The sequence below is a fragment of the Prionailurus viverrinus genome, chromosome D3 (genome assembly GCF_022837055.1).
Source record: "Prionailurus viverrinus isolate Anna chromosome D3, UM_Priviv_1.0, whole genome shotgun sequence".
Classification (NCBI taxonomy): domain Eukaryota; kingdom Metazoa; phylum Chordata; class Mammalia; order Carnivora; family Felidae; genus Prionailurus; species Prionailurus viverrinus.
Window position 1 is genome coordinate 76,395,632 of NC_062572.1, and position 72,089 is coordinate 76,467,720.

A 72,089-nucleotide genomic window follows, 5' to 3' on the forward strand; every position below is an offset into this window, starting at 1 on the left:
TAATTTGCTGTCCAAAATAGCCTATTAGTTTATACTCCATCAGCACCGCATAAAGGTGCTTATATTCCACCAACACTTAGCATTATCCATCTATTTTTTTCCCATTTTATGTTTTTGTGTTAGTTGCAGTTTTCAGACTAAAAATTATTATTCTATTTGGGTTCCTGGCTTATTTTCATTGCTTTTTAGCAACTCTGTATAATCTAAATATTTGTTCCTTATCTGGTTTAATATTACAAATGTGTTTTCCTGGGGCACTTGGGTGACTCAGTGGCTAAGCATCTGGCTCTCGATTTCAGCTCAGGTCATGATCTTATGGTTGTGAGTTCAAGCCCCAAGTCAGGCTCTGCAATGACAGCATGGAACTTACTTGGAATTCTCTCTCTCCACCTCTCTCTCTGCCCCTCCTCCATTCTCTCTCTCTCTCTCTCTCTCAAAATAAACATTTTTTTAAAAATCCCCCAAAACCACATATATATTTCCCAACCTATCATCAGTCTTTTGACTTTTCCATGCTGTTGAACAGATGTCTTTCATATCAATGTAATCACCCTTACTTATTTTTTTGTTTATGCTTAAAAAAAACCCTTCTTCATTCATCCATCCATTCAATAAATTGCACTGAGTCCTTCCTATGCACCAGGTACTGTTTTAGTAGCTGGTAGTACATCAATGAATAAACAAACAGAAAAGCAATTCTAATTGGAGAAGACATATCATAATCAATAGACATCATAAATAGGTGACTTCTACAGTATGTTTGGAGGTAGTAAGTCTATGGATGAAAACGGGGAGTAGGATAATGGAGACCAGCACTGTGGTATGCAGAACTGAATTTTTACACTGGGCAAGTGTTATTGATTTAAAGATACACATTTATATAAATACAAATTTCCTCTACATGCTGTTTTAAACCAAGACTTTCTTACTAGCTCTACTAGTGACTGAGACTTCTCTTGGGTCTATTAGAGTGAAGTCCTAAGGCTCAAAAGACCCACCAAGGTGCTTTTGTTCATGTATACAGGTCTAATTCATGGACTTAAAAGGGGATTAAAGGGAAGAATGTCTTACACTATCATGTTGCTGATGCCCCCGAGCCTAAATGTCGACTTCTTTGGAGGCTTAACTCATAGCCTGTTTTTGTAAATGTTCCATGTATACTCAGGGAAAAAATATGTTTTCTTATGTCTTGGAGATATGTTAATACATATATACACACATATCTATACATAATCAAAAGTTTGTTCATTTTTTTAAATTTCCTTATGCCTTCTTTCCCTTGCTTGACTTCAGTTTTGAGAGACATTTAATAGACCCTCCAACTACAATGTTTGATGTAACACTTTGCCTTTCATTTTATAAATTCAAACTCAGCTAAGATTCATCGAGTTAAAAAGTTGATTCACTTTCATCTTCAAGCACCAGCTCAAACTGCAGACAATTTTTTTTATTGCATAGGTTTGTAGAAATGAACTAGGCTATGATGCTAGCAATGAAAAGCAAAATAAGTTTAAGACATCATTTTAATATGGAATATGTCCTCTGCTAATGACCTCAGCAGATTTTGAAACTGCAATTATATTTGTAGCCACTGGACTATAGGGTCTTAAATGACCTCTTACAGATTAAAGAGGAAACGGGATGCAATACATCTTGTGACATGAATCTATTGTATAAATAGGATGAAATAGAAGAGCCTCAAAATCTGCCACTGTTAATTCAAATTACAATAGGAAAAAAATGCTAAAGGTGAAATAATAATGCAGTAAAGTCCATTGAAGAACACACCTACTGAAGCTATTTTCCATGCAATGGGTTCTAAAACTGTACTACTTGGGTACTAAATTTTCTTTTCCTCCTCAGAAACTTTCCTGGCTTATTAATCATATTTCTCTTTCTCTTTTCTGAGATGCTGTTGCCCTTACTTAAAATCAATAGCCCCCCAAATAATGCTTAGTTGTTCCCTCTTTGACTCCATTTAACATAAGAGTTTTGAGTTCTCACCCTAGGCAGAGCACTGTGTTAGACATTAATGAGTATGTGGATGGGAGAGAGGGAGGGAGGGCTGGTGCAAAGATGATTGAGCCATGACGCCTGCCTTCACTAGGAGCTCAGAACCTGGTGATGGAGAGGAAAGATATGTCACCCAAAAAGTAGACTGGTATAAAGAACAAGGGAGAGGAGGTAGCTCAGTGCTAAGTGTGACCTGAGAATCAAAGCAGTTACCCCAGCGATGGAGTGGTTACCCCAGCTGAGATGTAGTTTTTCAGTCTCATTCCAGTGGCCCAGGCAACAATAGATGACTCTGTCTGGATCTGGGTATTTTCAAGTCACATGAACAGCAAAGACCAGAAGAATGGACCAAATGAATGGTCTTTCTGGAGAGGAGGGGGGCATGCCTTAGGCTGCCTATACTATCTATACAAAGTCCTCAGTGGACTCCCCCAGAAACTTGAAAACACTTAAGTGTGTCTGTGTAAGGCTGTGAGAAAACCCAGGCATTGGCTAGTTTAGAGTTCCCCAGGCAATTCTGATATAACCTGGTTGCAGGTTATGTGTTTCAGAACCATAGATGCAGGAGCTTTGAAGTTAGACATAAGTGATTTGAGTTCTGCCACTTACTGGCTGTGTGGTCTTTGGCAAGTTACTTAACTGTTCTAGACTTCCGTTTCCTCATCTATACAATGGGACTGATTACATCTGCCTTCAACATTTGTTATGAGGATTAAATGAGATAATATATTAAAAACACTTAGGGCAGTACCTGGCATAGAATAAAAGTGCAGTAAATAATCACTATTGTCTTTATTTCCCTTGGGATGGACCTGCCTGATGCCACAGTTATGACACTGAATGACATAAGGCATCTCCAGGACATTCTTCTCCATTCATACTGCCCTCTGATATGGAACTGAGCAAGTCACTAAGGATAAGGCAGGGAAGGAACCTGACTCATGAATTGATTCTAGCCTGGGTAGCCCTGTTATATCTAATGAAAAGAAAAGAAAAAGAATCATGAAAGAAGCATCTTTTAGACCATTTTAGTCTAACAGAACTTTCTGCAATGATGAGAGTGATCTGTATTACTGTGTCCAATATGGTAGCCACTAGGCTCATGGGACTCTTGAGCACTTGGCATGTGGCATGTGCAACCATGGAATTAAATCTTAATACTGTGTAACTAATTTAGATTCAAAATTAAATGGCCACATGTGCCAATGACTACCATGCTGGACAGCATGTTCTAGAGGGAACTGTACATTGATGCACTTCTGCGAGGGCCCGGATCTAGAGAAGGTGACTGAATGAAGAGTGATAGCTGAGACCCTTCAATGAGGCCTGCACCACACAAAGAAAAGAGGTAAGTTTACACTTTTTTTTTTTACTACAAATAACCCAGAGTAGCAAAATTTATTCGGAGGCTTGAATTTGAGACATGGTCAGTCTACCTGCATAGATCAATTCCCTAATTCTCAGAAGATGAATTGGACTTGGGTCTTCTCTCTCTCTCCCAGGTAGAACACCCTCCTCTCTGTCACCATCACCACTGTTCAGAGCACTACAGCTGTACTTGGAGAATGGCACCAGAGTAAACGGTTTCCTTAACTGCCTTTCTGTGAGTTCCTTGAGTACAGGACCTATGTCCCATTTGTCTGTGTCCCCAGAAACACAAATAATATAGATGATTTATCAATGTTTCTGAAAGAAAAAGAAAAGGGAAAGGGAAAAAAGAGAGGTATGAATGGAAAGAGGAAGGAAGGAGGGAAATAAGGAGGGAGGGAAGGAAGAAAAAGAGGAAGGAAGAAAGGTCTCTGAGGTATTAAGGTTACCCTGGTATTAAAGACAGAACCTCCAGGTTCCTAGTTGTGTTCATTCTTCTACACCACATTGGAACTTCCTGTTAAAGACTCTAAAAGGAAACACTCTCAGGACATGACCACAATGTTCCCGTTTCAAGGTATGAAGTATCATTTAACCACATTTTCTTTTCCTTCAGTAGCTCAGAAATTCATCTCTAAAAGCATAGGAAACACATGGTTGGACTATCAGGAAGCTGTGTCTTAAAGGGTAGATGTGCAGAAAGATCAAAGAGATGAGGGAGGAGGGTGACCAGCCAGTGAACAATTTAAGTGGTGTATTATTGAGATCAGAGCTGGATACACAAGTGGAAATTAAAGGGTCCGAAGTCTGCAGGACTTAGTGAGGCCAATGAAGAAGTCTCATGGTGGTAAAAAGCAGTTGGGAGGACAGGGAGAGATAATCAGAGGTTTCAAGATAGAATAATGCTGAGGGTGAGTAGAAAAGTAGGATACTGGGACAGAAATGTTCTAAAAGTCATTGGAACTAACAATTCCAAGAAAAAAATGAGATTAGAAGGGAGATTGCATGGATTACTTGAACATGCATTGAAGACGTCTATTCTGATGGTTAGCAAAAATTAAAATCACAGATCAGAGAACACAATAATTATGGTTTGGGGGACAAAGTAGTGAGTACTCAACAGATGAAAGAGACAGTAGGCTACGCTGTAGGAGGTAGTCTGAATGGATGCCACAGATGAAAATTTTCTGCAACAGTAGAAGAATAATGAGTGAGAGTGGCCATGGGGGTCAAGGAGCATGCTACATCCCTTTTCCACTCCTGCCCTGGGTTGCTTGGGGTGTAGGGAATGAGCCACCTTTTCTCTTTTGAGTCCCAGGAGAATCTGTAGCCCCAGAGGAAGCCAAACTCCAGTCAAGGCAAGAAGTCTAGTGAGTATTCTTGGAAGACATCCACTTAGCAGAGGAGGAAATGGAAGAAAAGCCAAGTCAGGGCTGGAGATAAGATTAGGAAAGGCAGCTTCAGGGGACAGGGAAGATAGAGTTTGTCAAAGTGGAGCACCTGTCAAGCAACAGGAGGCGATGCGGTTGGACAGACAGATTGATAGTGGTGTCTACACAGCCTTGAATCCAAGTTGAGTTTGGACTTCTGTGGTCAGCAATGGGCAGTCTTCCAGCATCCTCTGAGTAGGTGATTAATGTGACAAAAGCCGTGGTATTTCCAAAATAATTTATTTAGAATGCCACTCAGGATGAATGGAATCGGAAATACATTGGAATTAGCAACTCCTTGTCCTTCCTAGAGCCTGTGAAAACTCCAGTTAACTTTGCACACCAGATTTTAAAATAAAAACCTACAGGGCTGTTACTTGTAGCTCCTTCTGTCTTGGTCTTATAAAGATGGAACGTTATTGTCAATACAGTAGGTGTGGCTTCAGTGGGCCCTGATTCAGGCCTTCAGAGTAGAATCCGTTGTTTTTTTTTTCCGGCCAGTGGATCATTCAGTGGAGTGGTCCACGCAAACCAGACAGCTCCACATGTAAATTAGGATGAATGGCTTGACAGGTCCCTACAGTAGTTGCCCAGAACACAACCTTCTGACGACCAAGTCGCTGCACCACATGGCCATGGCATCTGCCCTGAAATCCCGGAGTAGAGAAAAGGAGGACTGGCAGAGGTCAGTGTCGAGGTGAAAAGTCTTATCTTCATCCTGTCATATTATTTGTCATTTCCATACGGGCCACTGACAGCTGTCCGTCAAGCAAGCCTTACCCTGCTGCTGGCAAACCTCACAGCATACAAAAAAGAGACTAACGCAAGTCTGTCTTAATTAGGTGATAATTAAACATTCCAGCCAGAAACTTCCAATCAATCTGACAGAACATACCCGTTCAAAACAAGGTTTTGCAGCAATAGTCCAACAGACTGATAAGGTTTTGCCTGTCTTGCAATAACAAAACTTGTAAGTCCCCATCAAGTGTCTCACAGATTTGAGGCGAGGATTAAGTAGGAATCTACCGAAAGGGACAGGAACCTGGGGCATCCCTAGGGAGTTGTGTTCCTCTCCTCTGAAAGGGGGATGAATTACACCCAGCATCAGGAGCAGAGTCAGAGGCGGGAGAGGAGCCCTGGTGACTGGTGTGCATGCTCAGAGGGGGTGAACCACAACAGAACCATCCGCACCCAGGCTCCCGTGTGTACCTGCGAGCGTCACCCCTCCGCGAGTGCCTGCTGGCAGAACTACCATTGTCTTCTCTATCTGGCATCTTCTGAGCAACCGTCCGGACCCGGGCAGCTCAGCGGCCAACCCACCGAGACTTCCAGAGAGAGCACTTCTGGTTCTTAAAAAGCAAGTCAAAGGAGAGGTTGTGCTTCTATTAGGGAACTTTTAAATATCCCTAAACTCAAAATTTCCTATCTAGCAAGTTCATGGCATGCAGGATTGAAGATAGGAAGAATATTTTACAAAACGCCTGAATTAGATTAGTCCCCTGCTTAACTGATATAATTAAATATTGAATTGACCCGGAGTGCTTTTGGGTGGGAACTGTGCCACCAAATACCAAAAAGTCTGCCATTATTTCTCTGCTGCAGTGGATCAAATTAAGCTGGAGCTCCCCAGGCCTCATTTGACCTAAGATTATTCTGATGCTGAAACGCTTTGGCAAGTGTTACACCAGTTATCTGTGATCTAAGACCTAATCAGACTATCACTCGAAGTTCATGGGGCAGCCCGGGGGGGACTGAATGGTGACAGTGTAGCACTTTTGGAAGAAATCCCTAAGTTCTAGCTCTATTTTGTAGCTGTCACTAATCCACACACACACACACACACACACACACATTGCAGAGAGCAGTGTGATCTAGAATGTTAGTATTGTATCTTCCTACCACAAGGGAAACTTAGACATTTTTTTCTTTTCCACGAAACCTTAAAATTAACAAGAAGCAAAATTATAAAGAGGAAAACTAAAGTCTCTGCTGGTTGGGGGTGGGTGGGGGTGGGAGGTGACAGCATCCAGAGAGGACGCCCATTAGACTAAAAGTTCCCACACAATTCAAATGAGGTGGTTTCTGTAGAAAGGTTTACAAAGATTTAACAATTTCCACCGGTACTATGAGAGGTTGCCTAATTCCACTCCTCCCTCTTAATATTCTGTTTTTTTGATTTCTTCGTTTTTGTTTCCTCTGAGATAAGAGCCTAATATCCAGTTCTTTAATTTTCCATTCCTAAACAAAAGCAATCACAGTATTTTCAGTCGACTTCAAAAACTTTTGTGTCACTGTTATGAGTCGGTATGTTTTTCTCTGTTCATGTGATTGAAGGCACTTTGTGAAAGCTGAGAAAACTTGCTTTGAATTTTTTAAAAGGTTCTCTGTGTTTAACCAAACACTTGTCCGTGTAGAGCAGGAATATGCACCTTGCAGTTTCTATCTTGTCAGAGAAGATTTGAAGGCAAGGCTCTGCTCCCAGGGTATTTTCATCTCCCGGGATTCTGAATCTAGCATCTTGCATCCCCAATAAAATGTGTCTACCCTGAGGATGGTTTTCTTCAGGGGGGACTGACCCCCCCCCCCGCTGTCCCCTCCTCCCACCCCAATCAATTTGTGGTTCTGAAGCTCTCCATGTTTCTGCATTTCAAAGACCTCACCAAAGTGCAATCGATCTGTGATTCCAGTTTCCTAAAACTGTGGTAATATTTTGTGAAGATATATCACCCCAGCCGTCACACAGACAAATCAGTGACTTCACAAAAACGTTGATCTCTGACTCGCATCATAGTCTGAGGTGGGTCGAGTGACTTTACAGGGCACCTCCTCCAAGTGCTGACTCAGAGATCCAGGCTGTCTTTGTCTCCCAGCTAGGTGGTTAGGAACACGTCGTCTCTAAATTTGCCCAAGAAGAGGACAGGCAAGTTGGAGAAGGCGCACCAGTAATTAACAGCCCCCCACCTGGACGATACACACAAAACTCCACTCACATGTTAGAGAATGGAGTTAGCACTAGGGGCTTTGCCCGTAACTGCAAGGGAGGCTGAGAAATGAGTAGGAGTGTTTCATTTGGTAAAACACTGTCTCTGACACAAGGACAGACTGTGGTACCTTTAATTGGATACTTTGTATGCTTTTGAAAGACATCTCTTGTATTATTGGCTTGTCTTCCTATTTAATTTTGTGTCTGTCATGGCTCCCAGTTCTACTGTAAGTACTTTGAGAATAGAAACAATATGTCACACATCTTTGTGTCTCTCTTCATATCCAGCAAAATGTCTTTCCTATAATTGGTTCATTCAGCATTCAGTCGATAAATACTCATCGAGTTTCCATTATATGCACTGTTTTAAGTCCTGGGAGTGCCTTGGTGTGAAAATACACTAATTTCTCCCCACTGAATTTATAAAATCGATTAAATATTCACGCAAGTAAATGTAAAATTGTCGACCATGCTGAATATTAGGAAGTAAAAACACGTTGTGTCACAGAAATACTCTTAGAACCAAGTTTAAAGACAATGATGGTATTGAGTAAACTAAAACAAAAAAAAAAACCCAAAAAACAAAAACAAACCAAAAAAAAATTGTCATGTGGATTGTGGGAAATCTTGCCCCATGGAGATTCCAAGAGGTAGAGAGCAATGCAAAGGGGTGCTGGGCAATTAGCAGGTGCTCCTGAACTCCCTGGAGGAGTGAGGTTTTCCACCAGCATTCCCTCATTTCCTGCACTGTGCCTGGTGTGATAGGCAACATGTCAGGAGTAATAAAGAAAAATGGCAGTGTAGCTACAACACAAGACACACATCTTTGGGACATTTCCATTCTGTCAGCAGTTTTCTGCCATACTCTAATGGGATCATATGAATAATTTTGTTTCCTCTAATAGGAACCCCTGAAATATATAATCTCGTCAGGTTGTTTTTATATCATTCTATGAAAAAATGAATACTAACATGATGAAAAGAAAAGATAAGCAAGAGAAATACAAGTAAAATGGAATATTTGTGGACATGATTATTTTAGATATTCATATGGCATCTGTGATAAGAATGTTGTTTCTGCCTGTTCCTCTGTACTTGATGAACTATGGGTAGTTATCCGAGAATGGCAGGCATCTTTGTCTTCCTATGTTTTTATACTGGGAAAGGAATGTGTCTCCTTGACTTACATATGTTGTTTTATTTATTTATTTTGCTCAATCGTGTGCTTATGAGCTTTCAGTCTGCTCCCATGGCATAATCCAAATGACTTGGACAATTTGTTATTGTCGGTTTTGAGATGAGAACATGAAGGCACCCTGCGGCCCTAAAAGCCTATCAGTTCAAACTCTGATGATTGTCATTTACAATTATTTCGGCAAAGCCTCCTTCTTTTCTTCCAGAATCGTTTGGGGAATTTTATTTGGTGTTTGCCCGTGTTATTAAACGAGTTTCTCGTAGGCTGGGTTGAAATCCAGAAGCGGAGCAACCATAATTACCATACTACAGTGAATGCATATAATAAGCATTTAATAAACACCAGTTAAAATGAAGTCGGTTGAATTGAACTGAACTGAACTGAAAGATTAAAGACTTGCGTGGTTCAGCAAGTTAGAACATTCTGTTAAAAATGGACAATCCAGTCACTTGCCCTACAGTGACATGCTGTGCCTCCACACAGAGTGTAGGTGTGTAAGTGAGCATGTGCTTAGCCAGTCATGTATTCGAGCCCTGAAAGCAGGTTATTTTTGTTGTACAATGTCATTGTGAGTTTCCTGTCTTTGTAACTCAAAAAATATGGGCCTTCACAAACCAAGGAGGAAGGGATGAATTAGTCAACAATGGTGTTGGGAAAATTGGCTTCACTATACGGAAGAAAAAAAAACTTCTCAAGTTAGATTTTCACCTCAGACCACACAACAAAATAAATTCCAGCTGATGTTGAAAAGTGAAATGCAAAAAAGTAAAAGCATCAAAAAAACTGGAGGACCATCTGCAGATCTGGATCGGCAGAGAAGGGGGTGGGGGAACAATGGCACTTCTACCTTTACTTTATACTTCTGTTTTGTCTTTTAAAAAACAATACGCAACAATTACATGCGTAATTTTCAAAATGGAGAGGAAATGTAGATGAGTACTTTATCGATCTTGGGGTGATGAAAGACTTTCAAAACCTAGAAGCCATGGAAGAAACACCAAAAGGAAATCAACACATTTGGTACAATTTCTGTATGTCAATAAAAGCATCAAAATGTAAAAGATGCATGAAAAATTGGGGCAATGTTTGGCACAGATACTGCGAAGTATTCACACCATCAACGTATAAAGAACAACTACAACTTTCTAAGGAAAACGTGCAGCCTATGTTAGAAAAGGGTATAAAATAGCTGTTGCACAGAATATCATGAAAAGAAAAAAACACTGCTAAAATAATAAATAAACATATGCAGGAGAGGAAAAATTTTTCTTCCACCCTTCTAGGTTCTTTTGACTGGTCTATTAATTAAATTGACAAAAGACAGATTTACCAGAGAAAAACAAATTTAACTTAATATGTATGGGAGCCCCACAAAGACATGAGAAGCTGACAGACAATTGAGACATATAAACTATGCCATCCTGAGCTAAGACGGGGATAGAAGTCTGGGGCTATAAAGGGTAGGAAGACAATTCACAAAGAGATGGGAAGAGCAAATGTTGGGTAAACAAATGTTTCCCATGCCTTGCAGAGACAATAGGGCCCACAGAGGAATCTAAACAAATAGGCCCTGCCAAGCTCCATTCTCCCCACCACCCGGCCCCATCTTCCCACACCCAGCCCACACTTTCTGTAGTGATCCCTGGTTATAGCTCTTTCCCGGGCCAGGCCCTCTATCTAAATCCTCAGAGGCAAGTAAGCGGGAGGTAAAGGGCTCTTCCTTTGTCTTTTGGGCCTTGACTATCTTCAGCTCCAAATACCCATACCAAGGTGGCATGTTTTAGGGGGGCTCATTTTGAACCCCTTCAATGCAACAGTTGTTGCACCAGAATGCCCACCATAGCCTTATTTATAGTATTAGAAAATTTAGAACTGATCTCAATGTGTAATAGCAGAATGTTAAGTGCACTATTGTTTGAAGAGTGTATATATGATGACATAAGGATATTCTAATCATACAAATGCAAAAGGGCTTCAAAAGCAAATACAAAATTTTTAATTTCGTAAAACGTGGGTCTGTGTTCATGCACACGTGCATGCAAGATCATGCTTAGGAGGGAATTTTTCCCCTAATATATTTCCTCGAATATTTTTCCAAAAATACGAACAGTGCTTATTTCTTGGTAGTGAGGTTACTGTCATTTTCATTCTTCTGTCTTTCTATAAGGAGCATGCATTAGTTTATAATCAGAAAAAAAATAAAAGAAGCATTTATTTTATGCTCAGGTCTTCTCCTTCCTTTCAAAAAAATTCCACATGTTAAGTTTAGCATTCTTAACCAGATAAAATACTGTGAAAACTCTGAATGAAAGACACTGAAGATCATTTATCTGCATGTAACTTTCATGGATTTCTAGTTTAGCATAGAGCATAATGCTAGTGAATTAATTTAATTTTAACTTGCCCCACTTAATATCTATGCCCATGCTCTTTTTTTTCTCACCATCATCTCCTCTCCTACTGGTCGGCTTATTTTTTACCAAAGTGCCAACTAATATGGGACACCTTGAGAGTGTAAATTGCACTTTTTGAAATAGATCATATCTTTTTTTTCTCATCCTTTGGAAATCTTTAAATGGAATAAGTAGAACAAATAGCTGACAGGTAGGCCCTTAGGGATAAGATCTATTAAATTTTTCCTCATTAGGGATGTAGACTTAGGCCTACATTATAATTTTTCCCCATAATTCGGACAAATCCTTCACTACTAATTGAATTCTTTTTGGTCCAGGTGTAAAGCATCTAGATCATTTCCAAATAAACATAGGTCATCCTCATGCCTTTAGCCACTTCATATCTTTCTTTAATGGTTTCACTTCTTGTCTTCCTGGTTTCTCTGTCCCATCACTGGCTTCCAGTTGTGTTTTGTTTTTTGTGTCGGGTGTGGTGGGGGGGTTGAGTGTTAGTTTTTCTGTGGATTTTGTTTTCTTGCTGTTATTTTTGTTTTTTCATTTTGTTTTGTTTTGTTTTTAAGTAGATCAGAAATATAGCTGTGAAGGATGGATGAAAAGGCAGAGTTGAAAACACACAATTGATAGATGACACTTTACAGTCCTGTGCTCCATACTGATTTAAAAAAACAACAACCAAAGAGCAGGCAGCCATCTAATCAGGATGGATCCCACTCCTGAATAAATATGTCTCCCTTTCTAATGCCTAAAATTTGATTATTACTGAATGATCATTTGCAATAATCCTTGTCCTTTCCAGATTTCCTCCCTGAAAACGTAAATACCCCTGAAAATGGACTATAATTTTTAAAATAAATTCTCTTCCTACTCACACAAAGGATGAGTTTTTCTTTAGGATTTCATTTGTTGTCAGCAAAATCCTGTGGGTCCCAAAGCTAAAGGTTCTACAAAAGGGAGGATGGGGAAAACCAAGGGCAAACCTTGTAAACTTCATCACAGTGTATTGGGAAAGCCCCATGCATATTCTGGCAACATGCCCAGTGCCCTCTCTCCCTCCTTAGTGTTATCGGAAGTGGAAAGAAAAAAGAAAACCCGGGGGGGGGGGGGGGGGGAGGGGAGACAGCAGCAAGAGGACCAGTGGTAACTCCACCCCTGTATCATGAATGTCCAGGGACAGACCAGTGGAAGGAGGGCATCTATAGAGCAGGTAGATATTAGACTCTGGCTCAGCTTCTTTATCAGCACAGGAAGGGAATGACAATAAGACCACTAATGAAAAAGCCACATTTTGACAGCCCTGGCTCTGTCTCAGCTATAACAATAAAATGTGAATTGCAGAACAAGACCCAATAACAGGAAACAAGAATAGCGCTGAAGGTGTTTTGGTAAACAATGGCAGTTTTCCCCACTGAGGTCTTGATTAATACCCTCAGCAAATCTAGAGAAAAGGATAAGGCTTCCCTGTCAGGAGGGCTGACCACAACCCCATGTAATGCTCATCCATCTCTGACATCCCTGCCCAAGACACACTCTTATGGCAGAACCATCCACCTTGACCTAGGACAGGTAATGAAACATAATGACAGTCTTTCCCTGCTCCACTTCCAGCTGCTTCACGTGGCTGCTAATAAAGATGCTTGGCTTTTATGCTGTCCATCTGTGCCCCAAAAGCAAACATGGAATTGTGTTTTCCTCTTTGGTCTGTCCCCCAGCCTAGAAGAATGTGTCCTGCGGAAGACAAGCCAACCTTCAGCTGACCTCTAGATGCATTCATTTGGCTCGGCTTCAATACTTTCGACAGTGTCTCCAGATCTCCTGTTTCTATAAAACATATTTGTTTATTTTAAAAAGTACAAAAGAACTATAGTAGTCTTGTTAGCAATCCAACAGAATCAAGCCTTGTTCACAGAAGCCCTTGGATTCCAGTATGTCTGATTTTACTCTGGGTTGTTTATTTTCTATTTAATCCAAGAGACTCCAGAGCATGGGTCAAAGAATTGAAAGCAGGGTTTGAAAAGGACTTGGAGAAGTTTTGCTTTGGAAGCCAATGTAAAAATTAGATTCTTATCTACTCTATAATATTATTATTTTGAGCATTTATGAGGACTGCTGTTTGAACATAATCATTCTCTAAGGTTTTCATGCCCTAACAATTTGGCATCAATGTTTTGGGGGAATTTTAAACTAAACAACAGTACTAACACCTAGTATTGCCAAAGCAAATAGCATAGATCCATTGGCCTTCTGTTCCTTTTACTCAAAAGCTATTGAGCGAAATCAGTTGAAATTCTACCCAGAATCTTGAACAGGAGAACTTGGAAGGTACAGTTGACTCTCATAATTGCCTTCTACCCACCACCTGGAACAGCATTTATGGGAATCATCTTTATATGAATAATTTTTGAGACAAAATAATCCACCCTCATGTGACACAGGAAGGGGATCCAGATTCAGGGCTTGTTTGGCTGTGACAACAAGGCCACCATGCATACACTGGCAATAAAGAAGGAACTAAAGCTGGGGAGAGAGCAGCTCCAGGGCCTGCAGTGTGGGAAGAGCAGGGGCAGGCAAAGGATGCTGGCTGGAGCACACAGTCAGTATAGAGATTAAAAAAAGATGTCTCCATATAGAAATATCATTGGCAGGTGCTCCATATATAGAAACAGAGGGTAACCAACAGGTATAGCTTTTTCAGCTTATCCCATAATGGAAAAACTATTTAGAGCTCTCTGAAGCCACCAGCCACAAAATCTGCTTCAGAGGAACAGGGTAACATGTCCTCTACAGGCAAGAATGGTATGCTGATCTTCTCAATTTTCTTCACAGTTAAAAATTCACAAAAAAGTCACAGTTAAAGAGACCATAGATAGAGCCTTGTCAGCTTACTGGCAGTTTCTCAAGACCTTTAAATGAGTCTCATCTGATTTGAACACAAGACCTTGTAATTCTCCATTTGATTCATTGAGAACAAGCTTCCTTTATTTACAGAATGCTCTATAATCCTTGAAGATTTTCCTATATGGGCAAAAATTTTGTCCCATTCATAATACACACACTTGCAAGTGTACTGCTGTGTATACACACATACACACACTCATATAAGTTTATGAGCCTTATCCTATACAGAGAAAGTTCATAAGAACAGCTCATACATGTCATTCATATGTTACCTATCCTGCCTATTTGATTCTTGCTTCTTCAAACCCACCTGTCTACTAGAAAAGAAGAATGAAGTTCCTTGGGATACCTATGAGATTTATATTGAGTTTTTTGTTGTTGACTTTGAATTACAACTGGTTAAAATAAAGGCATGTCAATACCACATGATACAGTTACATAGTCCCCAGTGCCTCAGTTTTCTTGACTATAAAGGAAGAATAATCACAGTACCTACCTACCTACCTCACAGGTTTTTGTGAGGATCAAATAAGGTAATTCGTGTAAAAGACTTGGGATAGTGTCTGACACATAATGAACACTCAAAATATTGTACTATTATTAGTATACAATGCCATAAATTACACAAGGCAAATTACCATTGAGTTGGGTTAGAATTCAAGTCAAATCAATAAATATGCATTATCCACCACATATAATTACTATTGTAGAAAATACATGTTCATTAGTAGATGCTCAGTTCAAACTCCATTAAATGTTTATCAGCTATCTGAGTGGCCCCTGGGAAGTCAGGGTTAGCCTATTATTCTGCTTTCACTGGCCTAGGACTAAAAAAATTAGGCAGGAAGAATGCACTCATTCAAACTGGGATGTGTCCAGAACATGAGGTTAAGGAGATCTATTAATAAATTGTGACTTCAGTAATTAAAGGTACACACATAGGCATCGTGCATGCTAGAATGACATTTTGTTAATAGACTGTCCTGGCAGAGAGGGGTGTTCTTTTAAGCTTTTTAGCAGCAACAAGCTGCTTCCTAGTCAGGAATCTTAAAATAACTATGTCATTACATAAACATTCTACATCCACCTTATGCCAACCCATGTTCTGTTTCTTTTGGAAGAGAATGAAATAAGATGAATAGGCATGACCCAGGAGCCTGTGTTAGAGAATGCTAACATTCTTTAAGATGGTGGATTTTCTAAAAATTATGAAAAAGGGCCAGTGTTAAAGGTATGGCTGACCTTTGCAAGATTATTTTATTGCAAAGGTTCTTTGGTTTTACAAGCTGACATGCCAGAGTCAACATAAATAAGGTGCTAGGGGAATATTGCCACAGAGGTAAGAGCATAAACTTATGTACCTATCTCAGTGTGGCCAACTGGGCCCTGGGGAGGAGACCAGTCCACACAGCTACATAAATAGCAACTATGGCCTGGCCAACAATTCAAAGAGCACTAGGTGTGTTGTCTTCAGAATTAAATTGCATTAGGAACAAATCAGATATAGTGAACACCTCACATAGGCAGACATGAGCCCTGGGCCACTTCAGCCTGGGAGGAAATCTTCTGCATTAGCAGAACTCCAGTGGCAGTGAGCTAGGTCAGACTGATATTTGGGTCCAAATCAAACAGGTCCCAGAGGAGAAATCAGACTTTTCAGTGAATAAGAGGAGGTCCAGCATGTAGGGAATCAGCAGTGAAAGAGACAGGGAAAGAGGAGGATACCTAAGGATGGTTTAGGCAGTTAGCATGGAACAAACTTGACAAAACATGATTTATAGTCAGCTGGAGGCACTGGAGAAGAGGGACAGAGACTAATGACTTGATCTGGTATCTAAGTAGGATTTGGTCACAAAGAGCAAATCAAAAGACCAGGAATTAAAACGGGAACCAGAAGTGGACTAACCAGATGCTGAATCACCGGTAATAATTCTCCTAGAAATAAGGGTTTTATTGGTAGAAGGAAACTTGCTTAATATGTTTAATAACTAGTCCTTAAAGATGGCACTCAGTGAACCATAGCCTCACCACAGTTAATTTGGGTCAGTACTGTGACTTGTTTGACCAATAGGATTTGCCAGAAGTGACACTGTGTATTGGGAACAGGGCCTTAAGAGATTTATAGCTTTCATTTTTACCTCTTGGAATGCTCCCTCTTGGAATTCAGATGCCATGTTGCCATGTGGCCCAAATCTCCTAGAGACCTTCTCTGATCAACAGCCCCGGCCTGAGTTCCTAACAAAGCCAACAGCTGCCAGCCATGTAAGGAAGCCATCTTGGATGTCCAACCAAATCAAGCCCCCAGGATCCAGCCCTCACTCACATCACCTGGAGCATAAGGACCACACAGCTGAGCCCAGTCAACTCACAAAATCATAATAAGAGATAATTAAATGATTATTGCAGTAAGTCACTCAGTTTGGGGACAGTTGTTATAAAGCAACTGAAAACTGTGATAGTTTCAGGGGACATGAAAGCAATATTAAACTAAGCAATGATTACATCAGCAGGCACTTGAAATGAATTTGAATCTTCTTTTAAAAATTTAAATTCCATTCAACATATCCTCTTTAAGAAGACAGAATTTTGCATAACTTGTGAAAGAAAATTTCCCATCAAAAATATTTAAACTTTTAACGTTTATTTATTGTTGAGAGTGACAGAGAAACAGAGTGTGAGCAGGGGAAAGACAGAGAGAGAGGGAGACACAGAATCTGAAGTAGGCTTCAGGCTCTGAGCTGTCAGCACAAAGCCCGATGTGGGGCTTGCACCCACAAACTGTGAGATCATGACCTGAGCTGAAGATGGACACCTAACTGACTAAGTCACCCAGATGCCCCTTCCATCAAAAATATTTAAAATCAACATTGTTTAAGAAAGGCAACCAATTTATCTAAAGAATTTCTCCTTGTTGTATTGCTATAGTTCAATTAAAAGTAGGATGGGGTTGGGGGCACCTGGGTGGCTCTGTCGGTTAAGTGTCAGACTCTTGATCTTGGCTCAGGTCCTGATCTCACAGTTTGGTCAGGGAGTTGGAGCCCTGCGTCAAGTCCCTTGTGGAGCCACACATGGAGTCCCATGTCCTGCCCCACGTCGACAGCATGGAGCCTGTTTGGGATTCTGCCCCTCCCCTCTCTCTCAAAATAGGTAAATAAACTTAAAAAAAAAAAAAAAAACAGAAGTAGGAAGGGGTGAAATAAAGTTTGAAAGAAAATGCCAGATTTCCCAGACAGTTTCACACGCAAAATTATCAACAACTTTTGCTGTATCATGTCTTCTCAAGCAAGACATTGCTGTCCCTTAATTTGCTACTATAGCTAGACACGGGATTTCCTGCATTGAACTTCTCAACCTTAAGAAGGCCTCTGCTCATCACAGTTATGGTTTATGTGCCATTACCTCTGTGTTTGTTCCAAAAGCCAACAACTAACAAAGCATCATGCTGAGCATAATGCCAGAGGATAAAAGAAGGTCAAAAGAATGGGTCAGACTTGGGGAAAACAGAAAGGGAGCCAAAATCCTAAGTCAACACCTTGAGAATTAATGTCACAGCCTTTGCCAAAACACCAAAGTGAGTCCAAGTGGGGCAAGATAGACCAACATGAATCAAGGTGGGCTAAGGTGAGTCAAGGTGGGCTGTGTTGAGCCAAGGTGAGTCAAGTTTTGGAAGGAAGGAAGTCAAGACACCAGTCAGCATTTCCCTGATTACCTAAAGTCAAGGGTTTGGAAGCTATGCCATCAAATAAGGAAAGATTTAACTATTAGGTCAGAGTTCAAGTCTGCCAAGATCTGGACTCGTGAAGATCAAACCAATTATCCTAGGAGACAGAACTCAGAAATGGTCTCAAGATTCTTTCATACTCTATCTGGGAATAGCAAATGGTAACCAGAAGAGTATAGACCATAGCCCATAAATATTTGGAGAACTGAATGTTTCTCTTTTGCAAGTAAAATAATCAGGATGGTTTTCAAATAGAGAATGACATGATGTTGAAATCCTATCACATTTTATTCTCTAGAACTTTTGAAGTATGAAAGGAATACTGCTTGAATAATTCCATTACATTGATTCCCATCATTTGGCATTCACTGATCATGCAGAGCATGTATTAGTTCGCACACAGCACATAGCATTAGAGGGAAAGATTCCTCTGTTTGCAGAATGATCATGACTGACATCAACCTATATGACTACACTCTTGTCCTTGACTATCTTCACTACAGTGTGACTTCAGGAAATAGGACCTTGAGTCATGAATTAAAAGCCTCTCATTCTTTCATATATCTTTCTCAAAGGAACTACTAGATGAAAATAAAAGCCATTTGAGGGGAAATATTTAACAATAATAATGACCAAAAAGTCACTTTGAGTGGACCAAATACTGACTTGTGTTTGGAATGGAAGATTTCCCACTGCAGATCCAAATCTCAGAAACTGACAACTTCAAAGTACTTTCTGAAGGTTTGGGCTTGAAGTCCTTTACATTGGGATGGACACTTGAGTGGACGCATAGGTGATCCATTTGCATGAGGGAATTATTACTCTCAGTTGAATGATGAACCTTAACATTTCTGCAGAATGTGATGGCACAAATCTCCCTACTCCTCTGAAAAAACTAACGAATGAAATTCAGTTCAGTGGCAAGAACAAGAACTATTGGGTTTTCATGACACTTCATGGCTGATCATAAGTCTAGAATGGTGTCTCTTCATATGGAACTATGTTAAAATCTCTTAAACATATCCTAATGGAAAGAGTAACCAATTTGTAAATGATGTTTTTTTTAAAAATAAATTAGCTTACAAATTTCAAATGCATAGAGTAACTCTAGCTAATAAAATACTGACAAACAAAATTCATTGGGGACCTACTTTAATGAATAGAGGGATTAATTTTTAATTAGTATATTAGTTATTTACTTATAAATGGCAACAATATTCTATCTCATAAATTCCAAATTAGCATAATCCAAATATAGTTTTATTGTAAAGAATTCTCTGGCAGCTAATTCAACAAACTTTTATTGAGAACCAACTCTGTACTAGGCTCTGTAGTAGATATTACAGTTGCAAAGATTAATTGGATATAGTCTCTGCCTCAAGGAGTTGACAATATTGTGAACAAGAGAAGGATGTAACTCATTGTTATATAATGTGATAAATGCTATGCTTTTATGATGAACAGTATGCTTTCAGAGGGCAAGGGAGGTAAGATTAATTCTACATAGAGAACATATAAGTATTTCATAGAAGAAATAATATTGGATTTGGATATTGAAGATTAAGTAAAAGCTCACCAAATGCAGAAGAGACAGTAATGGACCAATGTGGAAGAAAAGTATGTTGTTAGGAAGGGGTGAAGGATCTTTGGGAAATAGCATGACTGTAGCAAAGGGAACCTGGGAGGGAGACAGAAGATGAGACTGGAAAGGCCAGTGCCCTTGGCCATTTGTGGCCAGGCCACAAATGCCCTTGAATCTCTTCTGGAGGTGGCAGTTTATCTTACATTGAGTAGCTAGAAGGAGTTGGAAGACAGAAGGCAATTTGAGCAAATTCCGATGTGTGGAAATAACAATTCAATCAGTTGTCCCTACTGCTTCAGAGAGAACTAGGAATTCTATAGTAAGAAAGCAACAAGAGAGAATCCGTTTCAGCTTTCAACTTCCAAAAAAAAAATTGCTAAAAGTCACTACTTTTAATTTTCAAGAACCAGTATTTTGAGAGGAATAAAAGGGTTTGCATATCAAAAGGCAAAGCCCTGGTAGAGCTGGCAGAATGTTTAAGAACACAGTTAAAAATTACTTATTATTGCATAGTCTCTGAATCTGTATTCCCCACACTCACATGGCTTAAGATCAGTAACTCTGGTACCATATATCATTCTTTTATCAATCTCATGTCTCTCTGAGATAATGCTAAAATAACAATAAAGAGACAACTGGCATAAATCTAAAAGTGTTCATATATCCATGAGGCAAGTGAAGAGTTTATCCATAAATAGTAAATTAAGGAGAGAATAGATGAAGTAGTAGAAGAAAGAACACTTTGTTTGCCAGATGGACATTCTACAAAATTTTCAGGGTTGTGGCAACCAGTGGGGTTCCCTGAACTTAAGACTACTTTGAAAAGTGGGGTCAGCTCTGAGAGAGGACGGAGCCTCTGAGTGAGCACCTCCAGTGGCCATAGTCAGGGAGTCTTGAGGGACCTAATCCTGCCTCCTCTGATTGCGTCCATTTCAGTGAACATCGCTGATGTTGCTTGCCCCTAGAGGCTACTTGTCCCTTGAGGACATCTTGTCAACAGCTACCTGCACTTAGACAGCAGGGAAACATGCCCAGGCCTTCAGACCATTCAGTTCAGCCAAATCCCCCTATGTGGAACAGCCTCCTCTTCAAATCGGTAGGACACTTCAAAGCCTCCAAAAGGAAGTGAGGACTTCATACCCACAGGAAGTACTATGAAAGAGGATGTACCTTATGAAAAAGAACATACCTTCATACTTCAACTGAGAGGAGGGGGGAGGGACTTGGAGGCTGAACAAGGCCAGCTTGAGATTTTACCTCAGCCACAGCAGTGGAGAAACCCACTACTGTAGAATATCACATGAATGTATTTCAAGATCTATCCACCCAAATCTCTGTCCTCAGTACATTTGCGTAATCCCACAAAGAATTTTTGTTTGCCTCTGCCACACAGAAAAGCTGGGCTTCTGACCTCAACCAGTTCTCCCCAGAAGGTGCCTGTGGACACTTCGTAGTCACTCAGGGAAAAGGCAACTGGGTCTTAGGGAAAGCATTATGCCATCCAGGTATTCACATAAATGTAGACAATTGATAAAAGCACAAAGGACGTGTGAATGCAGTTTTCTCTGTGTCCATCAGCTATGGATATTTGAAAATAACCATTCTTCCAGAGGCGCCTGGGTGGCTCAGTTGGTTAAGCATCTGTCTTGATTTTGGCTCAGGTCATGATCTCACGGTTCATGAATTCAAGCCCCACATTGGGCTCTGTGCTGACAGTGCAGAGCCAGCTTGGGATTCTCTCTCTCCCTCTCTCTCTGCCCCTCCCTGTTCTCTCTTTCTCTCTGAAAATAAATAAACTTAAAAAAAAAGAAAAGAAAAGAACCATTCTTCATGTCCAGTTCTGAAGGCTACCAACTCCTTAGCAAAGGTTTAAGGCACTCACTATAGTATAAAGTCCTAAGCTATTTCAATGGATGAATCTGGGTACAAACACGCACATTCACCTTTACCAGATTTCTTTAGTTCCACCAAAGGTAAGGGATGCATTGAAGGCTAGTAGTAGCAAGTTCCAACTACAAGAAATGCTTGCCCAGTTCTGTTGACAGCAGATAGGCATTGTATACGTAAATTTTCCTGTTTGTTTTCCATGTACAAATGCCTACAAAAAGATAAATGGAAAACAAAGACACAAGCCATGACCTCTGCTCTGCCCTCTAGGACTGCAGAGTCCTATAGAATCCCCCAAATTAAAATCTAAAAGTGTTGATTTTATGAGTCCCTGACATATACATCATAGGAGAGCCTTAGAAAGAAACTCAAAGCTAACAGAAAAACTTTTTTGCTTCCATGAATGGGACATGGATTGTGTTTAAGAGAGCAACTTAGAAGAGAGCTGAGTAACTCCTGATTTTTCTGGAGATGGTTAGAAAGAATAAGGTCTGTAAAGTATAGAAATGGTATGATCATTTAGTAAAGAACTATTAATAACTGCATAATCCATATATTTGCATATATATACACACACACACACATATATACACACATGTATATATATGTGTGTGTGTGTATATATATATACATATATAGGAGAGAGATATATACATACACACACACACACACACACACACACACATATATATATATATACACACTATTATTTAATCAATATGGAGCCTATTTGAGATTATGCTAAAAACAAACAAAGAAGAGGTGCTTGATGTAAATCTAGAAGTCTTAATATGCCTATGGGGTAACAGCATCTCAGACATTGTGTTCATATGTAACAGTCATAAGATGGGGTTGAGTTTCACTACTCTCTTGTTAAGGAGATCTCAAGGCAGTTTTGTTAAATCTCCCCCGCAAGTGAAGATGATGAAGGTCTTTCCCATCCACACTACCATTTTTACTCTCTCATATTACAGGCCTCACCCTCTTTTGAGGGGTTATGCCTGCCTTGTCAAAGCAAGGTTTGAAACACACAGGACAATTAGAGGGGGCTCAATAAAGCCTCAATCACAGGTGGGCCTCATTCCTGATGTACACCAGAGGACCCTGAGATTCTGTCCTTTTCTGAATTTGAGATAAAATCAGGGATAATGGAAGAGACCTGAGGCTGCTATGGGAGCAGAAAGGGCCTCTGGGACTGGTGAGACCACTGGTGAGCCCCAAATCAAGGTGGAGAGATATTCACCTGACACCCACCTTCACCCACCTGACAATGTGGGACCATGGGGAACAAGTTATTCACACCATCGTGCCTTGCATGTGGGAAGGGCTATTGTGGAAGCACAGGTACAAATCAGACCCTACTTCTTTTTACACTAGGGTCCTGAGGAAGGGGGTAGTGTTCTTCAAGGATCCTAGGCAGCAAAGATGTACCTGGGAGAGAAATTCAAATAGTCTCATGACGTGAGTGAGTTTCATCACATACCCAGTCGAGAGGAAATCTCTGTCTCTGTTTACCCCCTACTCCAGTAGAGTTATCAGGGATTTTCTGTCCACAGCACCTGAATCTCCTCCAGATGTCCCAGGCCTCAAGTCTTGCTTCATGGGGTTTTCAGATGTTCTGATCATTAACAAAGGATTTCTCCACATGGGAAAATGGTTGGACTGCATCTCTGATATGGGGTCATGACTGCTGCAAGACCACCAAGGGAAGGGTAGACAGGTGTTGATGGAATTAGAAAGCATATAGATATTTCAAGAAAGTTCCTCCTATGTGTGGTTGAGAAAAGAAATCGTACACAGAGGGGGCAGTGTGTGGATCAGAGGTAGGAGAGGCCAGATATAGGGCAATGCAAGAGGGAGGACCTCAGACAGGCAATGGCAGTGGGAACGGAGAGCACCTTTTAGATGTAGCAGGTTGAGGGCGGGAGACATTGAAGAAGGTGAGGGAGAGAAAAGAGTATATTAGGATGACTTTTAAGCTTTAGCTTGGGTGTCAATAGATTGCAATGTCATGTTCTAAAATAAGAAACGACCTTTTAAGGAAGAAATAATTTGGAATTCTGGAGACAAAGCCAGATTGCACTGGAAAGAAGGAAGAATGTAATTTAAGGAAATGGAGGTTTAAGCTACAAAAGTGAAGACATGAAATGAAGGTGAGAGGTGTAACCTACTACATACTACATGCAACATACTACATACTGCATATTGCATACAGGGATACCTACTCCCATGTTCTTTAATCTAGTCCCCTGTTCCAGTACCTGGCAGTTGGAGAGACACATGAAAGATCCAGGAGATCCTTCATTAAACTCTCCAATTATGGCCTAACCCTCTTTTCTAATTAATGGAGGCAGGTTACCCCCACTCCCTAATACACACACACATACACACACACACACTTCAGACTCAATAGATATTTTCTGCCACAATTTTTCTTGTTCTACCTCCAGCAGAAAAGAGAAAGAACTGATCACCGTTCTCCGTAGACTTTCCCTCCTTGGAAATCAAAGTTAATTAACATTTACTGAACCTTTCCTGGACACATGGCAGCATGCCAAATTCCTAAAGGAAAATGAGAATGGATGTGTAGGTGTGAGACTAAAAACACATCAGAGGAGAAGAAGGAAGCCAGCTTAACAGGTTAGAGCCAAGTTTAGCACTCTTCTTCCCATGGTTGCAAGACTCTGCCCCCTCAATAAACAAGCACACTCATAGTAGAAACCATTTGCATGCATACATACATAGCATTTAAGTTCCTTAAAATCAATTCTTAAGCTCAAACACTGAGCCCTTTCTAATCACCTACAAGTAATAAAAGAACGTGAGTATCATGACGTTGAAAATTGTTCTGCACTAATATCTACAAGCCCAATCCAGTCCCTCATGGGTCACAGGACTTGGAGATGCTACATCTACAGGTTCACCCTAAGCTACTACACATATAAGTCCTTATCATGCATGTTCATTGGCTTTCCTTTGCTAAGAGAAATTCTTAACCCAGACTGCCATTAGCATGATTGGGTGTTTAAAAATACAGGTGCCTGGGCTGCCCACTCACAGACTTTGTATCTATGGAAGTTGGGCCCATTAATGATATCTTTGTTAACCTCCCCAGAAGATTCTGATGGGTAATGCCACGGGATATCCTATATCTCTAGACCTATAAATCAAACCTGACTCCTATCGACTTTTCCAAATCTACCTCCAACCATTTCCTACAAACACTAGCCACTGAAGCAATGGCCTGATGGTTCCTACTTCTCCCATTGCTCATACATCTACCTGGGACACACCCCTTCACCCCCCACACCCCTTTCCACAGAGTACATTTCTGTCAAGGTCTAATTCAAGCCGAGCAGAAAGTAAAACTATTTCTAAACATGTATATTCTAGTGCTGGCCTAGCTCGGTATCTCAGTTTCCTTGTGAAGAGAGTTGTCACCAGAATCACTGTTCAAAGAGATCATTATGATGGGGAGAGACCCATAGCTATTCAGTCCATTGCTGTCTACGTTTGGGTGTGGGATTACATTCACTGTGCCCACTGTGACATCTAGTATGTGGTTAGTCTTCAGATTTAAGCTTCTCCCTTATAGCAGTGAGTTTTACACCGACTTATCTATCCTACATTCAAAGTCATACCCACTGAAAGCATGTGTAAGGCCTTTCAAATTGAAACCCTCCTCACAGGGCAGCATGAAATCGTGTACAGCCCAAAGGAAGTAACCAGTCACTGGTTCTTGGATGAGGTGAAGTACCAGTGGATGAGTTGGGACAGAGGAATCAGGGAAAGCCTCAGAAAGTGTCTGCTCTTCTGATGGTCTCACCAAATACTTAGATCTAAGAAGGTTTTTTTTTTTATTCTTAAAAAAAATGAGAACAACATAATTGTACTTTTGTCTGCTCTCTTACCTGAGAAATGTACCCAACAGTCACGACTGGACAATTTCTGGTGAACCCTCCTTCCTCAAGAGTTAGAACCCAGGCAGCCTGCTGTCTGAGGAAAGACTACTCTGGAAAAGAATCTCTCCCACTGCCTTCTACCAGCTACCTTCCCTAATATAAGTGAACCGCATCTAAACCAAGTTTCTGCCCTAGGATGTAAGGCGGGGAATGAACTAGGCCTTGATAGTTGAGAAACAAAGGTCCTAAGGCAGTCATGTCCACCTCACTCACGGGCACTCAGAATCTCTATTGATTCTGGAAAAAAAACAGACGAAGCACCTGTTGGAGCCAGAAGTTTGGGCAGGAAGATCTCTGAGAGGGAGGTGGGTGTGGGGCTTACAAATATGGCTCCTATGGGAAGTGAGAGGCTCTCTGTCTGCCTCTATGCTTCAAATACCAGGTTGGTGAAAGTCAAAACCACCTCAGTTAACAAGCATGAGAAACAGAAACTCTCTTCTATGATTTGTTTCCAGTGCCCTCTCCTCCTGAAACTAATGTAACATTGCACGACAATTATACTCGTAAACATTTTTAAATAAATAAATTAAATTAAATAGGTATGATCAAAAGACAATAGCGAAACAGAAAAAAAGAAAATACAATTTCCAGAATGCATTTTATCAAAACAAGGATCAGAATTCTCTCTTCTTAAAGAAAATTCAATGATCATATGAACACTCTTTAGCATTCTTCTAGGTCACAGAAGTCATCTGTATACACACAGAATTGCATGTCTCCCAGTGACTTGAGTTATATTTTTGGTTCTCATTGCACAGAGTTAAAAATCTAAAGAAGCGTAATCAATTTATTGTCAACTTACGAAACATTTTAGACAGTAAATGTAAGGTTTAGCATATGATGCCGTGTCTATAAGGCTTAAAACTGTATAAAACAATAACACATATGTGGTGCAGAATGTTTTGTAACATAAGAAATATTATTAAATCATAAAATCACAGAAAAGAAAAAGAGAGTTTCTGGTGTAAATTCCTTCCTGGAGATTGCATCTGTCACTGAAATGGCCAAGAATCTGGACACCTGTAGACTGAGTTTGTCTTTATCTCATAGTAGGAAAATAGAGTCATTTTCTTAAGTTCCCTCTCCATAACACATACATTAGTCCTCACGCCATCATTTTCCTGAGGCCTTAGGTTATGCAAGGTGACAAAACATGTTCTCAGAGAGCAAACTCGAGCTGGTACTCCCAGTGATTTAAGGAACTTGCTTTGGGGAATGTGAGGACAGGGTGAGGAGACACATAAGAATCAGGAGCTATAATCTGAAAGCCCAAAAGGCCAATTAAAATGCTCTGCAGGAAATTTGAAAGGAAACCATTGCAAAGGGATAAAACTTAGTACTAAGTATCAGAACTTCTGTGCTCAATCACACTCTCTCCCCACCTCTTTCTGTTTTTCTCTCATAGTCATGTGAGTGCTTGTGTGTGCATATGTGTGCATGCACACACATAGATGATGGAACAGATTTTTTTCACTCTCATTTCCCAGATAACGAAACTAAAACCAGACAGGTAATGTCAAGGTCATAGCCACTAATTTGCCAAGGTAAGTTTCCAACCTAGCCATGTGCACAACGGTGTCATTCGTTCTTGTAGAACTGCTCGGGCTGCCTTGCTGTTGCTTTCCTTTTCATTAAACTGCTCACTGGCTCCCATGCCTAAGCCAGTGCAGAGGTTAAGAGAGAAGGCTCCAGAGAGAGCTGAGCCAGAAGGTTAAGAGAGAAGGGCCAGAACGCATGAGTGAAATGCCCAGCTCCTCCACTTTCTAGGTGCGTGATCTTGGGCAAGTTATTTAATCTCTCCACACCTCAGTTTCCTTACCTATAAAATGAAGGTGACGATAATCCCGTCTGTCTCCTAAGTCATCAAAAATATTAAAGAAGTTAGTACAGACAAAACTTTGAGAAACAGTACTTGGCATATGGGCAAGACAGAAACGTGTACTGGGTCAGGCTACTGTGATTTTGGAGTTGTCTGTGTCTGTAGCATTGTCTAGCCAGTACAGTTCAATAAATGTCAGTTAAACTAATTTTGATTAAATCATTATGCATAACAGTTAAGTGGCAGGAACTATTGCTGAAGGGGACTATGGGTTGTTTTTGCTTCTCTTATGTCCCTAAATTCAACCAACTCCTCTGTAAAGGATTATTTTCGGTTGTGTTCTCAAGATCACATTTTTCCTGATGAATAACTTTCTCTCTCAATAAACTTAATACTGTATCACCCATGTATCAGCACACCGCAGAGCACAGAATTAGCCAAAGAAATCATTTTTCTCTTATTTCACTCAGGGATTTCAGGAGTTGATCCTAATTGATCCCGTTTTTAAAAAGCAGCCTGTGGTACACACAGATCTTCTATTTTAAATCTTTCAAAAACTGTTACGCTTCTAGATGAAAGACAATAGAGATATCTAAAACAAAATAAATAATAAGTTCCCAAGAAGTCCATTTGCAATAAATGATGAGAATCCAAAACAAGAAAATCTGTCTTGGGCATTCCCATCTGAACTGACAGCCTCATTATAAGGTCTATGAATATGTCTCACAAATTTCCACATCCTCAACTAGAAACCACCAGCCTCGACTCTGGGTTCCTATTGTTTCCTGGTTGCATTCAGGGAGTTAAAAGCATAAAACTTTCTTTAGCATGCAGTTGGCTGTTGTAGATTTATTTCCCTCACTTCTTTGAAGGAGAGCAAGCCCAAATGAGAAATTCACTGGGTGCTGGTCTGGATCCATTACTCTGTCTGCAAAAGGAGATGTGACATAGGTCTACCATCGTGTCTTGTTACAAACCATAGTAAGCCTCTGCAGAGATATGAAACAATTAACTTTTAAAAATGCCTATCAGTTGCCCACCCATCCATATCACATAAATCCATAATTAACTTTCTAAACGTGGATATTTTTGGCATTTAAAAATGTATATTAATTACTTGATATGCCCATTCCAGGCTGTTTATGTAAATACTGAGTTGGGAGACTTCTTCAAACACACAGAATTTACTTGGTCATCTTCAGTGGTAATTGACTGAGTATATAATTAGAGTATTTTTAAAACAGGTCTTATAGACTCAGTAATCTTTAATGAACTTTTGCATCATTCTAACCTAAGGTGTCGAGACTTAATTAGAATTTGAAATTCATGGATCATTGACCAAAGCACCGTAATTGGTTTGGGCATATGCACTACTAGAGATCACCAGTGAGCCAACTCCTTAAAACAACCTCTCAAAAAAGCTATGTTAAAGGTATGTTGATTCACCCACTTGGAATGCTTCTCACAAAGAATTAAGCATTTTAACAGCTCTAAAGAAAGAATTTTGATTTATCCCCAGTTGATGTGGGAAAGCTCATTTTTGCAAATGAATATCAACTAACTAAAGCAAAAGGAATGATAGAAGTTCTAAAAACCACCATTTTGCAATCTAACCCCCACCCAGGAAAGCATGGATTCGGACAAAGAACCTCAATGGAAGCCAAAACTGTTGGGTAAAATGTTGTGGGGAGGAAAGGCTCCTCCCAGGTTGTCTTGTGCCATCCTATTGATTACTTGTTAATTGCAAAGAACAAAAGAAAAGAAAGCTTTACAATAGAGGGATCTGGCCGTCTTATATTATCATCACTATTAGCAGATCTCTCAGCCATGTTCTGAGATGAAATATGCCATACCCAGCAACAACTTTGAGGTCTTCTTGTTAATAATTTTTAACTTAGTGGGGCTCCTGGGTGGCTCAGTTGGTTAAGTATCTGACCTCGGCTCAGGTCATGATCTCACAGTTTGTGAGTTCGAGTCCCATGTCGGGCTTTGTGCTGACAACTCAGAGCCTGGAGCCTGCTTTGGATTCTGTGTCTCCCCGTCTCTCTGTACTCCTCCCCCACTTGTTCTCTCTCTCTCTCTCTCTCTCAAAAATAAATTAAAAACATTTAAAACAATAATAAAAAAAGAATACTATAAAAATAATTTTTAACTTAGTTATAATCAAGCTTTTACACCTAACCTGCGGTTTTCAGGAAATAGAAGAACATAAATCATTCCAAGAGGAAACAATCAAACTAATCAGTACGAAGCATAGTCCAGGACAATGTCTAGTCACTTCAAAGAAATCAACGTAGTCAACTTCTAAAAAATGAGGGACTATTCTAGATTCAACAATACTGAAACCAAACCAAAGCAAAATAAAAAAGCAACAACCACAAGAGACATGTGAACTTTGGATCCTCATTTGATACAATTATAGAAGACATTTTGGGGACAGTTGGGGAAATTTAAATTTGGATTGGCTATTAGATTACTTTAGGTAATTATTGCTTATTTCATAAGTTCTAATGATGTTGTAGTTATGTAGGCAAAATGTCTTATACTTTGCTGAAATATCTCTTCATGATGAATACAACTTACTCAAATCCCTCAGCATGCAGACACAGAAAGGTATGGAGCAAATATAGTAAAATGTTAACAATTATACCTAAGTGGTAAGTATACATGTGTTCATTAAATAATATTTCCTATTTTTATGTATGTTTGTAAATACATATATATATATATATATATATATAAAGTTGGGGAGAAAAAGAATTCTTGCCTCCATTTTCACATATTATATCTCCTACTTTGTCCATAGTTTTTATAAGGATATGTACGTATATGCGTCATGAAAATATTTCCCTGGAAGTGTGTGTATTTAATACAGTATGACACATAGCCCTTATTTACTACTTGTGCTCATTTGGATCGTATTGAATCAGAACTTATTTATACTATTTGGTGCTCCCAGAGATGCATTTCTTTTTGTACCACTGTAAGATTCAATTCATTCATTCTAGCTATATGTGTTAATTGAGCACCTACTAGGTGTCAGGCATAATACTAGTCCCCAGGAAATCGTGGTTAGCAAATGCAAATGTTGAGCCAGATGTCATAAATCTTACAGTCTAATAGAGAAAAAAGACTTTCATCAAATTATGATCTGGCTAAATAGTAACAAACTGTGTTGTACATGTGTCATAAAAGCAAAGCTCATGGACCTAATGAACAAAAACAGAAGAGTCTGGGTTAGCGTAGGGAACTCATATTGAAAGGTGAAGGGAGAATAGGCATTTAACTAGAAGAAGAAAGTGAGGAGAGAAATAAAGTCTCCAAGGTTGAAGGAAGGGTGGCTAGTTCCAGGAACAGAAAGGCCAGTGTTACAGCAGAAACACCAGAGGACATGAGGGTGCTGATTTGGCTGATGGGTAAAGAAAGAACCAGTCACTCAATGCCATTAGGCCATATGGAGAATGCTGATCTTTATCCAAAGAGTATTGGGTAGTTTTAAGTGTGAAAGTGACATGATCTGACTGGCATTTAAAAAGATCTTTCAGACTATAATATAGTAAATGGACTAAAGGGGACCCTGAGTGGAAGTTAGGAGGGAAATTTAGAGATGATTAATGAAAATCCAGGGAAGAGACAACAGTAGTTTGAATCAGGGTAGTGGTGGTGGAGATGGAGAGAAGCAGATAAACATAAAAAATACTTAGGAAGTAAAACTGATGGACCCTGTGGTTGATCAGATAAGAGTAGAGAAGGAAAGAGGCACCAAGGATTGGTCTTGGGAAGCTGTGTTGAGCAATTGAGCAGAGACCACTGAAGGAGAAACACGTCTATTTAGAATGATTCCAAACTGGATTTAGATGTGCTGTGTTGATGGTATCTTCAAACCAACAATTTCAGGCCAAGTCCAATGGCTCATTACCTAATTCTACACGTTTGAAATGTAGTTATAGAACGAAGAGAATTATTTTTTAATAAAATAAGACTTTACATTCCGAATGAGGTTTTTACCTTGAGGGATGATGCATTATGCTGCAATCTTGTCATTGTTTAAGATATATCTGGGTGCTTTCCAGTCTTCCCCAATCTCTTCCAAGCATCTCAACAGCAAGGCCCACTGGAAGCCTTGCATTATTTTTGTTTTTTTTTTCACTTTGCTGTATCTCATGACTGAGCTACCTGAGTTTTCTCACCCCTGAATTAGGGTGGTGTATATTTACTAATTAAACGTAGAAAGCCTATCTCATTATTTTGCCATCAGACCATAATTTCATCCAACATGGTCCAGCACAATCATTCAACTTGTTTATTTTTTAATGTTTATTTATTTTGAGAGAGAGAGAGAGAGAGCATGAGTGGGGTAGCCGCAGAGAGAGAAAGAGAGAAAGAGAATCCCAAGCAGCCTCCATGAGGTCAATGCAGAGCCCAATTCAGGGCCCAAACTCACAGACTGTGAGATCATGACCCGAGCTGAAATCAAGAGTGTACACTTAACCAACTGAGCCACCCAGGTGCCCCAATCCGACTGGTTTCCCAAAGCAGTCTCTGACCAATTTGCATCATTTATCTAAAATAAATCAACTCACAAAGGGCCAAAGAAGAGGAGGGGAAGGGAAGGGAAGGGAAGGGAAGGGAAGGGAAGGGCAAAAAGAAGAAGGATTCATGGATGAAAACATGTCCCAAGCTCTGAAAATATTTTTTCAGGTATATTCCATAAGAGCCACTCAGATCATTACAAAGCCTGTGACAGTTTTGAAAAGGATAAGGTTCATTTGAACAAACTTTGACACACAAAAAAATAGTCTACCCACACGTGCGTGCATGTGCCACAAAACATTAAAAATGAAAAATAAGAATCAAATTAAATAGCCTAGCCCATATGACACAACAATGAGAATTGACTAGAAAACCCAGACCAGCCATTTTCAAACTTTACGGTGCCTCAGACACACTTGGGGTATTTGTTTAAAGTGCTGATTTTTGAAGCCTATTGAGTCAGAAACTATATATATTTTCATGCCTATGTAGCTGAATGAAACATAGATAGAAACTTCTAGATCCCGGTACTATCTGTGTTCTTGTCCTGGGTCTGTCATTTAATATCTGGTGATCTTGGGAATGTCACCTAACTTCTCTGTCCTCAAGATCTTCTGTAAAGGATGGAAGCTGATTTCTAAATACCTTCTTGTTCTAGAATGCTGTGTCTATGTTAAACTTTGCTGCTTTTGTTCTCTGAGTGGCCCAGGACACTAAACATTATTCTTAGTCCATGTACATAGACTCTGAACCCCACATTTGTCCTCTGATTGGCTGGACAACCTGAGCTCTGACCTCATGTTCATTCTCATAGTTAAGATAACCATAACATGACTGGCCTAGCCTGATTTGCAATCTCTCACTTTGTTTCTCAGATCACCAAACTTGATAATGATTCCACAGAGTGAAAGATCATGTAGAGCTGGGATCATGTACCCCAGGGAGGCCTCCAAGGGTGGGAGGGGGATAGATTAGCACAGAAGACAAAGGGAACTCCAAGCAAGGAGAACTGCATGAGCAAAAGCATGAGAATAAGAATGGGCAAAGAATGCCCAGGGGTCAGTCTATTGTGATCAGAGTATTTGTGTCAAAAAGTAATTGGATTCGAAAGCAGTATTACAGAACTCCGGTGAAAGTTGAGGTTTGCTTATATCCTGATATCAAAGCAGAGAGGAGGAGAAGGCTCAGTGAAGAGTTCTTGAAGTGTGGCCCTGTGCTGCAATCATCCACTGGAGTAAGGTTCTCTCATCAAATAGGACAGTGACAATTAAACTCACACTTTTGCCCATGCCACTTACGATGCATCCTATACATTGGCAAGCAGAAACATCTGCAAATGAATGCAGGTAACTAAATGGGAAAGAGACTGCACGTGCTTCCAGAGACCACTCCTTCAGAAGGGGGTAGAGAATTAGATCATGCAGGCAGGAGACATTTGGTTGGGCCAGGGCTTTGCTGCCAACTCAGCCTCTGCCATGGTCATGAGTCACAGAACTGGCAGGCTCTGAGTACACATGCAGTCTCAAGACCCTCTATGCTTGCCAGTTCCACAGAGTATATGGTACCCAACCAATGCCCACTTCTTTAAGGAGGATTATTTTGACTGGAATTTTTCCTTTGGGGGGAAAGAGGCATTAAAAAAAAAAAGCAACCTCCCTTTATAGTAGATTGATAAATTCAAAAGGAGAAAAGAGTCTACTTCATCTGTGGCTGGGATTTTCCTCCATCTAAGATAATTTAGACTGAAGGGGAGCACATTGGCTGCCAAGTCTCTGAGGACAGGCTTCTGGCAGCAAGTTCTCTGAGAAAAGCAGCAGATGGCCTCTGGAGAGCACAAGGAGTCAGCCAAGATTTCCCTGGAGAATCACTGAATGGTTACTTCAGGCACACAACCTTCTAGGCCCTAACCAAGTCCAACCTTCATTTCGAGTTTTAAAGCCTAGTATATTTGAGAGTTGCATGCCACTGAAGACAATGGTCCCACCCATTAATGGGGAACAAATTCTTCTCTCCAAAGTCAGCCTGGTTCCTGTGTGACATCACAATGGCTTACTTCTCCTAGACCAAGCCTTGAGACAAGTGCTAATACTATTTCAGTTGACCTCATGGATAGTGTCAGAGGGCTCAGGACTTACTTACCTGCCCTACTCATGTCAAGTTGGCTCATTGGCTCATTTGCTATATTTGCTAACTTGAACTAAAGGCCATGAGTGTGATTAAATTGGATAAACTTTTCTGGTGGCAGTTTTGTATTTCTGGAGTTCACAAAAAATAGAGTTTTGCTTTTACCTAGAGCAGCCTGGAACTAGGCTAAATCTTGTTTGAACTTGGAGTCAACTCACAAACATTCATTGGATGCTTATTCCTGCAGGGAACCTACCTTTCTAGGATAAAACAAAAGCAAACAAAGAACATTGCAGAAGAAGAAGAAGAAGAAGAAGAAGAAGAAGAAGAAGAAAGAAGAAGAGGAAGAAAAAGCAGCAGCAGCAGCAGTATGGTCATAGCATTCTTTTAAGAAGTCATCAATAAATGGATATTGATGTGTACTGATGGTGTTCAAAGCCATATCATGATGTTAAGTGAAGAGGAAGAATGTGTTCTCAAGCAACATGAAATACACATGAAATACTCTAGGAAACAACACAAAGCATAGTTGGATAGATTGGTTCTAATGTATTGGAATAGACAAGGTATTGTTTTGCAAATATCTACTATGGTATATGTGTTTCATTTGGGGATTTTGAGGTTTGGTGTAGTTGGCTACCTCTACGGAGAAAACTTCCCACATCCAGTCTGCTAAGGAATTCAGATACCTGTTGGATAGGTCAGATACCAAGAGGGAATAATTTGTCCATCCCTCAACACAGGAACTGTTATTCATCTTAGCTGAGCATTTTGGGCTTAGTACAATACTGAGATGTTCCAATCTGGGCTGTCAGATCATTCATTTTGGAAAGCTTCAGACGTACTGTTCTTTGCTTGATAAATATGAATACACTTTGCATTTAAAATTTTTATTTTCTTTGTTGCTCTTCCACTTTTAAAAACATCTTCATACTGAAAGCAAAGAGATCACATAACAGGGACAGGAAGTAAAGCAGCACAAGGTTCTGATATCTCCTTGCATGCCCCTGGCTCTGTGCCTTGGTCTACTGCTTTCTCTGCATGCATTGCCCAAGGGCTCATCTCTAGGTGCCCAAATTCTCTTCATCATTCAAAGCCTCCATCAGATGTGACTTCTAGGAAGTCCTTCCAAATCTCTATCTTGAGCAACTATGATCTGTCCCTAGAACTTTCACTGATTCTCTCATAGCACTTAGCATATTCTCTCACATATAAATATGTACATAGAATGACATATACCATGCATATCTTAAACGACTTAATGCCCTTTGCTGCATCCAAAATGTATTATAGTTTCTTATTAGCAGCCCATATTTGGTAATAGCTATTAGAAATATTTACTGGATAAATAGTTAATTGATCAGTGCAAGCACAAGCTCCCAAAGAATCTAACATGTATATCCAATCAGGACACAAAAATGGGGGGGGGGGAAGTTATATGTACAGTTTAAGCAGATAAACACCCTATATAAAAGTGGCCGATATTTCAAATCACTGCTCAGTTCATTTGGCTTGTCTGTCTCTTCAAGACTGCTTCTCTAAAGAACTTCTTTTCTTTCCCTTGAAATTACGGAACTCATTGGGAAGTGGCCCTATTAAAATGTAAAAATTTCTTGCGAATTAGTTGTGGGCAAGGCTCTCTTTCTCCTATGCCTTGAAACCCAGTCCCAGTGGGAAATTTTAAAATGAGAAAATAAGAAAAGCAAATTATCAATAAGGCAGTGCTGCCCCACCCAAATATAAAATATTAAAAATAAATCAAAGCAGATATTAATAAAATGGGAAAGAGAAGACACAAAGGAATATAATCTAGCAGTAGATTACAATGAATATGTGTAAAATGGTATGGGTATTAACTAGAATGACTTTTTCTCTAATGACCAAATTTAGGGTAAATATAACTGCTACCATTTCTTGTGTACCTACTATATGCTAGGAAAGTAGAAAATACTTTTTTATATATTGTTTATATTATATTATATTTTATATATTTATTCATCATAGCATTTCAAAGTCGATATTATTATTCCTATTTTAGGAATAATATTTTTTTGTTTCCTCAAGGGAGGAAACTAAGGCTCACAGAGGTTAAAAAACTTGCCTGAGCTAATGTAACAAAGATGTATCATAGCCATTATAACTCACTACCTTTTGCAATAAAAGCAAATCATAGGATTCTCCATTTCTTCAACACTCACAAGTTTAGACACACACATATCTCAGCTATGTCTCATCTCAACCTTCTTAATTAGGCCCAACTTCAAAGGACTAATTTGTGGGGCTGTAGCTGAGAAGTAGAGAAAGGCCCAAGAACTACCATAGATAATACATATAAAGTGAATAACCCACATCAAGTATCCCATTGTTGACTATAGAGTTTATTAATATTTCTGGCTCCAATTATCTCTCCTACTACACCAAAACTGCTTTTATACTGCATGAAAAGAAAAATACAATCAAGGTATATGTGAACTATACATATATATATACATATGTATATATATATGGTTCATAATATATGCATATAGTTCAGTATATATATATATGTGTGTGTGTGTGTGTGTGTGTGTATACACATATACACACACATACATATATATATTTCTCTGTGCCCCATCCCACAGGAAAGAGCCCACAACATTTGAGTCTGGGTAACCCTGGGAACCAAGAGGCTTGGTTTGTCTAGAAGAAATCCAATTGAGTTTGTAGCCTAAAAAGAGATGAATCTGGAAAAGTTTCAGCTGAGCATTCAAAGTTCCCAGTCTTTTATCTACCTAAGTTTTGATCTCTCATCCGTTGCTCAGGCTACCTTAAAATAGTCTGTAAATGCATCCCAAATCTGGTTGTTGGGTGAAATCCCTGACTGCGCATACAAAAGGCTGATTGGAACAGCAGTCCCTCCATACCCAGGATGCTCAGTGCCACCTGCTGGAGCAAGGGAAGGAGGATTTATCAGGGGCAGAGGCTATCACTTCAGCTTCTATGAGCTCTGATCTCCATGACCTAGAGGTGCCGGAAAAGTTCACGGGGGCAGTTGGAACAGATGTGAACCTGGTTGCCATGGCATTTAAATCCTTGCATTTTGAGCTTTTGCATGGTGAATAAAATCACCAACAAAAAAAAGGCAACCTACTGAATGAGAGAAAATATCTGCAAATGATATTTTCAATAAGAGGTTAATTTTGAAAATATAAAGAGAATTTATACAGGTTAACACCACAAAAAACCAATCCCATTTAAAAACTAGGCAGAGGACTTAAATAGACATTTTTCTAAAAAAGACATACAGATGGCCAACAGGCACATGAAAAGATGTTCAACATCACTCATCATCAGGGAAGTACAAATCAAAACCACCATGAGATACCACCTTATACCTGTCAGAATGCCTAAAATCAAAAAGACAAGAAATAACAAGTGTTGGCAAGGATGTAGAGAAAAAAGTATGCTTGTGCACTGTTGGTGGAAATGTAAATTGGTGCAGCCACTGTGGAAAATCCCTATGGAGGTTCCTCAAAAAATTAAAAATAGAAATACCAGATGATCCAATAATTCCCCTACTGGGAATTTACCCAGAAAAACGAAAACACTAATTTAAAAAGATGTGCACCCTTATGTTTATTGCAACATTATTTACAATAACCAAGATATGGAAGCAACCTAAGTGTCCATCCATAGATTAATGGACAAAGAAGATGTCATTATATAGATATAGATAGATATAGATATAGATATAGATATAGATATAGATATAGATATAGATGTGTGTGTGTGATGGAATATTACACAGCTATAAAAAAGGATGAGATTATTGCCATTTGCAACAACATGGATGGACCTAGAGGGTATTATGCTAAGTAAGATAAGCAGACTGAAAAAAAGACAAATGCCCTGTCATTTCACTCATATGTGGAATTTAAAAACCAAACACAGGCACGTGGGTGGCTCAGTCGGTTAAGTGTCAGACTTCAGCTCAGGTCATGATCTCACAGTTCGTGGGTTCAAGCCCTGCATTGGGCTCTGGGCTGATACCTCAGAGCCTGGAGCCTGCTTCGGATTCTGTGCCTCCCTCTCTCTCTGCCCCTCCCCTGCTTGTCCTCTGTCTCTCTGTCAAAAATAAATAAGCATTAAAATTTTTATTAATAACATTAAAAAAATAAAAAAACAAAAACAAAGGAATAAAAATCCAAAAAGCAGAATCAGACCTATAACTACAGGGAACAAACTGATGGTTGATAGAGGGGAGGGGTGGGGTGGGTAAAATGGGTGAAGGCTTCCAGCTATGAAATGAATAAGTCCAGCCATAAAAGGCACAGCATCGGGAATACCATTCAATGATATTATAATAGTGTTGCATGGTGACAGATGGTAGCTACACTTGTGGTGAGCATAGCATAAGGTATAGAGAAATTGAATCACTATGTTGTACACCTGAAACTAGTGTAATATTGTGTGTCAACTAGACTCAAATTAAAAAAATATTTTTAATTAAAAAAATAAATTACATTGTGAATATTATCCTGTATCATTAAGATTGTCTAATATTTTTTTTTGCATTTTGAAGCACAGTGTCTTGCAATACTCTCTTTTGCTCAACAATATATCAAAGAGAATATTTTCTTGTTTTTCTAGGCATATGGTCATGGCAGCTTTTTAATGTGGTCCAAATAAAGTCTAAATATAATATTACACAAGCAAAGTCAGCAAAGCGAGAGGTGGTACCTCTCCGGGCGCTCAAGTTTGCATCTCAATGTAAGAGACAAGACTTATTGGGACTTGGGAGGCCAAGGATTAATAGAATGAATCACCTTATTTCCCCTAAAGGTTTGACCCAGTGTGTGACCCAGCCTGCTAAGCTGATATAATGATGAACAATCCCTTTTATTAATGTAGCTAAAAATGGAACCTGTGGTAAGAACTTATATAACTTGAAATGACACATGGCAACTGAAGGCCACTTGTCCCATGAGCTCTTGGAGCCAAAGTTAAGTTGGTATCTAATGAAAAGTGTAAACCTGGGAGCATTTACCCTAGTATCCGCATTGCACCTTCATTTAAGTTAGAACGTTCGGCTTTAGTAGCGTAAGAAAAATACAAACACACAACTGAAGGCAGGTTATATTAGATAAACATTTTTAACATAGATCTTTCTAACTTACGCTTCAGTGCCAAGTGCTAAGTGTTATTATGACCATCATTAGGAATAATAATAATAGCAATTCATTTGTAAGATATCTATCATTCCAAAGACTCACATTTTATATATCGAATAATGTTACTTATAGAAAATTTTAAACAAATGGCACATTGCAGGACATAATATTGGTTTAGGCTCTCTCATACCAGAAAGTTACAAAAAGAAAAGTGAGGAGAAATTATCTGTGCATCATAAAAAGTCACAGGCTTATATATAAGTCTGGGGGAAAATATCATCAGAGTTAAGGGACTTCTTCAAGGTCACACAGCTTAGGAGCAAGTATGACTAAACCCAGTTTCCCTACCTAGTCCCAGTCCTGAGACCACAGAAAGAATAATAAAGTGAAAAATAAATTGTTATCTAGTGACATGAATCAAAGAAAATCTGGTTCCAAGCACGAGGATAGAAATAAGCATGGGGTAGGCAAGGAATAGAATAGTCAGTAGACTTGGCACAGGAGAAGTAAGGTAGAGAGTTGTTTAAGATGAAGTCTGTAAACTCAGCAGGGGGTATACCATATGGTTCTTATAAGGAATTTACATTTTATTCTAAGAATCATGGGAAGACCAGAGCAGGTTCTAAACGGAGGAATGATGTGAAATAATTTATAGCTTATAAAGCTCACTCTACTGTTAGATTGAAAAAGATGAGAAGGGATGGGGAACAGAAGCCTGGAGACCAGTTAAGAGTCTACTGTTGTGCTGTATGTAAGACATGACAGAGGTTCACTCCTGACTGTAGAGACTGCAATTTCAACTGTTCTGGAGTAAGACCTACACAAGCTTTAAAAGATGTCCAGGGAACTCTAGTGTCTATCCAGAGAATCACTGGTACAGTGTAATAGCAGTGGAAATGGAAAGAAATATACAGATTTGGGCTGTTTTCAGGGTAGATTCAAGAGCACTTGACGGGGGGTTAGATGTAGAAAAGGAGAGAAAGAGAGGAGACAAGAAGTACGTCTAGGCTTTCAACCTAAGACACTGAGTTGACGGTTCCACTTCATGAAAGGCTAAAGTCTAAGAAAATAACAAGCTTGGGCAGGGTGGAAAGCAAGGGTTCTGTTTCAAATACAGTAAAACCTTGGTTTGTGAGCATAATTGGTTCCAGAAACATGCTTGTAATCCAAAGCGCTTGTATATCAAAGTGAATTTCAAGAGCCATCAGCTCAGATGTACTACTTGTGTTGCCAGACATCACTTGTTTATCAAGTTAAAATGTATTAGAAATGTTTGCTCATCTTGCAGAACACACGCAGAACAAGTTACTCGCAATCCAAGGCTTTACTGTATATTAAACTTGAGATGTCCAGGTGACGATGTCCAACAGTCTATCAGATATTCAACTGTGGAGATCAGAAAAGAGGTCAGAATAGATATGTATGTATGTGTACATGTGAGTGTGTGAGTGTATGTTCTTACCTGTGCGTGCATGCATGTGCACCCGATTGATAAAAAGGTGGTGTTTAAAGCATTGAGGACTGAGTGAGATACTTAAAAAGAGAGTGTGTTGAGAAGAGAGGAGAACCCAAGGTTGAATCCTGAGATACTCCAAAATTTAGAACCCTGCAGAGGAGAGACAGAGAGGTTGTAGGAAAATCAGCACACACACTGTCTCCAAGAGAAAAAAACAACTTTCAAGAAGGAAGGAGTCACTATGTCAAATGTGGCTGAGACACCACGTGAGATGAAGACAGAGAAATGGCAGCTGGATTCCACAATGGGAAAATTATTAACAGTTTGTGAGAAGATCAATGGGGAAGGGAAGAGGAGTTGACCGTGATAATGACCATAGAGAAGATTTCTGAGAAGGAGAACAGAGACACATATAGCAGCTTGGGAGCAGACACTTACTTGACCCATCTGTTGAGGCAGGAAAGAAGGCCCAGGGAGGAAGCAGAGGTATGGATTCTGGTTGTTTAGTAGGTACCTCACCTGCTGCTTGATTCAGTTTTCTGAGTAAAGTAAGCGGTGAAGTCCCAAGTTGATGGAGAGGCAGAGCAGGAGGTAAGGGGAGTAGTTGTTTTGGAGAATGGCATAGCAAAAATACCAAAGAAGCGTCATAGGAATGCTGACTGCGTGCCCATTGGCAGTCTGTGGTAGGAATTTTTAATAAGAATTGTCACCACAGGTGTGTTTTTTCTCTCTAACAATGTTCAGCTGTTTGGGTTGAGGGGCAAAGTGTGTTGGTAATTGAGTTTAATGAGGGTGTGAGTTGGCCAACTAAATATAACAAAGTGAGAGACGGGGCAAGGAAAAGTGTTTGTAAGGGATCAAAAATGGACCAAAGTAAGTAAGAAGGAAAGTGAAAACACCATTGGGGTGTGGAGGGATAATGGACAGGGTCAAGGATTAAATGTCTTGATTGGTAACATGGAAGGCAGAGCCAAAGATTTCTCAAAAATGCATCATAAAGCGATAAAGAGGTGAAAAATTGTAAACAGAAAGTCAGGTCAGAATGAAATGTCATTACCCACACCAAGACAAATGGAGGACACATTTAAGCACACCAAGCATAAAGAGACATGCTAAACTGATCCAGAATGGAAAAAAAAGACCTTCCCTGCACAAGATAAAAGAACAAGAACAAAAAAAAAGGAATCCACATTTGATTTCTAATCACTGTCCCCGGATTCACGAGGACAATGGTGTGACATTTTCAAAATGACTTTCATCGATGTATTTAAAAAAAATACAACCTGACTAATGCAATCCTAGTGCAACAATCAAAGCTTATCAAAGGTTCCACTGAACATGGTGTTATGGGTTCATGCAAAACTCCCTACCCGTGTATAAGATAAATGACTGGAGTATTTATGGGTGAAGTTATGTCTACAATTAACTCTTAAATGGTTAAAAAAAAAAAGAGGTAAAAAGTAAACCTGACAACATTCTAACAATTGGTGCAACTAGGTGAATCTCAGGTGTTAATTTTATTACTTACTAGTTTTCAGTAGACTTACAATTTTCCAAAAAAAAAAAAAAGTTGGGGAATATAATGATAAAAGGCATAGCCATCTTCAAAAACAAGGTGAATACTTCATGTATCAAAAATGGAACACAGGGGCGCCTGACTTGCTCAGTTGGTTGAGCATCCGACTCTTCATTTCTGCTCAGGTCATGATCCCAGGGTGGTGGGATTGAGCTCCGTATTGGGCTCTGTGCTGAGCCTGGAGCCTGCTTGAGATTCTCTCTCTCTCTCTCTCTCTCTCTCTCTCTCTCTCTCCGTCTGCCCTTCTCCCCTGCTTGTGTGTTCATGCCATCTAAAATAAGATTTGAAAAAAACAAATGGAACCACAAAAAGCAAACACAGTAATAAGCAGGGAGCGAGCAGGAAACCCACCGGACTCTGGGACTAGAAATAGGTGAGGTTGTCCAGGGGATGAACTCGTGTGCGGGATGAATCTGCTTACCAAAAGGAAAGAGCTGAGCCAGGGAGTGGCATGGAACTGAAGGCTAGGGAAGAGCTCCCCCTGCAAGGAACATATTTTTTAAGTAGCAACCCTGACCACTGCCCGCGACTGAGGATCTCTGGTGCCCCTGCTGTCTGACCTGACAGAAGGCACAATTGCCACTGCCTTGGAAATCTGATTTGTGAGATCTATGTAGGACGAGTGTCTCAAAAAAAGACATGGTTCTAGACTGGGATGATGGTAGTTGGGGAGATATGGCTATACAATGGGCTTGACATGGTAGGGAAAGATCTGAATGGTGAATAAAGAAGAAAGAAGGAAGAGGGGGGGTAGAAAAAGAGGCAGAGGTGGAGGGAGGGAAAGAGGAAGAAGAGGAGGAGGAGGACACGTGCCTGTATCTTGAAGTATCCTGCCAAGGCACATCAGCAGAATGCTCAATGTCAGAGACTCTAGCTTAGCATCTAAACCATCCTGAGGACAGACAGGAGTTTCAGATGCAACTGCTACTTACTGAGCAATGTCTGACTTCATGCAAAAGCAACAGGAGGGAAGCTTTCACAGGTGACCCTCTCTGTCCTCACAGCAACTCCCAGTTAGGTGACATCCCCATTTTATACTTTGCTCTAGGTTACATAGTAAATGGGAAAGTGGGGGATTTTCTAAACCAGGCTATGTATTATTATGATGATGATAATGATGAATGTAATCCATGATCACTCAATTCACAAGATGGGTTAAAGCAAGTACAGGGGCCAATAGAAGTGGCCGGGGGAGATACTGGAACTCGTAGGACCATCAAGGATGGCGCGCTTTACATAGGAAGAGAAGAGGGGGGTGCATCCCACATGGGGCGTGTAAGAGAAGCAACGGAGGTGGGAAGGCACAAAAATGTGTTTAGAGGACTCAGCGTCGAGCCGCCCAGCTGCAAGGGAGCACATGCTCTACAATATGCAGGAGCAAACAAATGACCCCCGGAGCCAAGCAGCAAATGAATTCTTCCTTGTAGAAACGCAGCGTTCAGAGGCTGCAGCACAATCCTGAGGAAATGAATGGGAGTCTGCTCCCCGCTGTCAGGGGCATTCTCCGGGATGATTCATTGACGGCTCTCCAGCCAAGCCCCAGTTCCTTCTGGAGGCCACGACCCTCGGTGTGCACCCGCCACCGCAGACCCAGCCAGAAAATGTATTGTCTTCCCCTTTTACTTCTGAGTTCTGCAGCTGCTGGTCTGCTTGAAGGAAGTCGTCTTCACCTAGAGCGTAAACCTGAACTTTTCTGGCTGGCAGGGTCCAAGCTTCACATTTTCGGCACCTTCAGGGAAGTGGTACTTGAGAGGCTGATTCGAAAAAGCCCGTTACTCACATGGCACCGGGGGCTGTTCCCTCCCTCTTGCCTTTGTTTCACTTAGTGGCTTTCTGACCGCATTCCTCAACGCCACAGCCCGGTTCTCGTGACAGCTGGCGCAGTAGCCTGGAACCTTAGGGAGACGGGCAGTGTCTCTCACTTTCAGGAGCAGAGACCGGTCACCCTAAAGGGAGAGCAAACCGAGCTGTGTCGGTGCATAAACCCACGATTCGTGCCTCCATCCCGACAGTCCCGTGTAGACAAAGCGGGAATGGTCATTCCCTTACTGAAGAGATTTTTGTGGCTTTCCAAGAATGAAAGTTTTATTTTCCAGTCACAGAAACACGAAAAGTTAAGTTTCTTAGGACTACTTAGCATCCATGTGTGACGCCCTCAAGTTGGTGCTGAAGCACTGACCTTGAAGAATTCTAGAAGCCAGAGACTTTGGGGAATTAAAAATCAGAGTAATCATCCCATGAGTACTTCCTATGGGCGAGGCAGTGTTCTAAGTGTTGCGGGAAAATCGGCTTAGTTAATTTTATTTAATCCTAACGACGACTTTTTCTCACTCATTCATCAAACATTTATTTGTTGTGCGCCTGTTACATCCAGAGCTGTTCCAGGGGAATGAAGACACAAAACAAACGGAATGAATAAGTAAATCGCATAGTGAGGAAGGGGGTGATAAGAGCTGTGGAAATAATTGATCAGGAGAGTGCGGGGGGGGGGGGGTGGTTCAGGAATCCTGGAGGAGGCTGGGAGGGGTATGAAGATCTCCTTGAGAAGGTACAATGTGACAAACCCAAGGAGAGCGAGAGGATGAGCCAGGCCATATGTTGGGGGAAGAAAAATATAGGCAGAAGGAACCAGCACTGATCTGGATTCACACAAGCAGGGAAAACAAAGATAATTTATTGGAAGAATAATAGAGAGTTTACTGAATTTAAGGGGGAAAAAATGGAAATTGGTATTACTGTCGTGCTAAGCAGAATGGTCCCCAGGGTTTGTGTCCTTATCCCAGGAAGCTGTGAATTTGATAGATTACAAGGGAAGGACAATTAAAATTGCAGATAGGATTAAAGTTGCTAATCAGTTGACTTTAAAATGGGAAGACCCCTGGATTTTCTGGGTGGGCCCAATGTAATCATTAAGGGTCCTTAAAATTGCAAGAGGGAGGCAGATGAGAACCACAGAGATGGGAACGTGTGAAGGGCCTGTCCCGACAATTGCTGGATTTGAAGATGGGGGAGGGGGCCATGCTCCAGTGAGCACCAGGGTCTCTAGAAACTGATTCTGGGCGGGGAAACAGATTCTCCCCTAGAACCTCTAGGAAGGAACACAGCCTTGCCGACCACCTTGATTTTAGCCCAGGGAGGCTTCGCTAAGTTTGTGGCAATTCGTACGGCAGCTGTAGGAAAAAAAAGCACAAGCTTATCCACAGGACACCTCCCAAAGGCTCATCAATCGCAGGCTCCAGGAAAGACAGGCACCAGGACTGATCTTTTCGGATGACCCAGGATGAACCAGCTTTGGCCATTTTCCTTACCTGGGTTGGGGCTGCTACAGTCAGATCATGCTGGTCTCTCTGCAGAACACCTGGGCCAGGGTGGCTGCAGCCGAGCGGGACAGGGAGGGAAGAAGATGGGATCAGAATGGGGTGGCGGCCAGGGCTTGCCAGATCTCACAAGATGTGCCCTGCACTGTTGGCTAGAAACTCCCAATTAGCAGAGGGGGAAAACAGAGATTAAATAACTTTCCCAAGTTTCAACAAGGGAGATTTGACTTCAAGCCTCTTTGCCTTTAAAACCCTTGTTTTTTTAATCAGCTCAGCCAAACTGCTCAGATGAAACCTGGCTCCTAGTGATCCTGTTGCCACATCGATGTGTCATCAAATCCCTGCAGTGGGCTGTTCAGGTGGCCCCATTTGTTGATGACAGTGTTACTCAAGAGCATCGCACCTTCCATAAAAACACGAGAGCACTGGGGCGCCTGGGTGGCTCAGTCGGCTGAGCGTCCGACTTCAGCTCAGGTCATGATCTCGCAGCTCAGAGCCTGGAGCCTATTTCAGATTCTGTGTCTCCCTCTCTCTCTGTCCCAACCCACTCACATTCTGTCTCTGTCTCTCTCAAAAATAAATAAACATTAAAAAAAAATTAAAAAAAAAAAACACGAGAGCACTGCCCCTTGTTTCAGGATTTTAAGCAAAGCCACACGCCATGGCGTAGACCTTAATTCGTTACCATTCCCTTCCTCACCCCTTTCTTTTCCACTCTTCTCTGCCTCTTTCCATCACTGAGGGACCAAAGGGATTTTTCTGACTCCCCAGCCATAGATTCTATTTAATTAAATAAGGAACCTCTACACGACTTAGTCGGACTTGCTCATGATCTTGTTACTTTTTAACCACACTGAACCCAAGTTTCTATGTTTTTTCTCATGCTTTGAGATTCGAGTTGAGCTACTCTCTGTGTGTATGTAGGTAGCAGGCCATCTGTTATCTCTGCCTGCCAGCGTTCCTTCCCTCTTCTCTTGCTAAGAGTGTCCTCATTTTTCTGTGAGAACCACCCCACCCCCACGCATCCAGTCTTGATAGCTCTGTCAATCAAAGTGTCACAGCCTCTCTGGCCAAGAGGTGGGACCAGACACAAGCTTAGCCAATCAGACTTCCTGGGAATTTGAATCTAGAGGGCTGTGAGCCAAGTATGGAAAATGGTTGAAGCTGGTTCACCAACATATTTCATGGTGAATGTCTGTTCTGAGACCATGAATTGTTGGGGAGTTTTCTGTAAATATGATAATACCCGATTTTCACTTTTTCTTAGAGTCAGTAAGCTCTTCATAATCTTCCAACAAATTATTTTTAATTTTCTTTCCTTTGTCGACACAAGTCAGTGTTGGTTACTTGTAATTAAGACAAATAAATAAACTTAACCGATAAAATCTTGCCTCTTGACTAACTAGCTTAATTTACTTAGGCTTTAATATTTTGTGCTTCAAAGGCTCTTAGCTCTACATGGTTCTAAATATGACTACCCTCCATTAATTAAGATGTAGATTTTGCTGCTTAACGTGGAATATATTTTTCTCTACATGTGTGGGTATTTTTTTATTATAAACCCCAAGGTTGGAATAAAGCAATTTATCCTGCAGTCTGTCTGATAACCAATATCCTTCCTTTATCTAGTCCCCCCTTTTTTAGGAGTAAGTGAATAGAGATATGGTCCCAAATTTCAAGCTAGGATCCCTTTCTTACTTGCTTTATTTTACAGAAAACTCCCCCCAAACTGATCTACTTATTTATATGGTATCTGCCTAAAAGTAAAATTCTGCAGTAAAGGTGCTATATACCCAGGAGATCTCTTAAAAGTACAAAATGGTGCTTGGAGAGGGTAATTTATTATATGTTTATATCCTTTAGTATTAGCACTTTTATTTGGATTGCTTTGTCATAACAGTGGTGTAACATAGCCAAAAATTTTAAGTTCTGGCCAGTGGCATATAAGCAGATCTGCTGCATATGAGTCCCATTTTCTCTTCCTTCCTACAGAATAGATTGCAGCTGTGATGGCTGGAGTTGAAGTAGCCATCTTGTGCCATCACATGGAAATCACAGACTGAGGATAGTGGAGCATTAAGAGGAAGGTGCCCGAGTCCATGGCGACTTCCTGAGACTGCTCTGCCAGCCCTGGGCATCTACACTTTTTTATAGAGATAAAAGAAAAATAAATTCTTATCTTGGTTAAACCCATGTTACTTGGATTTTCTGTCAGTTGCAAATACCATAGGAATTTAAACCCTAAGTGATATAGCTGGTTATATTCCAAACGGACTACTTACCTCCCACCCCCACCCCTTCCACTTATGCACACTTCCCTTAGCCTTTTGGGGGTGATTTTAATATGCTACAGGATAAATTGCATTTACCTGACAAAAAAATACCATGCAGCACACACGTTAAATATTAAACATGCTCAATACATCTATGTCAATGAATAGATTGTTAAGGAATATTCCTAGATAGGCTCAGACTTGAGCTTCACCTCACCCACACCCACTGAGGCTCTATTCTGTCCCTGATCTATAAGGCAAGGTCTCAGGCTGGACTGGTCTCTGTATTCCTGCCATGCAATTTTATGGATTTGCTGGAACTCTCTAGAAGATTCCAACTTTGGGTCTTCTTCAAGGCCATACAGTTTTAATCCTGACTTCACCACATATCTGCTCTTTGGCTTTGGGAAATGTTTTGAACCTCTTAGTGTCTCTATTTCCTCACCTACAAAATGAGAATAATCTCGTAGAGGTGTCATAAGGATTGAACAAATACACGGAAAACTCTTAGTGTCTGATGTAAAGTAACTCCTCAAACAGTATTAATTCAAATTGTGACTATTATTTTACTCAAAAAGAGAAAATATGAAAGTCACAAAGACCTTGACAAGGGAAAACTCTGCCATTTGAGGAGACAGGTAGACAGGAGCTTTGATGGAACACTATCTTCCTAACCATCACCGCAAAACCAAGGTCCTATTTCATTATAGGAAGATATCTTTTGGTGCAAAGATATATATCGACCCCATTTCTCATCCTTTTAACTTAAAAAAGCTTTGCATCAGGTAGGTCTTGTTCTCTCCTTAAGGGTCCCAGAGGTTAGAAGCAATGTCTTCCTGAGAGGAAAGATTCTCAGAATTGAAGATGGCTTACTCATTTCCCTTGTCTCTGGCTTGCTCTGCTTCCCTAACTCACCAGTCTCTCCCAGGGCCTCCTGCAAAGTCAGATGAACTATAAAGAGGCCAAAATGCCTAGACTTTCTGAAATGAGGATTTTGCCTGCAGTGTTTTGTAAATGAATAATACCTTTAAAAATTTTTTTTCTGAAATTCTTTTCCCTACCTTATAAAGTCATTCGCAGGAATTTATCTTATTGTAGATTTTTTAAAGTGTTTTTTTTTTGAACAATCAACCTTGAAACTACATAAAACATGGCAAACAATTCTCAGAGGAACTATTTTTTTTCCAATTAATGTAAAATTATGATGGCAGAGAATTGAGGATCTAAGGGATTTGAGCTTCAAGACTTTTTTTCCTAAGGAAAAAACAATGTAGTCCTCATTTAACAATACCTCTTGGTGGCTTTGAACCAGTTCCTTCTCACTGCTGATTTTGGCAAAGGTACCAGGAAGACAAGATTACAATGCCTGCACTCTTCTTTTCGATCTCTCCAGAACCTTATTTTTATCTCTATGTCAACAGAGTGAAGAAATGGTAGTGCTTCATTTGGAGTGGCCCGTAGCTACCAGCATCCTCCTTAATTAGTGTCTGTGACCAGTTAGCATTGTTTAGGTTTCATTCAACACACTTACCCAGAAACACGCTCCTTCTCGGCTGCTGTGGTATGCACCAGCTGTCTTTAATCTCTCAGGACCCAATTCACAGACCACAAATTCTGTTATGAGCACAAATGTCTGAGAGTGGGCATTTGTTTATTTTCTGCTTAGGAGACAACGTTCATATATTTCTGCCATTAAAAATAAACCAGTGAATAAATAAATACCCAAACTAACACAAGAGGCGAAAAGCAGAGTATCTCGCTTCCAACGAAACTAAAGTTTGGCTCACATGGAAGCGGCACCTCTTGTGGGTCTAGTAAATATCACTTTTCTCTTAGAAATAATAAGCTCATCCGTAAATGCCATTTTGAAGACTAAACAAACCCACGACAGAGAGGAAGCATAAAAAAGCTTACGGTTTCAAGCAAAAAGGTCATTATTTCCGTTGGCCAAGCCATGCACATTCCAGTTCTTCTAAAAGTATGCCACTGAATTTTACCTTAGTCTGTCTTCTTCTTTCCTAAGTGTGTGCACAGGAATGTGAGCAGACAGTGCTTGCCCATGCGCCTGGATACGTTCCACTTGTTCCAGTACTTGGGGCCACAGGGCACACGGCTATCCTTGTCAAGGTTACGTGGAACGGAATGCTGGTAGTATGGAGATCCCAGCCTCCATTGGAGATTTGTCTCTGGATTCCCCCAGTAACCGATGCACATTGTGCATCTTCTGTTTCTATGACTTCTGTTTCTATGACCTCATCATGTTATAACACCAGCATTCAGTACGGTTTTGGGGACATAGTGGGTAGTCGATATCTATTTAATTAATAATAAGCAGCCACACTTTATACATGTGTATTATCTGCCAAGCGCTGTTCCAAGGCCTCTGCAAATATTAACACACTTAATCCTCACAAAAGTGCTATGAGGTAGCAGTTTTTAATGCTCCAGTCTACAGGTGAGGAAACTGGGACATAGAGGGATAAAACAACTGTTCTTAAGCACCAGAGTTGGGATTTAAATCCAGGAATTCAGATTCCAGAAGATACGGCCCTGACCACCACACTACGCTTCCTCTGTCTGCTCACATCCCAACCCCCAGGCCTATTTGCCTAACCAGGTGATCCCTGAGATCCCTTCTGTTCTATAGAGTGTGGTTCTAGCCTATTATTCATAGAGAACTTATGCGGCACAGAGAATCTTCCATTACCTACCCAGCCCTCCCTTAACACTCCTAGGTCTTAAGTTTTTGATTATATTACATAAGCAAGCCTGGAACCATGGTTTCCCCTTCTTCCAGAAGTAAAAGTCTTCCATAAAAAGACATACAACTATTAGAACAAACAAGAAAATTGCACCTGGCCCCCATTCTTCCAATATCATTTTAATATAAAAATTAGTTCATGGGATTCCTAGAATTCCATTCAACAGCTGAACCAGCACCAAAAATGAATAGGCAAAGACAGCCAGGGATGAATGACAGCACAGAGGGCCCTTAGTAATATGTGAGAGACCAGAAAGCACAGGCTCAGGCCTGAGCCAGCCACCCAAGAAGGTGTGAGGGAGCCACAGAGGGAAGGGGGAGGAAGTGGAGGCTGTAAGTGTGTGTATTTGTTTTTCCCAAGAAGCTAGACTATAGGGGAAAGGAAAGAGGTCAATGGCAACAACTGGGACACAGAGGTGAAGAAAGATTTGTTTAAAGATTGATAAATATGTCTATAGCTTGCTGAGAAGTAACCGCTAACAGTGATGGTGGAAAATACCAGGTGGTGGGGAAGGGTAATGTATAAAATGTGAGTCTGATCCTCCTTAGATTGGAGGGTGTGGGCTGAAGACAAATAATCTTGAAGAGAAGGAAGGGTACCTTTTCCTTTTACAAAGAAGAAGTGAGAAAGGGTTCCGTGTAGTCTCAGCTGATTTACTCTCAAACTGGAATCTTGAGGTAACAGGCATACAAAACTGAAAAACATCTTTGGGAGGCTTCCTTGACCCCACAAATAGCTTTTCTAGGAGAAGTAAAGGAAAAGTCAGATGGAAAATGTTAGTGGCCACTGAGGTGCCCCCTTCTATAGCTTCAAACAGGTATTCATGTATAGAAACATGGAAATCTGGAGAATGGGACACCAAACAGCTGATGTTGCCCTCAATCAACCATCTGGGTCCTTAAAAAAATATGTGTGCAGGAAAGAAAGCAAGGCTAAGGGACACATTCCATGAATGTATAGTAAACACCCTGTGTGTAGGGCACAGGTGCTAGGGATACAGCAATGAACAAAATAACGTCCTGTTCTCATGGGATTTACATTTCATCTCCAAATTTATCAAGAAAAGTGTGACCTCGGATTGTCAGCCAAGCTGTCTAATCTGCCTGCCACCATCCCAGAGACCACCCTGAGATGTGAGAATGGCTACACCTGCCATTCTCAATGGCAAACAAGAGAAAGTGAAAGAGGCAGAACGTTTGCCCTCACAATGAAAGCAGAACTGGCAAAGGCCACCTGTCCCAACAAGGGAGAAGGGAAGGAAGCTGCCCACATCCTGGCAATGACCTGGAGATGCAGAGAAGGAGCTGCTATTGGGCCTTATCTCCTAGACAGTAGCCCTAAATCTAGTGTCCTCTCTGGCCCAGGAACCCAAGGGAGGTCAATAAGAGTCCATACCCATGCAGGCTAGGACCCCAACTCAGCAAAACAAGGGCACTTAAACCTCTAGACAGTGACCACTTGGCCTTAAACTGGACCAATTCACAAAAATTCCTCTTTGGATAGTGGGGAGAAGTTGGAGAAAAAGAAGAGAGCGACCATGAATTTCCTAGCTTCCCAAACCAAAAATCACCCTCATTTTGTTCTTTCTCCCATTAACCCCTGTGTTTGATAGCCACACCAATGGCCCACAATTTCTTGCTTCAGGTCTCATGGTGGGCATCACACCTCTCATCAGGCCATTTCTCCAATTCTTACTGCTATTCTTACATTTTCTCCTGCAACCAACAAGATGGGCAGTTTCAACCCACCATGCCTTTTAAACATCTGTTTAGAGTCTCCCAATTCTGTTACTCAGCCTTCAAGGTGAGCACTCGCCCAAATAACACAGTCAGTAACATAACATACTTCAAGCTGAGACAGAAAATAGAAGATTCTCCATTGTTTTCCCTTAGATTCCCAAGTCATCATCATGTGGAAGAAATTAAGTTGGTCTTCAGTGCCATTCATGATCTCGACTCAATCTATCTTTTTGATCTTGAGCCACAGTTTATCCAACGTACATCTTATACTTGCCATTTTCTTGTTGGTCCAGGCCATGGCTTTATCTGTGTATTCCTTTACCTTTGCTTCAAAAGCATAGTCTCCCACCTGATCTGTCCTCTCTTCCCCACCTATTTATATAGTTCCTTCTCCCATCCCATCTCTTCTATGCAGCTTTCTCCAGCCAACCTCAGCCCGTGGCACTCTCCTTTCTCTGAACTCATAGAATGACCACTATTTGTAGCTAAAAAGAGTTCTGGGTCCAATGCCAATGTGTGGGTATATGGGTTTTTCCTCACATATCCAACAACGAAGTCTCCAACACCAGCTGGGTATCTTACAACTTAACTTAAATCTGACACTACCTTCCTGGAGATTTCAGATCCCACGGGTGCAGGGCTCAGGCCCACAAGACTGCCCCACTCCCCACTTCAGACGCCAGTTCCAGGTCCAGGTTGTCACCTGTGCTTCTGATGGACTGGTTACAGATTGGAGGTTCCCATGATCTTTCCTCAAGTTCAATTAATTTGCTAGAATAGCTCACAAATCTCAGAGAAATATTTTAGTTACTAGATCACCGGCTTATTATAAAAGAACATAACTCAGGAAGAGCCAGATGGAAGAGGTGCTTAGAGTAAGGTATGTGGGAGGGGTGCAGAGGTCCCAAGCCCTCTCCAGGGTGCCATTCTCCCTAAGTCTCTATGTGTTCACCAGCCCAGAAGCTCTCTGAACCCCATCCATGTGCGGTTGTATGGAGGCCTCACGACACAGGCATGATTGATTGATGAGCCATTGGAAATTAAGTCAACCTGCAGACTCTCTCCCCTCCTTCAAGGTTGGGGCAGGACCCAGGTGGGGGGTAGACTCAAAGTTCCAATGCTCTAATTATAAGATTGGGTCTGCTGCAACCAGCCCCCATCCATTTGTGTTACCTAAGTGCATTTGAGAAGTTGCTTCATTAACATAACAAAAGATCCCTTTGTAACTCTCATCTCTTAGGAAATTCCAGGGGTTTTAGGAGCTCTGTGCCCTAAATGGGGAGAAAGACCAAATAAATACTTCTTACTCTACATCACAATATAACAGTAGCTTTCCCTGAGGTTTAGCATTGATGAACATATGTATATGCCTTGCTTCCCCTGATATATGACAACTCCGTACAGAAGTCCTCAGTAAGCCTAAAACACCTAAGCAGCCTCTTCCATATATTTAACATGCAATAACCATTTTTATTTTCAAAACCACATATACCTTATTTACCTTATAGAGGATTTAAACAGGTGGCTTCTGTATATTGATTGACTGGATGATTCACTAAAGGAATTGCTCATCTTTATATATATAGATAGAAGATAGATATAAACTTGGGGTTCATACAGCATGAAAGGCCCTTAGTAAATGAGGCAGATCACCAGTGCTAACCTACTCAATCATGGGATGCAAGTTTTGAGGTAAATTACAGTATAGCATAGACCCTTTTGCTGCACAGGTGTAGAATCTGAGGTTAAATTTCCTCCTCCACCTATAACACACATAATGAAACAAATATAGAAACAAATAATAGGGAAGTAAGTTATAGATGGTCCTTTAGAAGTCAATTTCATCTGCGCATCTAACCATAAAAGCAGCATCTGCTCTGCTAAATACAGGTGTTTTATATCCTTGTCATTAATTGGAGGGGACATTATGTCATCATACATCAACAGTTAAGGTTGGTTAAAGTGCCACTTATCTCAGGTGCTGTCATTAATCAGGTTCTTTTCAGCTTGGTGACTCCAGAGGCTTGGCTCAAAGCTGCTCTATGTGAATGGGTTTTCCCAATGGGTTTAAGGTGTCTTTTTATTATCATTTTGAATGAAAACCTTGGAACCCCGACATAAGTGGCCATTAAGGTAACTGTTCTGATGCTTCAGAGAAGAGAAACATTTCCCCCATCATCTTCGTCCCCCCCTCTCCCCCATGCCTCCACCAAAGAGCCACAGTGAATAGAAAGGCACATCAACACAAGCTGTTGTCTCCTCATAGTTTAACCCGTTAATGGATTTCAGTGAACCAACTGTAGTACATCTGGCACTTAAACAGAGCTGGAGGACAGCACCCTTCTCTTTCTGCCTGGCACCCACGTCACCCAAATGCCTTCCTGCCTACCCTAAATCCACCGTATGATGTCCGTTCCAGACAAGCTTCCAGGGTGCATTCTTCCTTAGTCTCTGCTTTCATTGAAAATGCCTGCCCTTTCTCCTATTCCTTCAAGGCCATTGGAAATGGCATAAGTTGTTCTAGGTTAAGTTGCCAGGGTCAATGATAGTGGCATTTTAAAATACTGGCCTTTATACTCTCATCATCTAAACTCTAAAAATTAAGGTAAAAAGTTCAGGCACTAGGTTGATAATTCAAACAGGGGGCCGTTTGGTCCATATCAAGGTCTCACTCAGGGAGCCCCTACAATGCCCTAAAAATACAATTCTCTGCATATTCCAAGTTGGGGTCTCTCATCACCTCAACCTGTGCAAGAGGTTGGAAGAATAAGGGGGAGGGCATTTTTATTATTTACTCATTCATTCAATGGATATTGTATTGCCTGTGAGGTGCTGTGTTAGCATCACACAATGATGATCAGACAGACATAACTCTGGCCCAAGACTTTACAGGGTGAATGGGAGAGAAATGAATGAAATAGAAACTTAAAAACAAACAGGTAAAATCATAACTGTGTGTAGTTCTTCAGAAGAAAATGCTACATGTCCACGCAAACAAACAAACATACTGTGACCTCAAGTATGAATAAAGGTCAGTCACGGGAGGATGGGGAGCCATGAAGAGTGTTCCTAGAGAGGGAACAGCAGGCACAAGGTGCTGAGGGAGGAGAAAGCAGGGAAAATTCCAGAAATTGGGCCTCAGGTAGGCAGAATCCTAAGCGGTCCCAAGGTCCTCATCTCCTGAGTATACACACCCGGCATAATTTCTGAGACTGTGAATATGATGGATTTTGCTCCCATGATTAGGTTATATTATATGAAACAGTTAACTTTTAGAAAGAAAGGCTATCCAAGCAGATCTGATCTAGTCACATGAGCCTTTTAAATCTGAGTCTAGAAGTCAGAGACAGAGGCAGGCAGAGATTCACATCGTGAACAGGATTCAGTGCACCCTTTCTGGCTTGAAGATGGAGGGGGCCACATGATAAGGAATGTGGGTCACCACATGTAGGTGAGAGCAACCCTGCTTGGCACCAGCCAGGAAATGGGGCCTCGGACCTACACATGCAAGAAATCGAATTCTGCCAACAGCAGCAATGAGCTTGTGTGTTAATTTCCTAGGGCTGCCATAACAGACCTGGTGGCTTAAGCCGCAGACATTTAACGTCTCACGTTTCAGAAGGCTGGAAGTCCAGGACCGAGGCGTGGGCAGGGTTGGCTTTTTCTGAGGGCTGTGAGGGAGGGCTCTGCTCCAGTTCTCTCTTCTTGGCTTGTGGATGGCCTGTGTCTCCTCCCTGTGTCTTCACACCATCCTCTAACATGTCTGTCTTTGCACTGTAATTTCTTCCTTTTACAAAGACCACAGTCAGATTGTATTAAGGTCTACCTTATGACCTTATTTTAACTCTCTCACATCTGTAAAGACCCTAGCTCCAAATAAGGTCACATTCTGAGATATTGGGTTTGGGTTTGGGTCTCATTTGAGGTCATGGGTCACAGTCTATGGTTCTGAATTTGGGGGAGGGGGAGAGGAGAGACACAATTCAACCCACAGAACTTAGAAGTGGATTTTCCCTCAGAGCCTTCAGCCAACAAGATGACTCTGCCTTGTGATATCCTGAGCAGAGAAGCCACACATGCCTTGCTTGGACTCAGACCTACCCAACTGGGAGATAACACGTGAGTGTTGATTTCAGGGGCAGAGTTGATGGTAATTTGTTGTGCAACCATAGAAACTAATAGTGCCAGAGCTTGGTGACAGAAAAGGCTGACCTCATGGCAGGGACCAGACCACACAAGGCCATGAAGGCAGTGGTGAAAAACTTCACTCTTATCCTGAGAACGATGAGAAGCCATGAGAGGGACGAGGTAATAATGACGTGTTCAGATTTTGCTTCTCTTCGGGGCTTTTCTTTTTGTACTTCGTTCTTTTCCTCTCCTTCCAGATAAAAATTCCAAAGGACTGGGTGGCCGCAGAGAAACATGAACAGTCCCACATCAGTTGTGATAACCTGTTGAAAAGGCAGAAGGGGGAAAAGGAGGAGGAGAACAGATGAAGATAAACATCATTTTTCGGGGGCTCACGCTGAGTCTGGTTCTGATTCTGCAGCATTTTCGGATTTATTTCTCACAAGCTTATCAGCCTCATTTTATCCATGACGGACTAAGGTATTCAGAAGTCTAATAACATCCTCAAGGGCATCAGCTCAGGGGGAATGTCACTAAGATTTGAATCCAGGTCTGACTGGCTCTCCTGCTCATTCTTCAAACTCAGTGCACTAAAGCTATGCGCCCATCCAGCCTTGGCCACTGTTGTTTAATAGTGCGTGATATATCTTGTCCGAGCCTTGGGAGAGTCCTACTAGGCAGGACAGGTGTGAGAGCAGAGGAGGAGGCTGCCTTAGCATCAACGGTCAGGCAGGTTGGCTCAGCAGAAGAACTGCAACAGACCTCATATGAGAGCCTAGTCACCTACCTGGCAGGTCCCGGTCACTGTCTTCCATTTTCTTGCCTGAATAAATTGTTGGTGCCAAGGACAAGGGCAGTAGAGGTGGTAACAAATCCCCTCTGGAGATTCAAGGTGAAGTAAAGGGGTTTTTAAGCTCTTCTCAAGAACATCCAAACTCTGAATTGTCCTCAGCACCCCCTGGGACATTGCATATTCCAGTATTGAGGAATGCAGGATACAGAGCTAGGAATGAATCCCACTGATCCGTCCCAGGACACTTCTGAAGACGTGAAGACACATTCAAGTCACCCATCAACTTATCCTCAATCACTAGCTGTGAGAAGTAGAAGTTAAGCTGATCCAATGCCCTTAAAACAATAGTAAATATTTTATGTCTTTCCTTCAGTGAATTATAAGAAGTCATGTTCCTCTGGAGAATTATTACATTTTATATTCTGTACCTTCTTATAAAAAGAAGGGTGCAGTACTTTTCTAGCATTCATTTACATGCCTTTGATAAATTACTGTAACCAGATTAGGGAGATAAAATAACCAGTCTATTAATTACAGTGATTATTATTTAATGGAAAATGGGATTCTAGGCAAAGTGTGTAGTAAGAAGAAAGCTTAGCAATGCATTATATAGATGTGGTATTTTATCTTAAAGAGTAAGATAAGTGTCCAGTCTGTTCTGCAATCTACAGAATATGTTCATTAACTCGGCAAGATTTATATGTATAATTGACCATAATATTTTAACACTATTTGCTTGATTTGGCAGTACATGAGGAACAAGGAAAAACTGTAACTTCAATTAAATTGAATAAATCCCTCAACGAACATGTAAAAGGCCAGGTCTGCCCAGCAACGTGGGAAGGAGAGAGTTGAGCAATGGTTTAAAAATTTTGTTTTCTTTTAATTGAAATGAGACACTGATTTAGTTTTAATTTGTTGGCAATTTATTTTATAAATGATAGGGTTTGCAAAAAGAGATCCCCCCCCCCCATCGCTTATCGTCATAATTAATCTCAAATACAGCCACAAGTGTAATTTGGGGATAAATGTTAATACTTTCTCAAAGAGAAGCTTAGATCAGGGTCAAATCCTGACTCAACCACCAGCAGACATCAGAGCTTTTCTCATTTTCCTCAGCTCTACAAAGGAGAATAATAGTTACATCTGCCTTCTTGGAGTTATACAGATTAAAGCAGGCGTCTGCAAACTATGGCCAGATCCAGCCCGTCGTCTGTGTCTCTGTATGGCCCACAACTTACATTTTTAAACCATCGAGAAAAAAAAAATCAAAATAACCATACTATTTTGTGACATGTGAAATATGGCATTCGAATTTCAGTGTCCATTAATAAAGTTTTATTAGAACACAGCTACACTTAGGCACTTATGTGGTGTCTACGGCTGTATTAATGCCACAACAGCAAAATTGAGTAGCTGTGACAGAGACCATATGGGCAGCGAAAACTGAAATATCTACTATCTGGCCTTTTCCAGAAAAAATTTGACAACCCTGGACAACACGAGTAACACGCAGGTTCTCAAAGTTAGCTACACAGTAGAATCACTCGAGGAACTTAAAAACACCCTTTGCCTACGTCACACTCCACACCGAATCCCTGGGGGTGGATGCCAGGTGTCAATAATTTTAAATTTTCTCGGGGGATTCCAAGGTGCAGCCAGATTTAAGGACCAGTGGACTACTGTGCTTTGTAAGGTATATAAACTTAACACATAGTAAGACCTTGATCATTGTTAGCTGAACGGATATAATAAATTCTTCTTTTTTATTCCTCAATGCAGGTCAGTAAAAATTTATTAAACGAGCATTGGGTGCAAAATATTTTATTTCCCTTCGCTCTCTCTTTCTTTCCTGCCTCTGTTCTCACCAGCCGGCAAGAATTAAGACAGGAAGGAAAACAAAGTTCTCTTCCGTGTCTTGAGTTTCTAAACATTCACGCATCCAGTATTTTATATCTTCATGTATTCATTCTACAGACTTTTGGCGTACAGTTTCAAGTTCTGTACAGCACAGCAGGTTAGGGCTCCAAAGATGTGGGAGAGTGCATCGGTGTTCTTGTAGAAAGTGCCCTATGTTTGAGCAGACGCCCCTTGAATCTTCTGTGGTTCTCGTAAAAAGTCTTGTAAATATAACCTGACTGGCTTAGTAGCAGCCTTCAAAGTAACAAATGCATGGCATCCTCAACAGCCAATGACGAAAAAGAACACCTGAACGCCTGCGTAGTTAAGCAACCAAACAATTGCTTAGGCGAGTACGTATATTCCATATTAAAATATATCAGGAGTATGGGAGAGGGGAGAAAAAACAACAAAAGACCATGCTTTGATCACAGGCTGTGATCCGGTTAGTAAAACACAATTAATGCCCAGTAAATAAGCTGGAGATTCCAGCCCCATCCTGAATAGTTCACTCTTTTGTCACAAGCAATGAACACCCACTAAATCTCTGCAACAGGGAGATGGATATGGATGGAGATAGAGATAACACCAGGACAGAGAGATTAAGTACTTGGGTTTGATTTCACACCATCAGGGTTCTTGATTCCAGCTCCATCAGTCACCAGCCACATGATCGCGGGCAAATGACTTCCTTCTCAAAGGTTTGATTTCCTCAGGTGTAAGAGGGGGATACTAGTCCCTACCTCTGAGAGGTGAAGTAGTTTTAAAAGTACATATAACACCTAGATTTTTCTCCCTAGTTCTTACACAGTTGGCTGGGAGATCGTATTTACAGCCTAAAGCACAGTGAGGTCCCCTCCATGCCAAGAATTGGGTTCTCTTTTTTTTTTTTTCATGTTTACTTATTTTTGAGAAAGAGAGAGTGAGTGTGAGCGGGATAGGGGCAGAGAGAGAGGGAAGCACAGAATCCGAAGCAGGTTCCAGGATCCGAGTTGAGGCACAGAGCTCAATGCGGGACTCGAACTCACAAGCCATGAGATCATGGCCTGAACCGAAGTCGGACACATAACCGACCGAGCCACGCAGGTGCCCTGCCAAGTACTAGATTCTTCTTGGCAAAGTCCTTCTTCGAGCACTGTCCTTCATGGCCAAATATGAACTCCTTAAGGAAAAGGTTTATAATTTTCCAGACACTCCTCAAATTACATCAATGTCCTTTTCAAGACAGTCTTGCAAAACGTGAATTTGGTGTACGTTGAAAATATATGTACCTAACTAAGGCCTTTAAATTGCCAGGGGACCTCCCGAGTGATGAACAGACAACAGTTTCTATTTGCAATTTCCCACTACATTAGCCCCAAGCCCGAGTGTATCTTTTGCAGCCTTCAGTCTCAGGGTTGGTTTTAACTCTGGAAAATGTGTACCCTTGGTGATGTGTTTTCTCCTAAGTCAATCTCATTTTGTTCATAAAAAAACTTTCTGTGCTGTGTAATGTCTTTCTATATTTCTTCTTAATATTCCCGCACACACTTTTGTTGCTTTCATTCTATTCTAGCCAAGGCACCCATTTAAACTCCTGCATGACCCACCCATGAGTAGCCCCATTCTGCAAGAAATCACTGCTCTTTCGTTTTCTTTTTTCGACTTTAAGACTTTGCTTCAATGGTCATTAGGCTAAGTGACACGTATTTTAAACTCTGGTTCACCACCCTTATTGCCCTTGTTGTGAGTAAATCCTACACTTCTTGATTCGCTTCTCCTCCTGAATCTTGCTTTGTTAGCCCTGTGGGTTTTAAAGGTGAAAATAATTTTTCACGCTTTTTCTACATCATCATTCAAACTACTTTTCTCTAATAAATAGGCCAAATAAGATTCATGGACAATAAAGACTCTAAGTGCCTTCATATTTCTTTGATATTTTCATTTTCAATTATACACTCATCTTCTCACACTTTCAAAGTAATCCTCTATGCTTGCCATAACTTTGTCAATTTTTAGTACGAAATAAAATAAAGCAAAAGGGGAAATGAATCAAATGAACTGAAATGATGCAGGATCATGCAATGAAAATCCGCATGGTAACAGAAACCACATGGGACTGAACAGAAGGACCTTCCCTCTTGTAAGTTCTGGCTGCCTCCTCCTCTCTTTCCCTAATAGTCATCTCTGCTGTGAGATACTTTACATTTCCATGGATCACACTAATATTTTCACATCTCTGAAATTAAATTCTATCCCTTATGGAACAACTTATAAGAGGTTGACATTATGCAGAACAAGAAGGGGGTGTGTGTGTGTGTGTGTGTGTGTGTCTGTGTATGTGTATCACCAAGAGGTTCTAACCTCTGTTTTGCACATTTTATTTAATTAACCAGTGTCAGTGGATTGATTTTTCTATAGCAACAGAACTCAGGGACCCTAATGCCTGTCCAGACCAACCAAAGAGAAAAAGGACTAGCAAATGTTCAAGAAATCTAATCACCTATTATATTAGTTCTCTATCGCTGAATAACAAATTACTCTGAAACGTAGCAGCCTCAAACGGAAAGCACTAATTATCTCAGTCTCTGTGGGTCAGCGATTCCGGCATGGCTGAGCAGGGTGTCTCTGGCTCAGTCTCTCACAAGGCTGAAGTCAAGGGGTTGGCTGGCTGTGGGGTCCCATCTCAAGGCTTGTCTGGGGAGAATTTGCTTCCAAGCAGTTGCTGGCAGGATAGAGTTCCTCAAACACGGTGCCACGGGGCCTTCTCCCTAGCAGCTCACAATATGGTACTGGCTTTCCTCAAAGCAAGCCGGCAAGAGAGCAAGAAAGGGCATGCAAGATGGAAGCCACTGTTTCTTTATAATCAAATCTCAGAAGTGGCATCCCGTCGTTTTTGCTATAGTCTATTGCTTAAAAACCATCATTTGATCCAGACTACACTACGGGAAAGGGTTGACTCCAGGATGTGAATCAAGAGGCAGAGTCATTGGTATCAGTTTCTTAGAGATGGCCTACCGCTTCTGCCCTACACCTGTCTACCCAAACCCCCTCGTCTCAGATTCACCAGCACCATTCACATAACTTGCCGCTTTATTTACTCCTGTCCTAAAAGTGGGGTCATTTGGGAAAGTCTCAGCAACCATCACAGCTATCGATCTAATAATGCAAATTAATATAAAATATTTTTCAGAAAAGAGATGGTCTTTCATAAGAGCTAAATCTCTTAAAATACAGAATAAAGTGTGCTAAAAAGAAAATCCTTCTCTATCCCATTCAAAGAAAGACAACTCACAAAAGTGACAAATAAAAGATTAGATCAAGATAGATCAGCAATAGAGGAAAATGTAATTCAGTGTAATAGCAGTATCACAGAAGAAGAATTCAGAATAAAATATTAAATGGGACAAAGAAGATCACTTTATTTTCACACATTTTGCAACATAAAATAAAGATATAATAGCACTGAATTATATGCACCAAATCCAACAGTATCAAAATACATAAAGCAAAACTAATTGAATTAAAAGTAGGGATTGACAGACATACACGATGTTTCCTTCACTTCCTGACAGATGAGAGTAAATAGTACTTACGGATGTAGAGAATTTGAAAAGTAAATCTAGAAGTAGATGGATTTAATAGGTATACAATACACTCAACTTAGAACCCCACGGTTAGAACAGACAGAGAACATACCTTCTATGTCAGCGCCCATGAATTATTTACCAAAAAAAATGATCATATATTTGTCAACGATGAAAATAAATTTCCTGGAGCAAAATCGAAAAGAACACATTCTCTGACTGCAATGCAATAAAAGTATTAAAAAATACATTTAAAAAGCAACGTTTCCCTTTTCAACCTTGAAATGAAATAAATAAATACGATGAAACACTGCCCACACAGCCAGAGTGCAGCAGCACACAATGTTCCCATCACTCGGATCTTCTCAGTCCCCAGGGCAGTTGGGCTGGGTGTGGGACCAGTGGAGTCCTTGAAGTTCAAAGTCATTGGCCTTTAACAGCCTCACCCTATTTTCCCAAAGTGCTATACAAAACGTGTTTTCTATATGTATCATGAGGTGCAAGATAAATTGAACTTACAGTCTATTCATAGATTACTGATAACAAGACTACAGTCCCCAATTTTAAGCACAATAGGGGGAAAAGGTAATAAAGATAAAAACAGAAGTCGAGAAACTGGTTTTCTTAAATAAAACTGATACATGAAAGGCTAAAAAGGAAGTTCTTTTGAGTCAGACAGACTGGGTTCAACAGCTGCGCAATAGATACTATGGTCCCTGAGGTCAGGAACTACTTAAACTCTCAAAGCTTCTGTGTTCTTATCGGCACTGTGAGGAAAACCAAAAGGTTGCTGGGGGGATTAAATGAGATAATATACATAGAGTTCTTATGAAATCTCTAACATCAGATAAATACTCAAAATATGTCTGCTATTATTAACCAAGTGTGGGCTTTGTGAAAAGATCAATAAAATAAATCAACCTCTGTTTAGTTCAAGAATAAAAGAGGGGGAAAATATTAATTACAAGAAAGCATATGTAGCCACAGATATGATTGTTTTTAAAATTATAAGAGAACTATATGTTACTCTCTTCTACCACATCGAAAACCTCAATGAAACAGATTATCTCCTAAGAAAATATAAATTCCAAAATCTTACTCAAGAACAGTTACAAAACCTGAATACAGCAAAACTACTAAGAAATTGAAAACAATTTTAAAACATGATCTCCACAAAAAGCCCCTAATGTTGTGTAAGCGCTTTTATATCATTTATTTCAAGCATAAAAAAATGAAAATATATCAATTCATGTACAAAATGAAGACAATCTTTTACCAAAACCTGCCAAAGCACAAGAAAAAGGAAAAAAAAAAACTGTTACCAACCACACTTATTAGATACAAAAGTACTAAATAAAACATTAAAAAATAAAACTCTGATGTGTAACACAAGGTTATGCATCACGATCAAGGAGGCTGGATTCCAGGAATGCAATGATGGTTCAAGTTGGAAATGGATTGTTATTTGTAAGTTACCATTTCAATAGGACAAAGGAGACAACCCATATAACCATCTTGATAAAGGGTGAAGGTAGAGTGATAAAATTCACTATTAATTTCTAATAAAAAAAACTATTAATAAAATAGACGAGAATAGATTTTTCCTTAACGTTATTTGCAGAAGTATCTATCCCTGACTAACTCTTCTAATAAAATCAGGAGTAATACAGGGGTGCCTGGGTGGCTCAGTCGGTTAGGCCTGCAACTCTGGCTCAGGTCATGATCTCGTGGTTCGTGACCTTGAGGGGGCATTGGGCTCTGTGCTGACAGCTCGGAGCATGGAGCCTGCTTCGGAGTCTGAGTCTCCCTCTTTTTCTGCCCCTCCCCTGCTCTCTCTCTCTCTCTCTCTCTCTCTCAAAAAATAAATAAACGTTTAAAAAATCAGGAATAATACAAGGATTTCCACTATCACCGCTTCTATGTAAGATTCTCCTGCAATTCTAGTTAATGCAATTAAACATGAAAATAAAAGATTGTAAAGGTGGAAGAAAAACAGCCAGGAATTATAGATGTTATGGTTGCTTACCTATGAAAGACATTGGAAAAAGAAGATTTATCTGAAAAAGTATTAGAACTGACATCCAGGTTGGTATTCAACTGCTATGCCATACAAAGTCTATGCAAACCATTCACACCCAGTATCTGTGTTGATTGGTTGATTCTCAGGCTACACCACTGACACAGTATTTTGAGTTATAGCTTCTACTAAAATGTATCATTTAGAAGGCTACCAATAAATCAATAGGCAAATCAGGTTTCCCACTAACCAATTATGATCAGTTCAAAAATGGGGCGCCTGGGTGGCTCAGGTCGGTTAAGCGGCCGACTTCGGCTCAGGTCACGATCTCGTGGTCTGTGAGTTCAAGCCCCGCGTCGTGCTCTGGGCTGATGGCTCAGAGCCTGGAGCCTGTTTCAGATTCTGTGTCTCCCTCTCTCTCTGCCCCTCCCCTGTTCATGCTCTGTCTCTCTCTGTCTCAAAAATAAATAAAGGTTAAAAAAAAAATTCAAAAATATAATGGTAATATTATCCTATTCACAATAGTAACCAAAGATATAAAACATATAGAAATAAACTGGACAGGGGCGCCTCGGTGGCTCAGTCAGTTAAGCATCCCACTCTTGATTTCTGCTCCGGTCATGAGCTCAAGGTTTGTGGGTTCGAGCCCTGTGTCAGGCTCTGCACTGGTGGTGCTGGGCCGGCTTGAGATTCTCTCTCTCCTTCTCTCTCTGCCCCTCCCCTGCTCACATGCTCTCTCTCTCTAAACAAATAAATAAATAAACTTAAAATAAAAAACAATAAACTGGACTAAAACAATATGCAAGACCTTTTTTAATAAAAACAATTAAACTTTACTCAGGGTCACATAGAATCTTACTTCATAATGAATATGGAAAAGCTGGGTGCTAATACCCAAAGTTTGCAAACAAGACAAGAATGTCCACATTTACTACTCTATTCAACGTTGTGCTGGAGGTGTTAACTAGAGAAATTACCCACAAAAAAGTATAAAATCCACCATACTGTAAAAGAAGAAATAGAAAGAAAAATACTTGAACTATTGAATACAGAGAAGTTGTATTCTTACTACAGGAATATTGTACAGAGTCTCTGTGAATTAACCTATAAACGTAACTCAATCCTTCAGAAACTCCAATGGAATTTCCTTTTTGGAGTTTGATAAAATTCTGGTAGAATAAACACGCAAAAGTGTTTTGAAAAAGAGAGTGATGAACTGAGGTTTTCCTTAGCAGATAGCCAAATGTGTCATAAAACCACAATGCTTAGAATAATTTGACATTGGTGCCAACATTTGCATATCAGGTGAGATCGAGTAGAAAATCCCAAAGCAGCCCTATGTATATTTAAGAATTTAGTGTATGATAATGACGGCATTTTAAATCTGCAGAGAAAAGATAAATTATTCAATTAATAGCTGCAGAGAACATGTTGACTAGTTTTCCGAATCTTGAAGTTACAAAGAGCTTTCTATACATGACTTTGCAAGATGAAACCATATGAGAAAGTAAGGCTATTTGACCCCCCCAAAATTCTACTGACAAAAATTAAAGAAACAAAGAATATGCTGGGAAAGAGGTTTTCTCTTAAAGCCAATACTTTCTTGTTCATCAGTCTATCCCTAGATCCTGCAACCGTGCCTGACACATAGTAGGCACTTGAATAAAGGCTATATAAAGATGTCTTGCGGGGCGCCTGGGTGGCGCAGTCGGTTAAGCGACCGACATCAGCCAGGTCATGATCTCGCGGTCCGTGAGTTCGAGCCCCGCGTCAGGCTCTGGGCTGATGGCTCGGAGCCTGGAGCCTGTTTCCGATTCTGTGTCTCCCTCTCTCTCTGCCCCTCCCCCGTTCATGCTCTGTCTCTCTCTGTCCCAAAAATAAAAAAAAAAAAAAAAGTTGAAAAAAAAAAATAAAGATGTCTTGCAAATCACTAAGGAAAAAAATGAACACTTCAGTTTTAAAAATTAGCAAAAGACATGACTCATAAAGAAGAAATATAAGAAGTCAGTAAAAATGCTTGAAAGCTATCAATCTCACTAGTAATAAGATAAATGCAAATTAAAATAACAGTTTGCCATTTTTCACCTATTCCTATGTTTCCTACTGCCCTGAATTGGCCAAAATGTGGGTACTCATCAACTGCTGAGATAGATTAATAAATCCTCTCTCATTAAAATGTGTGCAGTATAATTCAAAGCCTATAAACCTGCAGACTTTCTGACCTAGTGATTCCTCTCTTAGGATATTTTCTCTATAGAAATTATTAAACAAACGTGCAATGATGTAGATACAAAATTACTCACCAAGCATCGTTTACAAGAGTGAACAATCGGAAACAAATGTTCAAACACAGGGAATTGGTTTCATAAATTTTGGTATACTTTTTCGATGGAATATCACCCAATAAGGATATGCAATTATGCAGATATGTATTAATTAATACCAAAAGATGTTCTGGATATACTGCTAGTTCAGAAAAGGCAATTTCAAAGCAGCATATATAATAATCACATCTTCATATGCATAGCAAAACCAAGAAGCAAAATACCAAAACTATGGGACTGGTTTCTACCACAGTAATTCTACTTTTTCTTCTTGGTCTTGTATATGGTCTAATTATTTTCAATAAATGTGTTACTTCTATAATAAAAGTGATAATTTTTAAAAACAATAGAAAAGTAGTAATTAGTATTTCCTTTAATGGTTCTACCTCCTGAGTTTACTGTTTTACTTTGAATGGCTTCTTTTCACAGGGACTTTATAATCTACTGATATTTTCCAGAGCTTAATGTTTGGTTATTATTAAACGGAATCCCTAAATTATTCTCCAGCCTCTACCACCAGGTTCATCTTTCATTTCCTACCCACTTCATCCCATCACTCTGTTTTATTTTATAAACTTTCTTTATACCCTTCTCTGCGAAATCATTTCAGTGACGTATTTGCCTACTTGTTTGTTTTTATTGTTTCTCCACCAGAACGTAGTCTTCACAAGGACATGGACTTGAACTGTTTATGTTCAGAGCTATTTCCACTACCCAGGGCAGTGACTGGCATATGGGAGATGCTTAATAAATGCACAGTGAGTGAATAAATGAATGAATAAGTTTATTTACTTATGAGAGAAAGAGAGAGCGCGAGGGGCGAGGGAGAGGGAGAGAGAGAATCTTTATCTTCTTGTCTTTTTTTTTTCAAAAAAAATATAAGCTCATATTTTTTTAAATTTAAATTCAAGTTAGTTAACATACAGTGTCGCATCGGTTTCAGGAGTAGAATTCAGTGATTCATCACTTACATACAGCACCCAGTGCTCATCCCAACAAGGGTCCTTCTTAATGCCCATCACCCCTCTCGCCCATCCCCCCACCCACCCTCCAGCAACCCTCAGTTTGTTCTCTATATTCAAGAGTCTTTTATGGTTTCCCCCCTCCTTTGTTTTTATCTTATTTTATTTTTTGTTTGCTTACCCTATGTTCATCTGTTTTGTTTCTTAAATTCCACATGAGTGAAATTATATGATATTTGCCTTTCTCTGGCTGACTTATTTCACTTAGCATAATAAATACACTCCAGTTCCATCCATGTTGTTGCAAATGGCAAGATTTCATTCTTTTTGATGGCTGAGTAATATTCTATTGTATAGACATACCACCTCTTCTTTTTTAAACTTTTTTTTTTTAGAGAAAGAGAATGTGAGGGGAGGGAAGGGCAGAGAGAATGGAAGAGAGAGAGAATCCCAAGTATCTCCACACTGTCAGCACAGAGCCCAACATGGGGCTCAAACTCACCAACTGTGAGATAATGACCTGAGCCAAAACAGAAGTTGGACGCTCAATCAGCAGCCACCCAGGCACCCCCATACCACATCTTCTTTACCCATTCATCAGTCAATGGACATTTGGGTTGTTTCCATAGTTTGGCTATTGTTGATAGTACTGCTATAGACATTGAGGTGCAAGTGCCCCTTTGGCTTTTTTGTATCCTTTGGATAAATATCTAGTATAATTGCTGGGTTGTAGAATAGTCCTAGTTTTAACTTTGTGGGAACCTCCATAATTTTTTCCAGAGTCGTCACACCAGTTTGTATCCCCACCAACAGTGAAAAGCGTTCCCCCTTCTCTGCATCCTTGTCAACATCTGTTGTTTCCTGAGTTGTTAATTTTAGCCATTCTGGCAGGTTTGAGGTGTTATCTCATTGTGGTTTTGATTTGTATTTCCCTGATGGTGAGTGATGTTGAGAATATTTTCATGTGTCAGCCATCTAGATGTCTTCTTTGGAAAGTGTCTGTTCATGTCTTCTGCCCATTTCTTCACTGGATTATTTGTTTTTTGGGTGTTGAGTTTGATAACTTCTTTATAGATGCAAAAATTCTCAACAAGACAGTAGCAAATCAAATCCAACAATACATTGAAAGAATTATTCACTATGATCAAGTGGGATTTATTCCTGGGCTGCAGAAGTGGTTCAGTATCCACAAATAAATCAACGTGATACATCATTTTGATAAAAGAAAGGATAAGAACCACATGATCCAAATGCAGAAAAAGCATTTGACAAAATACAGCATCCTTTCTTGATAAAAACCCTCAAGAAAGTAGGGATAGAAGGAACATACCTCAACATCATAAAGGCTATATACAAAAGACCCACAGCTAATATCATCCTCAGTGGGAAAAACTGAGAGGGAGAGATTGAATCTTAAGTAGGTTCCATGCTCAGCACAGAGCCCGATGCAGGGCTCCATCTAACGACCATGAGATCATAACCTGAGCTGAAATAACGAGTAGGATGTCTAAGCAACTGAGCCACCCAGGTGTCCCTGAATGAGTCTGTTTTAGAAGAGATGGTTTACTTTGTATGATTAGGCAAAGTAATTGCACCTTGAGAAAGTTTTGGAATCAAACTGGATAGTTTTCTCTGTTTAACAGTAAAGCTGACCTACCAAGCACTGGTGTATGTAGACATCACTCAAGTCTAGAAGTCAGTAGAGCTAGCCTACAGTCCTGGTCTCACCACAAACAGGCTTCCTAAACAAGTCAGTTTTGTTGTCCTTGCTACACAAGACTGGCCCTAATCAAAATCTAGAAAAGGGCAAGAGACTAAAGCTGCTACTCTTACTCCCCACCCCAATGCTGTCTTTCCTCTTAAGAGGGTTCAGACTCTCTTTTGTGTGTCCTCCTCCTTTTCTTCTCCACTCTCCCTGATGGATGCTTGGGCTGCTGAAGCCTCCATAGGGTACACTCTGCCCACCTCCAGGGGACATAGGCCCATATCCTTGAACTCATGACCTTCCTCACTTCCTCACTTGCATCTCATGGAAACCCACTTTCAGGGAAGTATCCAAAATTCTCATACAGATTGCCCTACTCTACCTGCTTACTCATAAAATCAGAACAATCTTGTTGTCTGCAAAACAGGAACCCTTGGGCAGAATCATTGTCACTTTCTGATTTCTAAAACTCAGATGACAAAGCTATGCTAATTACAAGGCACATTTACCAGTCACCTTTGTGTGATCCAAGAATAAAGTTGTTTAAAAATCACAATACTTTCTAATACATAATAATTTAATTAATAATAGATGTTATCACTACATAGACATCCAAGTCTTTAAATGCCATCAGCCCTGTGGAAGGTACAAAAATTGGATCCACTCCTAGCTCGGTGGGCTCAAGATCTAAATTGTAAATGTGAGATATTATTATCTGAACCCCCCAGGACTGCCTTGGCACTGGGAGGAATTGTACTGCAATCTTCTATTTAATCCTCCCCTATTTTTTTCCAGATATTTATAACACAGCTGTGGAAAGGTGCTCCTGGCAGGAAGTTGGCATGCAATTTCTCAGGCTGGGAGCAAATATCTGAATCAAATAGGAAAAAAAATCCAAGTGGATGAATTTGTTCAAGTTTTAGACCTGGAAAAAAATCACAGAAGAGTTGAAGCTCTGGTCTGAAAAGCACCAAGTGATGTCAGGGAATAGGTAATTACCTGAATAACCCAAGTTCCAAACCCCTTTTTCTTCAATTTTCCAACAAATACAGGCCAAAGATGATATCCTCCTATGCATAAATTGGTGATCATTCCATCTGAAGACACTGCATACAAGACGCTATTATAGAGCATAGATAAACTTGACTTTCCAGAATTAGATTTTAGAAACCTTTGATATGTAAGTAAAACATCTTAATTTGTAATAGACCGGCCCTTTTCTTTCTTTTTGGGGGAGTCTTGGGATGGGAATGGAATTATATACTCTATGGTTTTCATAATTTAAAAATATATTTCAAGGATGTAATTAAAAGAACTTAGGAAAGATATTGAAAGTACTTATGGGTCATGTGAGACTACCTGAGCTGGAGGGAACATAAATGACTTAAGGCTGGAAGATGTAACCATTCACTGGGCTCTGAGGACACCAATCCTCTTTGTTCTACAAGTGAAATCAGATACTAGGCTCTACTTTGCAGGAAATAGCAATTACTGAAACATCTTGAAAGGGAAAGCAGTCTTTGGAAAGTGCAAAGATTGCAAATCAGCCTCTGGCAGGCTGGTGAACTGCTACATCCTTCACTCAGGCCAGGTATCCAGACAGCAGCCACATCCACTCAGCAGTATTGTGCAGCACCCCACAGTTACCAAGGCATTTAGTAGACACCATCGCATCTGATCTTCATATTTTTCTTTTGACAGGGACAGGCAGAAGCTAGCTTCTCTGAAGCATAAAAGCAGACTAGCAACTGGCCTATGGATATCTTCAAATAAACCAAATCAGTCACAAACATGGGCCTACGTAAAGGTCGAGGTTGGAAGATTTCAGAATTTGAAGATCCTTATGTTGTGTAAATATTGTGTACACACACTTCTACAGCCTCCACTGTACCTATAGTAGAATTTTGTAGAATAGGTAATTAATTGCTACTTTGCTACTAATAATTTATAATTTTCCACACAATTTTCTAAGTGTATCATATGCACTACCTTATTTTATTCTCATAATAACTCTAGAAGACATTCAAATACCCATCAAATGAATGGCCTGACAAATCAATTAAATAGCACTTGGTGATCCTACTTCCTCTCATCATAACCATGGCACCAAGACCTTCACTGACTGTTACTGGAAGTATCTGGATGCTAGAAAAAGAAGGGAATCATGGAAGCTGGGTAAGAGGTAGCCGGTCACCTGATCAGAAGCTTGTATTTCTTGTCCCCAGCTCCAGGAAACTGAATTCTACATTTCTTCAAGTAGTAAAAACAATGTTCTAGAGCCAAAAGAGAACCTAATTATTAGCCTAGGCTAGACATTCTTGACCCACTCAGGATGCAATTTTGCTGGTGGAATTTTTCATTGGAAAACTTCAGTGAAGGTCTACTAAGTGTTACAATGTCTGATACAATCTAGCCCCACAGAAGTAAAATATCCTCAGGATCATCATCTTACTAACAGATACAATTCAGTGAGTACCAAGATTCTAGAGTGAA